The 69,794-nt window shown below is 40.8% G+C and overlaps 8 protein-coding genes across 9 annotated transcripts in view; 4 read left to right on the top strand and 4 right to left on the bottom strand.

The window, feature by feature from the left end:
* The window catches only part of LOC307261145 (V-type proton ATPase catalytic subunit A-like), a 5,633-nt gene extending 135 nt beyond the window's left edge, over positions 1-5,498 (top strand). Inside the window, exons 2-15 of the mRNA XM_080041608.1 lie at positions 533-642; positions 865-993; positions 1,193-1,407; positions 1,507-1,644; positions 1,729-1,880; positions 2,183-2,345; positions 2,563-2,671; positions 2,847-2,969; positions 3,078-3,192; positions 3,368-3,431; positions 3,561-3,764; positions 4,192-4,286; positions 4,461-4,632; positions 4,741-5,498. Coding sequence (XP_079897734.1) covers positions 561-642; positions 865-993; positions 1,193-1,407; positions 1,507-1,644; positions 1,729-1,880; positions 2,183-2,345; positions 2,563-2,671; positions 2,847-2,969; positions 3,078-3,192; positions 3,368-3,431; positions 3,561-3,764; positions 4,192-4,286; positions 4,461-4,632; positions 4,741-4,833 — 1,854 coding nt within the window. The 5' untranslated portion in view covers positions 533-560 and the 3' untranslated portion in view covers positions 4,834-5,498. The remainder of the gene's footprint in view (positions 1-532; positions 643-864; positions 994-1,192; positions 1,408-1,506; positions 1,645-1,728; positions 1,881-2,182; positions 2,346-2,562; positions 2,672-2,846; positions 2,970-3,077; positions 3,193-3,367; positions 3,432-3,560; positions 3,765-4,191; positions 4,287-4,460; positions 4,633-4,740) is intronic.
* Positions 5,499-9,973: 4,475 nt separating this feature from the next.
* On the top strand, positions 9,974-13,908 carry zdhhc23a (zDHHC palmitoyltransferase 23a; the record flags this gene model as incomplete). The annotated part of the gene is made up of 4 exons (XM_080041682.1): positions 9,974-10,086; positions 11,188-11,772; positions 12,581-12,748; positions 13,632-13,908. The coding sequence occupies 4 exons, from the start codon at positions 9,974-9,976 to the stop codon at positions 13,906-13,908; spliced, it is 1,143 nt and encodes a 380-aa protein (XP_079897808.1).
* A 6,609-nt stretch (positions 13,909-20,517) lies between these two features.
* On the top strand, positions 20,518-22,603 carry LOC307260887 (lipocalin). The gene is made up of 6 exons (XM_080041251.1): positions 20,518-20,738; positions 21,202-21,341; positions 21,429-21,502; positions 21,609-21,722; positions 22,082-22,183; positions 22,282-22,603. The coding sequence occupies exons 1-6, from the start codon at positions 20,646-20,648 to the stop codon at positions 22,299-22,301; spliced, it is 543 nt and encodes a 180-aa protein (XP_079897377.1). The 5' UTR covers positions 20,518-20,645; the 3' UTR covers positions 22,302-22,603.
* Positions 22,604-24,211: 1,608 nt separating this feature from the next.
* On the bottom strand, positions 24,212-33,912 carry LOC307260986 (zinc finger Y-chromosomal protein 1). 2 transcript variants are annotated; one of them, XM_080041407.1, is made up of 8 exons: positions 33,731-33,912; positions 31,408-31,496; positions 30,811-31,125; positions 29,356-29,505; positions 28,845-28,964; positions 28,618-28,752; positions 28,329-28,472; positions 24,212-27,066 (listed from the first exon to the last, which is right to left on the bottom strand). In XM_080041407.1, the coding sequence occupies exons 2-8, from the start codon at positions 31,472-31,474 to the stop codon at positions 25,757-25,759; spliced, it is 2,241 nt and encodes a 746-aa protein (XP_079897533.1). In that variant the 5' UTR covers positions 31,475-31,496; positions 33,731-33,912; the 3' UTR covers positions 24,212-25,756. The 2 variants fall into 2 exon arrangements, with proteins under 2 accessions (XP_079897533.1, XP_079897534.1); XM_080041408.1 differs by lacking the exon at positions 28,618-28,752.
* Positions 33,913-35,150: 1,238 nt separating this feature from the next.
* On the bottom strand, positions 35,151-37,208 carry LOC307260737 (diamine acetyltransferase 1-like). Its single transcript, XM_080041035.1, has 7 exons — positions 37,078-37,208; positions 36,499-36,670; positions 36,328-36,379; positions 36,100-36,183; positions 35,892-35,993; positions 35,727-35,767; positions 35,151-35,617 (listed from the first exon to the last, which is right to left on the bottom strand). Exons 2-7 carry the CDS (start codon positions 36,562-36,564, stop codon positions 35,453-35,455), a joined length of 510 nt encoding a protein of 169 aa, XP_079897161.1. The 5' UTR covers positions 36,565-36,670; positions 37,078-37,208; the 3' UTR covers positions 35,151-35,452.
* Positions 37,209-38,272: 1,064 nt separating this feature from the next.
* Positions 38,273-42,180, bottom strand: prdx4 (peroxiredoxin 4). The gene is made up of 7 exons (XM_080041654.1): positions 41,867-42,180; positions 40,055-40,172; positions 39,847-39,963; positions 39,623-39,745; positions 38,946-39,076; positions 38,761-38,795; positions 38,273-38,382 (listed from the first exon to the last, which is right to left on the bottom strand). Exons 1-7 carry the CDS (start codon positions 42,069-42,071, stop codon positions 38,332-38,334), a joined length of 780 nt encoding a protein of 259 aa, XP_079897780.1. The 5' UTR covers positions 42,072-42,180; the 3' UTR covers positions 38,273-38,331.
* Positions 42,181-47,462: 5,282 nt separating this feature from the next.
* Positions 47,463-54,907, bottom strand: pdha1a (pyruvate dehydrogenase E1 subunit alpha 1a). Its single transcript, XM_080040619.1, has 11 exons — positions 54,772-54,907; positions 53,578-53,646; positions 53,313-53,486; positions 52,989-53,115; positions 52,763-52,854; positions 51,715-51,807; positions 51,416-51,571; positions 50,986-51,057; positions 50,824-50,891; positions 50,145-50,253; positions 47,463-49,380 (listed from the first exon to the last, which is right to left on the bottom strand). Exons 1-11 carry the CDS (start codon positions 54,817-54,819, stop codon positions 49,216-49,218), a joined length of 1,173 nt encoding a protein of 390 aa, XP_079896745.1. The 5' UTR covers positions 54,820-54,907; the 3' UTR covers positions 47,463-49,215.
* Positions 54,908-57,340: 2,433 nt separating this feature from the next.
* On the top strand, positions 57,341-69,259 carry map7d2a (MAP7 domain containing 2a; the record flags this gene model as incomplete). The annotated part of the gene is made up of 17 exons (XM_080041447.1): positions 57,341-57,377; positions 58,633-58,725; positions 59,305-59,388; positions 59,478-59,555; positions 60,202-60,365; positions 61,287-61,383; positions 62,032-62,121; positions 64,329-64,435; positions 64,866-64,981; positions 65,114-65,505; positions 65,979-66,126; positions 66,217-66,388; positions 66,837-66,941; positions 67,053-67,100; positions 67,327-67,366; positions 68,115-68,811; positions 69,001-69,259. The coding sequence occupies 17 exons, from the start codon at positions 57,341-57,343 to the stop codon at positions 69,257-69,259; spliced, it is 2,727 nt and encodes a 908-aa protein (XP_079897573.1).
* Positions 69,260-69,794: the final 535 nt, after the last annotated feature.

The following is a 69,794-nucleotide window of genomic DNA, read 5'->3' as shown; positions in this document are numbered from 1 at the left end:
TTTTGGATTTATAACAGTTGGACGTTTCATTCTAGTCTTGGACTAAATATTACATCCTAATCGTTGGTTTAACTAAACCTGTATGTGATGATGAGGAAGGTAGCTAGTGTTCGCTAGCTAGTAACCTGACACACGCAAATCCGCTTTGCTCAACGCAACGTCTGTGTAGTAACACACATTTTGCAACCGTCTGGCTAGCAAACATATGCCCAACGATGAACAGTAGTAGCCCACTTAACATTGTCTTCAACGCTGGGTGTCAGGGAAATCCATGAATGTGTTGCAGCCTCAGTTTGGTTAGCTAGTGACCTTACACTGCCAGGCTGGGCCATTCATTTCTTAAAGAGCGCTGTGCTGTGTTACGGCGCTCATATAGTCTATAGTTCCGTCTCATCGTGCCTGGTTAGCTATAGTTTAAAGTAGGTACCGCATAATATGTGTGTGTGTGCGTTTTTAGACGATGTTAATCCTTGTGTATTACATTTAAATGGCTTGACAGCATCTGTGTGTCATATCTGTTTCATTCCTCAAGGGATTTTTGCAGGACAAAAACCTTCAAGATGGATTCCTCAAATCTACCAAGGATCCGGGATGAGGAGCGAGAAAGCGAGTTTGGATTTGTGCATGGGGTTTCTGGACCAGGTGAGGTTTTTTGCCTTACTGATGATAGGTCAAAAGCCACTTACTGCAAGTCATTTCTTCCAGCTACTATAGGGGGCAGGCAAGGCTAAAACGCTATAGTGGCTCTCACTAAGGGAGGGCAGTAAGGATAAAATCCTGTTACTCAATATACATATGCGTTTTATTTTATGTTTATATTGTGGTTATGATTTTATTGAATTTCCAAACTCATGTGATCTACAGTGGTGACAGCTACCGCCATGGCAGGAGCAGCCATGTACGAGCTGGTTCGTGTAGGTCACAGTGAGCTGGTGGGAGAAATCATCCGTTTGGAGGGAGACATGGCAACTATCCAGGTCTACGAGGAGACGTGTATCCTTTCTGCTGCGGCATTACCTCGCTCTGTAGTGAAACGTGTACCAAATAATGTTGTTATACCTCTCTTTAGAAGTCAAATTCATATAATAAATGTTACAAAAGACACGTTTTCAGGTTACATTACTCAACAATAAAAGTTCTGAAATGGAAGAGCCTTTTGGCCTGTTTCGTTTTCCCTAACTGTATGCTACAGCTGGTGTGTCCGTCGGTGACCCCGTCCTTCGCACAGGAAAGCCCCTCTCTGTAGAGCTGGGGCCGGGAATCATGGGCTCCATCTTTGACGGTATCCAGCGTCCACTGAAGGACATCAATGACCTCACTCAAAGTATCTATATCCCTAGAGGAGTGAACATTGGTGCTCTTAACAGAGATCTCCAATGGGATTTTACGCCTGGCCAGAGTCTCCGGGTAAGAAAAAAAAAAAGTACAATTTCAAACTGTGGTGTGGACTTGTAGATGTTTTTACCTCTCTGCAACTGACTGTTGTGACTAATTTCACCTCTCCAGGCTGGCAGTCACGTGACAGGTGGCGACATCTACGGCACCGTGTTTGAAAACTCCTTGATACAGCACAGGCTGATGCTGCCACCTCGCAGCAGAGGCACCGTTACCTACCTAGCCCCGCCGGGAAACTACAGCATTACTGTGAGTGTTTGTCCAGGAGTTTGTGTAGAGAGGCTCTGTTCTTATCAACATTTTCCATGTTTCATTTGATATCTTTGCATTCAGGATGTGGTTCTGGAGCTGGAATTTGAAGGCGTGAAGGAGAAGTGCACCATGATGCAGGTGTGGCCGGTACGACAGATCCGCCCAGTCACAGAGAAGCTACCTGCTAATCATCCGCTGCTGACGGGTCAAAGGGTTCTGGATGCACTTTTCCCGTGAGTAAAGAGAAAGTTAGCCGCTATTTCCCCTTCGTAACCGCAGACTCTAAACAGCTGGTTCTTAGTGGTGGAGGCAGGTAATCTTTATGTACGTCGCGTATAAGTATTTTTTTATACTTTATATATTCCTTTTTGACCCTTTATTTTAGCCTGTTCTTGCAAGTGTATTGTGCTGATCTGTAGTATGTTAACTGTTTCTTCTCTTTTGGTATTTTTCAACATTGTCAAGCACTTAAAAACTGCTATTTAATTTGAGCCGCTTCACCCTCTATTTTAACTTTTACCTTGTTGCTGTATAGCTGTGTGCAGGGCGGCACCACTGCTATACCAGGTGCTTTTGGATGTGGAAAGACGGTGATCTCGCAGTCGCTGTCCAAGTTCTCCAACAGCGACGTCATCATCTATGTCGGCTGCGGGGAGCGTGGGAATGAAATGTCTGAGGTGCTGCGCGATTTCCCAGAGGTAGGTGGAAGAACAAAAAGTTTATTTTTATTTTTTTTATTCATTACTGTACATTTCTGCCCAGTTTATACTTTACTGGGTGACTAAAGCCTGTGTTTTTAAACATAAAAAAGTAAACGAATATGAAGGTGACAATTAAGAATTGACAGAGCGATATTAGCTCAATCCAGCACCAGTGTTCACATTGTGGAATTTTAATGCCGCTCTTGCCCAACAGCTCACTATGGAGGTTAATGGCAAGGTGGAGAGCATCATGAAGAGAACAGCGTTGGTCGCTAATACTTCCAACATGCCTGTGGCTGCCAGAGAGGCCTCAATCTATACAGGTAACAACCATTCACATTATACAGAACAGCCTCACTGTTTATGTTAAATGCTACTAGGTGAATTCTAATGATGTTGAAGCATTTAATGTGCTGTAAATGCATTTTGTTACATTTTGGATAATTCATCAAATGCACTTTCAAGCATTATTAAATATGACATAATTATCCTCTCCAGGAATTACGCTGTCCGAATACTTCAGAGACATGGGCTATAATGTGAGCATGATGGCTGACTCGACCTCTCGATGGGCTGAAGCCCTGAGAGAAATCTCTGGACGATTAGCTGAAATGCCTGCTGGTAAGTTTATGATGGATGTGACTGGTAGTAGTAGGTGTGTTTGTAAAAGGCACCGTGGGGCATTTTCTTTGTACACCAGTTAACAGCCATGTACGTTATTGTCCGTAGACAGTGGGTATCCTGCTTACCTGGGTGCCAGGCTCGCCTCCTTCTATGAGCGTGCCGGCCGTGTGAAGTGCCTGGGAAATCCAGAGAGAGAAGGCAGCGTCAGCATCGTAGGAGCGTGAGTTGACTTTCATATAAAAAGACGGACGATGTGATGTCAAAGATTTGTACAAAATACTGAGTTTTGAAAAGATCACAAGAGAGATGTATGAGACACATAAAGTTCTTAAATATTTTTTAATCTTGCCACGATAGGCTTTTTAAAAAATGTACTTACTTTGAATTCCTCTTAGTGTGTCTCCCCCTGGAGGAGATTTCTCAGACCCTGTCACTTCAGCCACGTTGGGAATTGTTCAGGTAATTATTGGCTCTTCAGCCCTTGACTCTAACATTTGGCTAACTTGACCTTGCAGTCAATATTTCTTTTTGTTGTGCAAAAGTCTGAGTGTTTTATCAATCTTTTTTGTTTCCTTTTGTATTTTATAGGTGTTCTGGGGATTGGACAAGAAGCTGGCTCAGAGGAAACACTTCCCCTCTGTAAACTGGCTGATTAGCTACAGCAAGTACACACGCGCTCTGGATGAATATTATGACAAACACTTCCCTGAGTTTGTTCCCCTCCGTACAAAGGCCAAAGAGATCCTGCAGGAGGAGGAGGATCTGGCTGAAATTGTGCAGCTTGTAGGCAAGGTGAGGCCCGTTTGGATCATATGGTATAACTATGGCCTCATTCGGTGCAAAGGTTCCCGTTTTCAGTCTCAGGTGCACAATAGTGTTTGTAACAAGCTGGCATTACCAGGTGTGTTGCTTTTCTTAAAACATAAAAAAATAAAAAGTTTGAGTCTTGGGTTAGCACCTATTGAACGAGATCTGGATAAATTAGGCCTACATCATTTACAGGAGTTCTGTCATCACTTTTATAGCATGAAACACGGTTACTGATGCTGCTGCTCGACACGGAAAGGCATTTATTATAAACGTGCACATTACACACTAGATTTTTTTTCATGACTTTTGCAAGTAATACAGTTGCTAAGAGCTATCTAGTTGATCATTTCAAGTGTAACGATGTATTGATGTACAATATAATGATTGTGTAATGTTGCTGTGTTCACAGGCTTCTCTTGCAGAGACAGATAAGATCACTCTGGAGGTTGCAAAGCTCATTAAGGACGACTTCCTGCAGCAGAATGGTTATTCTTCCTACGACAGGTGAAGACAAAACAACTCACCAACAGCAAAAACATCTTCCATCTTTCCATTCAGAAGGCCTGAAATGGCTGTTCTATTGTTTTTACAATCCAGCAACTCAGGTCTTGAAATCCGACTTATTTATTTTTTTACATAAACTGTGAGGTTCAAACATCCTTCTGTTGCCACACACAGGTTCTGCCCCTTCTACAAAACTGTTGGCATCCTCTCGAACATGATTTCCTTTTACGACATGGCCCGACACGCGGTGGAGACCACAGCACAAAGTGACAACAAAATCACTTGGGCCATGATCAAGGAGCACATGGGAGACACCCTGTACAAAATCAGCTCCATGAAGTTCAAGGTATGTGTTCAGATACTAAGAGTTATACTGGGAAAGATTTTACGTATTCTTTTTTTTCTTTTTTCAATCGGATGATCATCTCTGTTAATGTAATGTGTATTTCTTCAGGACCCTGTGAAGGACGGCGAAGCTAAGACCAAAGCAGACTTCGCCCAGCTGCTGGAGGACATGCAGAACTCCTTCCGAACCCTGGAGGAATGAGTTTTCTTTTCTTTTGCCTCCCAGCCCCTCTCCCACATATCCAAACCCCAGTGCAGTGCAAGATATTGCAGATTAAATGGCCCGTGTTCTGAATGTCTGCCTCAAGTCATGTGAACTCCTTTTGTTTCTTGGTGTTTACGTCCCCTTAAACATTCCATGACCTGCACAAATTTCCATTTAATTTTGATGATTTTTGCCTCGTTTACTTCAGAAACGCAGTACTGGAATCCCCCCCAAAGTCACCTTCAAATATGGTTTGCTCTAAGAATGTAGCAACGCCTTCACTCAGCCCATTGCGTTGCACTTTGATCACTGCACCATCATGTTGGCGTGGTTTTAAATCAGTGGGCCCTTATCATGTGCTGTACTTGCACTTAACCAAATGGCTGCAGCAAAGAGTGTAAAGGGACGTCTCTGTTCCCCCACTGCTGTGACGGTGAACACAGATTAATAATCAAATGGTAACATCCACCTGGGTAAAGGGACAGATGCACTGTGTGGCTGTATATCAGGGGGTCAAAGGCATTCTTCCACATCTTACCTCTATAGTGTGTGATCGTGATGTTGTTGACTATATACTTGATATTATGTGTAAAAGAAAAATGAATGAATCTGTTCATTGCGTTGTGTTGTAACAAATGTCTATTATATTCATGGTATGTTGTCTCCTGAAATAAATGTAAAAAAAATGACTTAAGTTCCTCGTGTGATGGTCTGAAAGCGCACTCTTTAAAGCTGAGAGATAACAAATAGTAGTGTTAAAATGATGGTGAAAGAAAAGCAATTTTTACCTTTTTTGTAGCAACCTTGATTGCTGAAACTCATGAACACACATATTCATTGAAAGACACTCACCTGTAGATGGCGCACACACTGCTTGTATTCTGCAGGATCAAACCTAGATTCAAGACTAAAACACTCAGCTAATCTGATCATGCTTTATCTGGACTGTGTTAATGTGGTTTGATCAGATTTGAATGACAGTGGCCTGGATACATGACCAAGTAATCCCTCAACTGTCATGTATGTTTTGATTCACATTTTCTTACTTTTGATTGTGGCCAATACATACAAACATGACACAGCCTTTTTCCAACAAGTTCCTCTTATTGGTTAGAAGCGCGAACACAAAACTAAAAACATGAAATATATCATGACAAATAAATAACCCAAACTGTTTTACTTTGGCAGCGAGACGGGTGTTCATTCATGTAAGACCCTATTACTCATAGTAAAAAAAATATGAATTAAAAGTTTTCAGAGCCCTTAAAAAAAGAACTGCCTGACATAAAGGCTCTATCTGAACCAAAAAGAAAAGTTGACCTGGAGCAAAGGCACATACGATGTCGGATGAGAGATGCAAATGATTAGTTTCTCCAGGATTTTTTTTTTTACTGCTTCCTGTCTGATCTGCCAGAAGAATACTGCTGGTCAATCAAACATGACAGCAGAAAATATAAGTTGGCGCTTTTCATTCCATTTCCTTTGTCGTGCTTTGTTCACTGCAAATCCAGCAGCTGCTGTAGTATGCTGATAGTGTGTGATCTTGGTTTAGCACGTCATCTCTGTAGTAATTCCTCCAAAACTGATTAGAGCTGCTGTCTCGGGCTCCATCAACACTAATGGAAGCAAGAGCAGCATCCTTTTTGTCTGCATTGATTCAGTCCAGACAGACTCACACTGTGCTCTCACATTAAGAGGTTTCAATGGTGTCAGAATATACCTCACTTCTGCCCAGCCCCAGTCACAGTAACTGACACCTTACTCCATATCTATAACATTTTAGTTCCACACTTTTTGGATTTTCTGTCATCAGCTAACTAATAGGGATAGACTTGGTGAATGTAGCAGCAGGGTAAAGACCGGATTTAAGCTCCCCTGTTGGCAAACAAGCTGTCTGACGAAGTGTTCATGATAAAGAATCTGCATTCAAATTCCTGACACGGGGAGTATTTGACCCTGTGCTCTAACCCTCTCCAGGGGCCAAAGGAAAACTTTCCAACAGGGATCACTTGCTCACTCTTAGAATCAGGTAATGTTTTAGTCATGACCTAAACTAAACCAAGACGGAGTCATGACCGAGACCTGAGTGACCAAGATCAAAACAGAGCCAAGACTTTGAGGTTTGGTTGAAGCAACGCTTAAAGCTGGGGTATGATTTCTGATTGGTCAAAGTTAAAGGTTCAGTAAGCGGAATGGTCAGTTTAGCTAACTTCCTGTCACTGACTGCAGTTAGCGGTCCCCTCCCTCGTCCCCACGTCACCACATTAATGCACTGCGTTCTTCAAACAGTGAGTTATCTAGCACCATCTCAGAGCGATTTAACACTTATATTAACATGAATAAATCGCTTACTTCACCTTTAACATGAGCTGTACACTTTGACCAATCAGAGCGAGGCTCTGATTCTCTGTTCTTATTGGCTGTTGGGACTGTCCATTCACTTTGGCACGACTTTGTTGGTGTGTAGAGTGTGTCAGGGAGGGACTATAGGGGAGTGACCAAAGAGAACAAGTGGAGCGGTTGAGGTATTTGAATTTGAATCTCTATCCCAACTGCCATTTTCTCCCCAAATCCTCCACCCCAGCTTTAAGTTAAAATGTGGAACATGCACACCATAGTATAGCCGCAAATTGATCTTTAAGATCCACATTCCTGGAAAAAACACCCACAAAAAATAAAGTAAGATTATTATATTCACTGCTTTTATTGCCATTCACTACTTAAATTAAGGTGAAAACCCCACAGCTGCGGTCTTGATCAGTCTTAAAATAAAGTCGACTACCTAATCACCTAGTAATGTGGTCGATACAAGGTCACCAATTATGCAAAATGCATTTTTTCAGTTTAAAAAATAAATAATGATATGGATGGTTGTGTTTAGAGACTTCCAAAGTATGAGAAAAAACAATAATCTTTTTCTCCACCTCATCCTTTCTGAAAACCTCTGTTAAAAAAGTTTGTTGGAAGCTAAGCCCCCTCATTACCAACCTTACATAGCACATCCCCAGATACCCCTAAATCTAAATGGCAGACGATTCATGGCAAATCAGAGCACATTGGGCTTTTTGGAAGGTGGGGCTTAAAGAGGCAGTCTCTAAAACAGAGAATTTCTGACAAAGGGTGAAAAGAGGAGAATCTCTCCTCAGGAGATGCAGCAATGGCACTGTATGAAAAAGAAAAGGGTTTTTGGAAAACAGCTTCTAGTAGAAACCTAAATTTCAATAATAAACATTTGTCTGGATACCAGACTTAATAAATGTGCAGAAAAACAGGACTCATGTTAACAGCACAGGAGCAGGCTGTTTTTGACCAACCACACACACACACACACACACACACACACACACACACACACACACACACACACACACACACACACACATAGTTCCAGAGTTGTCTGTTTGTGAGCAGCCATGTGGCTTGTGGGAGGAAATATGATCCCGGAGGGTGGGGCTGCCCCATGGATCATCTCTCACTCCATCCATGAGTGCCTGTCATACTTCTCATATACACTCTCTCTTCCAGCTCAGTGTGAATGCCAGGCTTGCTCTTGCAGCTTTTGATCACCTTAACTTAGCCTGTCAGCTGAGGGACGAGGTATGTGAGGCTTGTGGCTCTCATGCTCTCTCAAGGTAGCGCCTATATTTATCAAGCCATGCCAGTATTAAAGTTTAAAATTGTAACTGAAAGAATCTGGAAAGCAGAAGCAGGCTACGCTAGAGGACAACTTGTGAACTATTTAATGAAATAGGAGGACAGTCTTGGGAAAATTGAGCCGGCAGATGCAACACATTATCAAACCACTTCTCAGGAGGGAATCCAAGTTGCCTTCAGTTGGGACACTTTTACCATGGGAATCCAAGAAATGAAAACCATCTCACTGCAATGACACGCTGTCGCCACAGAAACACCAGAGGAGAAACATGCCAATTTCCTTTTTCAACACAAATGACTGATGAGAAAGTAGGCTGCTGTTTTCTTTTTCCCCCCCTCAGTCATTTAGAGAAGGAGCTTGGTGACAGGGGCTCACCTTCTCAATCATTCTCCTCTTCCTCATTCGCAGAAGATCGCATTTTAATTTTACCTGGAGAGAGTAAATTTGACAGCCCATGTGTGTTGATGGTTTTGTATTTTTCTTGTGGAGACAAAAGGTAAGTTAGAAAAATATTCAAAGGCATTATTCCTCGTGAAGATGGATTTTAGTTTAGTAAGTCCTTGTTGGTGAATGATAGTGATCGTTATTAGGCAATGCTGACAAAAACTGTTAAAGAAGGAAACTACACACAGACTAAAGCTGGATGAAATATTTTTTTTTTTGTATTTAATATCTTTACTGTTTATTCCTGTTTATCTAGGGTCAAAGTTATAAATCGGATTCAAAAAATCACTCTTAACACTTACATAACTCGACAAAATATCTGAGTGTTGAGGACTTGCGTTTGCTGGCCCAGTTAGTTTGACCCTGTAGACACAGTGGCCTCGTTTAAACAAATTACATTCAAAGCTCTTGGGACTGAGAACCTTCTGATTTTAGAAATAAATAATTTCTTATAGCAGACAAAGGATTTTGACGTAAATGACAGGTGTAGCGAAAAAATGCTGTATCCTGTGTTATGTTAAGCTTTGGATTTTAAAAAGTATTGTTTTAGAGGATTAAAGAATGATTTACTGTTTCTGTAAATTGATTTATAAGCAGTAAACTGAATCAAAGCTTTGGTGCTATCACCTGTTTCTATTGTCTTTATTGGACTCACTGTCCTTCATGTGTTTTTTGCCGTGTGCATCGTTAAGTCTTCTGTAATCCAGATCACTGTTAGATTTGGCCTTTTACAAACTTCACTTGAAGTTAGATTTACACCAGATTGTTGTTTTTTATATTTGCCATCATTATCATTGTTTCTAAGATATAAAGAAACAATTAAGGGGGAGGTCAAAATAGGGCAAGATATTTTTATAGGCCTATCCAAATCACTTTCAATATGCCTACCTGCATGGTTGCTGTAAAGGGCTATATTTGAATATTTTCCCCACACCAATGTGCTGTAACTGTGTGTGTATATCATTGCTAAAGTGTACAAGAGTTTTAAAATGATGGCCTTTTTTTGTTGTAAACTTCAGTCATCTTTAGCGAGCCATTATGCAATGGGAGAAGTTAAAGCCTCCAGAGCCCGATGACCCTATGTGTTGCTGTGAGTGTGATATCGTCCAGTACGGATGTTGCTGTGAAGATCTGGATGAAGCCTTTACAAGGTATGAAGGTTGAGCTTGAGGAAAAGGGTCAGTATACCTACTGAGCACTACAGTAAAATAAGTTGCACATAGTGTATAAGAAGTAGGCTACTTGTGTGTAAAAAATAATAATAATAAAAGAAACAAAAAAGTTCAGCGTCTCATTTGAAGTGAGCCAGTGGGCAGACTGCTCCGGGGCCCCAGACCTACAGCACTGAAATGTCCATGAAAAATTAAAGGTGCTACAAGAAACCTTTAAATATTTCTGAAACTAAGTCTAATTTTTCCTCTGATGATCATAAATTACATGTAAAAGCAAATGAGACCATCAGTGCAAAGAAGGCTACTTTTATATAGTTTTTCTTAATGCCTGTTTGTCATGGGTACGCTCACCCAGGAACTACAGCTGGTGTGTTAAAAACCCTATCGCTTTTGTGCAAGAATTAACACAAACTGAAAGTTCCTCGGAGCACCTTTAAGCTAAATGCGGCAGCTGGTTAGCTTAGCTTAGCATATTGTAAACATGGGGAAACCTGGTTGCTAACCTGGCTTGAGAGTGGGAGAAGTAACTTCCTACGAGCTCCGCTGGTTTTTCTGGCAATGTCTCCCAACCAAGAAATCTGGCACATAAACCCTCTGTTAAATACAAAATGTAATTTTGTCATGACTTTAAATCATGTACAAGGACTACACAATTTGTACTGTTAATTGGTGAGCTTTAAAGTAGGAAGCTCAAGTATGTAGCTTTTTTAGTAGGAACATGTTGTCACTTTGAGCTCGGCTAGCGGTTTCAGTCTTGTCCTAGGCTAACTAAGCTAACCATCTGGTTGTAAATTCATTGTTTTGTGGTATCAATCCTCTAGTCTTACTTTTGGCAAAAGGGGCCCACCATTGACTGGCTATAAGGCCCCCTAAAGTCAGTCTGGCCCTAAGAATACATTCCCTGCAGATTAACTCACACAGTGAAAAAAAATACACATATTCAATGTAAGCTACACTGTATCCTGAATTTGAAAAATATTTGCAGCATAAGAGCATAACATAGCTTTTCAATAACGAAAGAGCAACTGTTACCTATTAGCCATTTTAAAATTATGACTTACAGACCACTTTTCTATGTAGGTGGCTGAAAGACAAACCACCTAAAAGTGGATGGCGGTCACCTGTGCTTACAGCGGTGACCGACAAGCTAGAGATCTCCATGCTCCCGGCCCTGGTGCTGCTACCTGTCCTGCTGCGGGTTGCGGCGCTGCACTACCTGCTGGGTGTCATCACCCTGACAGCTCTGCCCGGCCTGGTGCTGTGGTATTACTACGCCACCCACCGAAAGAAGAGACGCACCCTCTTCTTCCTCACTCTGGCGCTCTACTCCCTGTTCTACATGTATTACCTTTTTATCACAGAGATTGTACCTCGCGGGGACATCAGCCTGCTGCAGGTGTGTACAGCCACCACGGGGATGGTTGTCACTATCCTCTCTCTCATTCACACCAAGAGGGGACCGGGGTTTGTGACCACTTCCCTGCATGAAGAACACAGTCACACTGAGGAGGCTAACAAGGACTCCACACACCTAAATGGACCTGAAAAGGCCCAGAAAGTGAAACGGAGACAGTGTCCCGTGTGCAAAGTAGTGCGACCCCCACGGGCCGGACACTGTCGGACGTGCGGAGCCTGTGTGCATCGTCTGGACCACCACTGTATCTGGTGGGTTGAATATAATATTCAGGTTTCTATCATTTTTGTCACATATTAAGCACATTTTTCAGGTTCAAAATGTAAGTTGGGTTTCTACTAGAAACTTTTCATGGTGTAGTATCCAGGAAACAATTTATATTTCTCGCAGTGCCATTGCTAAATCTCCTCAATTGGAGAGCCTGTTTCTTCAAGCCCCGCCTATCAAAAAGCCCTGTCTATTCTGATTGGTGCCTGAATCTAAATGTCAGTGTGAATCTAACTTCTACTTAGATTCAGGGGTGGTGTGCTTATCACAGGTGGATGTAGAGCTAAGTTAGGTTGGTAATGAGCAGGGTGTGGCTTCTGACATTATGACTTCATATGGGGAAAGAAATCTGACTGGGTTTTTTGAAAGCAGGTTTTCAGAAAGGTGTAGAAAAAGAGTGAGGATTGTTTTTTCTCATACTGATTCTGTAGTCACACCAGGTACCTGTTTTAATGTTGAAAAACCATGAAAAAGTGCATTTTACATAAAAGGTGACCTTTAAATCGGTACTTTTGTATATTGTGCATTCATAACAGGTCATGAAACTAAATATAGAATTATGATTGATTACACAACTGCCATGTAATTACACACCAACCATCATGTCTTCAGCAGAGGGTCCACTCACCTTCTGTTTTCTCAGTAGAAAAACTAAACAAACCCTTCAAATGTGAACTTATAAAACTACTTTTATATCATCATATCATACTGTGTGTTCCTGATTTGATCTTGTCTGACTGCAACTTCATTTTTTTCTCCTGCGTTATGTGTGTATGTGTTGAGGTGCTGCAGGATGAACAGCTGTGTTGGACAGGCCAACCATCGCAGCTTCCTGCTGACCCTCTTTGTGTTCGTGTTGACCTCCCTGTACGGGATCAGTTTGGTTCTTTGCAGCCTCTGTCCTCGACAGTATCTAATGACAGCTCTCTTCTATTGCCCTGGCGTCTACAGCCAGTCGAGGTACCAAAACTCTTTTGTATTCTTGTCTCTCCACCATGGCTGCAGGGGACTATAACACTAAATGGAAGAGTAGATAAGAAGTCCAAGTTATAAAAGTTCTTTAAAGTAATGTTAAAACGTAAATGTGAGAATATACTTTCCTGGTTGATATGACTGAGTATTGGCCAAAATAGTCAGACATATAGCTTTGGAAAGGACCTAAATTATTCAAAAACAAGATATTTTTTTCCCCATCTAACAGTGTGTCATGTATTTATTTCATCGCTTGAAACAGTTTAAATATTATTTGTAGACTTGCATCTGTGTGTACTGTAGAAGCTGTTCACATTTTCAGTTTGTGTAATGGTTAAATTACTGCAATTGTATTACTTTATTTATGTATATTTTTCCTTCCTTTGTTAATTTTGTGTTTGGAAATTAGCAATAACAGCATTCATGGCAAAGTGTCTATACACATTTAAGACATTGTAGCATTCCTTGTGTTTTGCCTTGGATTGTGCCCTATTTACTGCAAATGCAGATTGGTAAAAACTGATAATCTGTTCAACCTGAACTGTGATCCTAAAAGTGAAACAACAGGGTTATGGTTACATGGGAGGAGTAGGCTTTCACAAACATTCAGATAAAGTGAACAGCCGACAGTGGGGAATATGATTTTCGAAAGACTATTTTAGGATAGAGAGACCAAAGGGCCGAAAGTACTGTCATACCTTAATGTGCTTTTTAGTGAATAGCAGTACTTCAATTTATTTTGCCAACAGAGTGAATATCCTGATATATAAGCAAACTAAAAAAGGTTTAAAATACTGTTCTTTAAAATGCATTTCAAACATTAATCTATATTGCTGGTATGTTACATTCACTCTTTCTTCTTTGTTCACAGCACAGCACTTTGCTTCACCTGTGCTTGGTACAGCAGCATCGTGACTGGTGGATTGTTTTACCTGTTGGTGGCTCAAGTTCTCAACATCAGCTTCAATGTGACGGAGCGGGAGGCTCTGCTGGCTCTGAGGAACAAAACGGGCCGGAGCCGCCTGTGGGGGCTGGTGGTCGACACAGGAGACTATTCACATGGCTTCTGCCAGAACTGGGTTGAGTTCCTCACCATGCCAGATGCCGCCTCGGTTCCTCCACGCTCCAACCTCACTGACTTGGTTTAGTTTTGCTTTGTACTCTGTAGTAGTCCTGTAACGTCATTGGTAACAGGCTGCTAACAAAGCATGTGTGAAGTGAAACTCCATCTCATGTATGTATTATGACTCATCAACCGATGACCTTCAATGCCTATTGATTTCTTTCTTATTTATTTTATTTAAAAACATTTGTGCTCTATAATTACTAAAACATTAGCATCTTATATTTGGATGCTAATGTTGACTGTTTTAGAAAGACTTTCTTCTGGGGCTGGAATTTTCTGCAAAACAAGAAGACACTTCCATGTTACTGTACATATATATGCCATGTCTGACCAAAATCAAAACAGGCTACTGTTGACTATATATGTAAATTAAAAAATGTAATTAAAAATGTAGTAATAAATGAGCAGTGACTCTGTGGGGTTTATGTGAATAGAAGAACAACAGCCACAAGTTCAGCTCTGTGAGGTGTTATTGTGACCATTAAACCCCTGGAAAACAATGCAGTTGGTGAGAAGTTATTGTGAGTCGCTAATGTTTGCACACAGTCATACGGTATCTTCCCGGAGTGGCTTCAGTCATATTTACTACTATGATTTACTCAGGGTTAGAGTGAGCAGTGTTCTGTTATGGATTTTTTAATCTAATGTTGTTGTTTTTCCCCACTGCTGTCTCATAGTGCCAGCCTTCTACACTGCACAGACCTACACGTTTGGTTTTAGTACATGTCAGGATTGTTTCTGTAAATGGTTACAGATATTATTTATTTATATTAATCTGAAGGCCACAATCATTTCCCACCAATGTAATGTATACTATTTAATGTGTATAAGTACACCTTTATGTAGAACATAAATTGTTTCCATTATCAGTAATAATGTACATAATGGATAGGACAATTGATTAGCCTGTTTAAATCAATACATTTCCTCCATTATATTGTCTTTAAGCTGAATATCAATATTTGGCGTATACACTCCTCAATCCCATGCAATTGGGTCTGGAGCATGGATAGTATGGAGGCATGAAGGGTCTTTCCTATAGTGCCACCCTCTGGACAGTCTGTATATTTTTATCTCTGAGTGTAGAGACAACCTTTGTTTGTCTTGCTCCACTTGTGTCAGTGCATACAGATGATGATATCAGTTTATCTCAGACATTGAAACAACTACTGATCAGATTGAGGTAAAGGGTGGTACATGAGTTCTTACCGTAGCGCCATCCCTAGTCTATCAACATCTCATGAACTTAACAGCATAGCAAATTTAACTCTTTTGCATGCCTGATTATAGTGCCACAGTGAGGCCTAAGTAGTTTGTAGCCAAACTGTTAATAAAGATTGAACAATGCATGTTTAATTTCTATTTGTTCTGTTGTTGATATAATTTAATACATGTTGTTTTCTCTTTCCCACAATGAATGTACAGTTAAGTATACATACTAAGTTCCTGTACAGTGTGTGTGCATACCTGGAGCTCCTTGGCACAAAGACTGCTTTGGGCAATGAGCTGTTAGTGAAATATGCAGTCACATTTTCTCTGCTGTGATTTACAGCGTTATTATAAGTCGAAAAAGTTAAATGGGAATTCTCTGCCATTCACTTTATCGTTTCTGACACATAACCTTTACAGTTAACTCTCTATGAAAAAGCACATGGTGATTCAAGAATAGGACCCTTTCTGCACTAGTTGTAACAATGCATAAATCGCAGGCAAATGCACACTTATGTTGTGTTTTTGTATGAGGCTGCTGCCAACCTTTCTCTTGTGTTAGGGTCGACACCGACCCGTTTTGGATTTTAAATGCACAAAAGAACCACATATATTTTGTGTATTGCATCAACCCTTTTTGACTTTGTCAGAAACCTCAATTTCAACAAAATAAAAACAATACACAACTTTTCACTTAATTATAAAATGCTCTGGTGGAAATTATAACCTTTGTGGAGTTAGGGTCGTTTTTGACCCGGTTTTAAAATAAGATTTAAAAAACAATAATTAGTGCCAAAACTGAAATCATAAGTGCCAGCCAACACAAAGACAGCCAGCTCCTTTCCCAATCATGTGAGCTTTAGGGGGTTCTCATTTTGCCTTGTTTTCCCGTATACCTGACAAAAAGCAAAACAAACAGGCGGGCATATCCAATATATGTGAGGTCAATTAAGTAAAGAGTTGGTGACTTGCAGAGTGCACATCTCCTATTTGAAGCTTTCAGAAATGAGGAGATTTACAGTGAGCCATGTTCTGGATCATGTTTTTGGTGAACATAGCCACCTGATTCTAAAAATAAGAGGTGTCACATCTGCCGAAGTACTAAGGACAGAAAGACAAACGTATTGTGCTTCACCTGCAAGAAATATCTCTGCAAAGAACACAAAAAGTGTTGCTTTTTGCCACACATCTGAACACACATACATACACATGCACACATTGACTTTTACTCTGTTTATTATTTTTACTAGTTTTGGAACTAGTAATTTGTTGATTTGATTTGTTGATTGGTTGTAGTTTGTTTGACCTTACAAATCTATATTTTGTGTTATGACTTGTTCTGGTTTTCATTGTGTGTTTGCATATTGCTGAAATAAAAGGCTTTTTTCTCTTTTCTGAAATAAATACAGTCATATGAAAAAGTTTGGGAACCCCTCTCAGCCGGCATTATAATTGACTCTGCTTTCACAAAAAAAATACAAAGGTGGTATGTCTTTAATTTACTAGGAACAGCTAAGTACTGGAATGTTTTCCAAACAAAGATTTTTTGAAAAGCAGTATTTGGTTGTATGAAATAAAATAAAATGTGAAAAACTGGCTGTGCAAAAATATAGGAACCCTTGTGGTTTTGTTGATTTTAATGCCTGTAACAGCATGTAAAACTGATGACTTTAAACACAAAGTTGGTTGGATTATGTTGTTAAGCCTTGAACCTCATAGAAATGTCTGTTTAATCATGAGAAAATGTATTTTAGGTGCCTAAATGCAAGTTGCACTTCTCTTTGACTCTCTGCTGAAGTGAGACAGAATGGGATCATCAAAACAGCTCCCAAAAGTTCTGAAAAACAAAGATTGTTCATTGTCATGGTTTAGGGGAAGGCTACAAGAAGCTTTCCCAAAGGTTTCAATTGTCAATTTCGACTGTAGGGAACGTTGTCAGGAAATTGAAGGACACAGGCATAGTGACAGTTAAACCCAGGCATGGCAGACCAAGAAAAAAACTGGAGCGGCATAGTTGGAGGATTGTGAGAATGGTTGCACACAACCCAATGATCACCTCCAAAGACCTGCAAGAACATCTGGCTGCAGATTGTGTATCTGTACATCGTTCAACAATTCAGCGCAATTTGCACCAAAACATCTGCTTTTTATAAAGACCAAATAACTTAATTTTTGTCTCATCAGTCCAAAGCATTTTCTTCCAATATGAAGCTGGCTTGTCTAAATGAGCTTTTGCATACTCCATGCAACTGTATCTGTGGCGTGGGCGCAGAAAGGGCTTCCTTCTCATCACCCGGCCATACAGATGTTTTGGTGCAAATTGCACTGAATTGTAGAACCATGTACAGATACACAATCTGCAGCCAGATGTTCTTGCAGGTCTTTGGAGGTGATCATTGGGTTGTGTGCAACCATTCTCACAATCCGCCACATATGCTGCTCTTGTACTTTTCTTGGTCTGCCATGCCTGGGTTTAACTGCAACTGTGCCTGTGTCCTTCCATTCCCTGACAACGTTCCTTACAGTAGAAATTGACAATTGAAACCTTTGGGAAAGCTTCTTGTAGCCTTCCCCTAAACCATGACAATGAATAATCTTTTTTTTTAAGATCTTTTGGGAGCTGTTTTGATGATCTCACTTCTGCAGAGAGTCAAAGAGAAGTGGAACTTGCATTTAGGCACCTAAAATACCTTTTATCATGATTAAACAGACCTTTATATGAGGTTCAAGGCTTAACAACATAATCCAACCAATTTTGTGTTTAAAGTCCTCAGTTTTACATGCTGTTACATGCATTAAAATCAGCAAGACCACAAAGGTTCCCATATTTTTGCACAGCCAGTTTTTCACATTTTATTTAATTTCATAAAACTAAATACTGCTTTTCAAAAAATCTTTGTTTGGAAAACATCCCAGTACTTAGCTGTTCCTGGTAAATTAAAGACATACCACTTTTATCTTTTTTGTGTGAAAGCAGAGTCAATTATAATGCCGGCTGAGAGGGGTTCCCAAACTTTTTCATATGACTGTATATATGGGTCAAAATTGACCAGTAACACCATAGATGTTCCTATAGTCAATAATATTAATATGAAAAAATAAATAAAATAAATATAGTTAAGAAATGTGTTCTCATACCCCTCAGTAATAATCAGGTAACACAACGACCAAATATGTATTTAAATTATTCTCTTGAGGTTCATTTTACCATTTGTTTTATTGAAATTGAGAGGCATGCTGACAAAAAAAAAGTACCATCGGCCTACACCAAAAACATTCAAAACAATAATTTCATGGATAACCAAGAGATGATAAACAAATTGGATGATAGATAATTGTTTTAGTGTGTTTTTACAGCTGATTTCAGACACGGGTCAAAACCGACCAGTTAACACATGAGATGGTAACAGAAAGTTAACACAGGAGGAAGGCTTAACAAGTGTGCAACTATAAAATGTATTTCTGGCTCACTACTTTGAATATATTAGTTTTCTCAGGACAAAAAGCACACCTGTTTTAACTGGCAAGGTATGTAGGTCGGAGATATCTTATCCCTGTGGCATGTACTGTATCTGCCTGCACCTGACTGCAAGCAACAAATTATTACATTAATTCATAACCTCATCATCACTCTTGGGTTCAAATTTTAAGCAGAGCAGTGCAGAAAAGATCCTGCAGAAAGTATGTAGCTCAGCCTTGTGAAAGTAATGGGATCAGGATTACAGACCAAACCGAGGTGTATTGGAAATATTTTCAACTTCACACTTTAAGTTCAGAGCCCTGTTACTTGCACGGAGCAGTGTTGGAATAAGTACTCAGATCTCAGATCACTTATTAAAATATTACTAATTAAAAATGTTACTTGATTAAAAGTATTACATAGTGGTGTGTTCACAACATTCAGAGTCCTAGTATGACTAGTATGTTTTTTCCGGTATACTTTAGTATAGTGCAAACTATTGATTAAACTTGCACTGTACGGTTTGGGTGAAAAGTTTAATGGTCCATTGGTCCTGAATAACATCTATATAAATAGCCAGTCTGCTGTTGTTTTTGTCCACTCTGCTCCTGCAGCTTTGCTACAATCCATCAGCGATGCTTTTGGTCGAAGACAGCTAGCATGGAACGGAGCCAGGGAGGAGGCAATAAATGATACATTGATTTAGAGATCTCTGATATCAAGTCTGAAAGCAGTGACCTATCCCTTAAACAACGTAAAAGCAGCTGACCAAACAATCTCACCTGGAAGTCCAATGAGCAGCTGTGTTGTTGTTTTCATCCTTTTGATCTTTATCATCAGTTGAAATGTGCACAGTGTTGAAATTTGAAATGAGAGTCCTTGTCTATAATGGCTATCAATTGGGTTTTTAAATCCATTTCTTGAGCTTGGAAACAGCAGTTGATGAAACAATCTCACCTCAAGGACCATTGAGTTAGTTGTTGTTCTACTCTTCCTGTATTATGTCATTTATACTCCATCTGCTGATGAAGAAACAGCTGTTTCCAAAGTCAACTTAATTATCAAAGAATGAGGAAAGAGAAGTATTAATGGACTTTCAGCCCAAAGAAGAGACACTGCAGTTTTCCACGAAAACATTTCAGTTCACCACACATCCAATCTGCAAAGTCATTCATGTTTTTCTCTTTCGTAACTGCTGACAGATGAATTTAATTCTGTGGTCTAGGCCACAGAAAGCACTGGATGGCAGCAGCAGCTGCTTTGTTTACCACTTTGGTTACTGTGTATTTTATACAGCTTATCCTCACCTCACTCACAGGAGGCTAGTGTGGAAGAAGTTTTTGGTTGAATAAAACTTCACTATAGTCCAATGTGAAAACAAATCTTTACTTAGTTTCAAAAGACAATACAGATGATTATGGTCAGCATTCATGCATGGAGAGAAGACCATAGCATAATGCTCAGAGCAATGCAATCTGAATCTGGGAGCTTCCAGAATGGCCAACACCTAGGGTGTCAGCCCAATTGGACTGATTTAATTACAATAGAAACTCCAGACAGGTTACATCAGTAGTTAAGATGAGAGGAATTACACTTCATATAATGACCAAATAATGAATGTAGAGACAAGAGTAGAATTAAACTAATCAATATAAAATTGGCTCAGCCAAATGAGAAATTAGTAACTTTGTGATGGACAGATCATCTCTATCTACTACTTAAAAGGTTATGTCATGTTTGGCAAGCTGCTCCTTGTGGTGTATACTGTCTCATTGAGTTCCCTGGCAGGGCTAACATCTTACCTTGTGGCAGTGGAACTGTATGTGTGTGTGTGTGTGTGTGTGTGCGTGTGTGCGTGCGTATGTGTGTGTGTGTGGGTAATTCTGAAGCTTTACTTGTTTGAACCCATCCCTGCTGCAGGGTTTGTGTGGGTGTGGTTGCATCAAAATGTGTGTCCTTGCTGGGAGGGAGAAAGGGAGAAATCTCCCTCTCCTCTACTCTATATAAAGGGCAGTCAGACAGAACCTCAAACAACAGACCTCCAACAGATCGTCCCTTCAAGCCTCTCTCCACTACCATCATCTCTAGCTATGGCTTTACTGCTGACGGTGCTTGGAGCCCTGCTCTGCTCCTTGACGGCGTCCTCTCAAGTCGTACCCCAGGCAGACTTCAATGTACAGGGGGTGAGATCCACTTTCATTTTAGACACAGTATTGCTTTATAATGGCTGTGTGCATCAAAACCTTTATTTGTATAGCACCTTTCAAAACAAAGTTACAAATTAGGTTAATTTCTACTCACAACTCAGCTACAGTTTGAGCATTTGGCTGAAGAAAGGATTTATGCAGGAAATCGACTATTAAATTGTCAAAGGATTGTATTTGCTGTATAAAATTAGCTAAAATGTGTTAGACAAAGAGTATTTTACTTTGGCTGAGGTTGTAAACTTATTTATACCTCCTGCCTGTCTTGTAAAAATGCATTTAGATAGCTTTGTCCTTGAATTATTTGTGTTTTTTTTTAAAATAGCACAACCTTAACATTGAATCTGGTTATTAGTAAAACACGGTTTAATTTCAGTCTCTAAGTATATACTGTATATGGTGTTTTATGTTTAATTAAATGCTATGCTGTGTGTGCGCACAGATGGCAGGGAAGTGGTACCTGGTTGGATTCGCCACTAACGCTCAGTGGTTTGTCAACCGAAGAGCCAGCATGAAGGTTGGAACAGCCATGCTCACCCCAAATGCAGATGGGGACCTGGACATTTCATACGCCAGTCTCAAGTGAGTGTGAGAAGACAGACCAAGAGGAAGGAGATCAATAGTGATACTGTTTACTGTTTTTTTTTTTAAATACGTTTTTATTTGCAGCTCTGATGGCTCTTGCTGGAGACTGAACAACCTGGCCAAAAAGACCGATTTGCCTGGAAAGTACACATACACAAGTGAGCTTGAGTGCACACACACACACAAAGGCATGCATGCAACATTCACAATGAAAGCATCTGCAGTGTTTCTGCTTCACCAATTTTTCCCTCCTCCCTTGGTCAGGCAGGGGGAATCAGAACGACATGGTCTTGGTGGATGTGAGGTATGACGAGTATGCACTGGTTCACACCATTAAGGCCAAGGATGGTGATCAAACCGTGGTCAACAAACTCTACGGTAAAGTCAGCCTCCTTTTTATGAATCTGAATTTGATCAGCAGTCCAGTACAGTCACACACACACACACACACACACACACACACACACACACACACACACACCAATGAAAAGATGTTATGCCCCACGTCCGGGAACACCACTAATATTCTTGATAAGAAAAAGGAAAAGTAAAAGCATGATGGTGGAGCTAAATCAATAGATTTCTACCACTTGGGATTTGTGCTGTAAAAAGAGGGTGTGTGCAAAGGATTTGGCCAGATAAAAATAGAAATTAATGTTTAGTGAGTACATTGTAAATATCATTTTCAATGTCAATTATTGATGAATTGTGATATGTTTACTAAAATTATTTGAAAGGTCGTGCAACGGACCTCAGTGCTGATCTGCTGGAGAAGTTCAGGCAGTTCTCCTTGGACACTGGTGTCCTGCCAGAAAATATCGCTTTCCTTCCCAAAAATGGTACTTTTTCTATACATATATCAATGTTGAGCTTAACCTGTGATGGTGATATTATGCACTCATCAGCTAACTCTTTATCGTTTTATTATTTTCTTCAGCGGAGTGCCCAGCTGCCTAGTTTTCTGCCTCAGTCGTCACATCTGAAGACCTTATGTTTTGTATTCGTTTTATCAAGGCCACTTAATCTAGAGAATTTTGTTCTTTTTTCAGTTTATTTACTCTGCTCTACCAGTTAAGATGCATTAAGGATAGCTCCTAATGCCACCAAATATGTTGTCATATCTGGTTTCAATATACAATAGCCTATATTTTGCCGCTATATACCTGCAATTGTAACAGATCCCCTTCAGACATGTTCTCAGACATATAAAATGCTCTGCTTTCCGAAATAGTGTATCTGCAATATATTTCTTCTCCACATTACACTTGTCGAAGTTGCTTATTTGACCCGTTTTGTTTCTCTGGTGAACAAGGATGAACATGCATGGGTGACACAATACAGTCCAGCCAATGGTTTCACACACTATTCCACTGATGTGCATATTGTGGTAACCAGTGTTGGGAACGTTACTTTGAAAAAGTAATTAGTTATAGTTACTCACTACTTGTTCCAAAAAGTAACTGAGTTAGTAACTGAATTACTTTACAATAGAAGTAATTAGTTACCAGGGAAAGTAACTATTTGCGTTAGCCTAGTGTAAAAAAAAAAAAAAAAAAAGTTGTCAATTTGGATTTTTCTGAGCAGTTTTCACAAGTCAGTTGAAATGAGTAGAACAGACAGGTAGGCCTACTTGTAGGCTACATAACCTTCAATATTTATTGCACATCAACAGACAGCAAGAGGTTTAGGCCTATCCTGCACTTCAAGTAGGCCTATTTTGTTCTCAACAAAAGTAGTAGAGGAAACTGCTGGATGTACCGTGCTGATCTGCTAATATCACTGGATTCACTTCAGGGGTGTCGGCTAAAACAGCCAAAAACGTCAGACTATGAAGCATGAGACGATGAGAGGAGAGGATTTATCCTGTTTATTTCCTTCTTTAACATGCACAGCAGCATACAGATCCCAGGAAAAGAACAATAGCAATATTCGGCTCGTGATGACACGCTAAACAGCTGATGCAACCGGCGAATCGCGGCCGTTTAATAACGTGCATAAATTACAATTTATAGAGATCGGGAAACTCCATGCACTTACTCACAAGTGCGATGCAAACAAACTCAGGGAGAGCACGTTTCAACCGTGGATTGATAGGTGGTTAGTGCGGCAACGTGCAAGCTCACACAACAGAGAGAGAAAGAAAAAGAAACTTCACTTAACAGGCGCTCCGGCTGACTGACGTGACGGCGCTAACTGACAGTTATAATGTCATCCACACTGAATAAAACACACCGGTCTCCTCACTAGCAGTTTGTGTAGTATGGAGCCAGGGGTGCGTTCGGATTACACAGTTTATTCAATCAATTCATAGTAACGCACCGCATTTAACGTTCAGTAACGATAACGGCGTTGTAACGACGGAAAAAGTAATTAGTTAGATTACCCCGTTACTGAAAAAAGAACGGCGTTACCTAACGCCGTTATTTTAAACGGCGTTATTCCCAACACTGGTGGTAACCCCTAAGAAATGCAGCACTGACTGCAAGTTAGTAAACAAGGATGCCAACACAAGTTCTAAAACCTAATACATATCTTCTTTCTAAAAGTTTTTTTTGAGCGAGACAATGAATTTGGCACATTTGTCAGACCTGGAGGACACACACATACCGTTTTGTTGAGTAACATTGAATGTATTGCTTTAATTTGTTTACAATAAATCTACAGTGCATCTTGAAACTCTAAAAAAGGTGATCACACATACGTTTCCCCTTTCAGCAGATGGCTTTGAGAACAGCCTTCTAGTCAATCTCTGCACATACATCTTTCTACCCAATGTAGGTCAAAAATCCAAGTGATTTAGCAGTAAAAAAAACATTTTGGAACGGAGAGTGGGCTTTAAAAATGAAGACAATTAAAAGACAAAAGGCTAAAATACTTTGCTTTTATTACTTTTTTTTTTTTTTTTAACAAATACGCTGGAGTACATCCATAACAACACAGTTCAGATTTCCTTTTTATCAAGTGTTTACATCTACACGCTTTGTACAGATTTTTATACAAAACAATAATTTACGTCCCATAGAAGTCTAGTTACACTTAACTATACAACAACTTGTAAATGCAATAAATATAAAAACAGAAATGATCACAGGTGATAACAAAAATGTAAAAAGCCAAAGTACAAGCACACCACCAGCACCTGTCTTCTGAAGTTGCATCTAAAAAGACATACATTTTCCCTTTCTACTGGCAAAAGTACATCTGTGTGGGCAAAAACAAAGAGCTCAGTCCATAGTTTAACAGCAGCACCAGATACACTGTAGGATTTCTATTTAGACGAGACACTTATATAAGGACAATGTTTTTTTTCTTCTCAACCCAGCCTAATATCAATATCATACTGACGATTTTTCTATGAATTAACAGATATGTCAATTCATATGAAAAAACAGTTTGTTCATAGAAAAAGAAACCATGTGTACCAACAGCTTGTCATCTGTAATAATGTTAAAAACATACATTTTCCTCATCGCTAAAATCTGTGTTTTTAAATTAATGAGATTTCCCACCCCAGGTAGCATTATTGGACTAAAAATACCATCATTTGGGTTTCCATTTCATTCTGGACAAACAGACTAAAACTGCGATATTGGACAGGTATGTGATTATCAAGCGATGGACTAATTATCGCATTGTATTATTAGGTGCATACATGAACTCTCCTTCCACTACCCATGGCACATCCACTATTTCACTGTGTAATTTGTGTTGGTTTCATGATCATACATCCCTGTGTATAACACTAAGAATGATTGTTTTTTTTGTCTCTAGGTGCTGTACATAGTCAGCCTTGTGTTTTTGTTAACGCATTAAAAGCACTATGTTACAGAGTGGTGGGGTCAAAGCACCAGCAAGCACAACAGATGCTTTGTTTGTCATTCACTCTTCTCTGTCTCACACACACACCACATGGCCTGATTACTGCATTCATCATGATTTACCAAGATGACAAGTGCTACTGGGAACAGGTTGCTTATTGATACTGCCGTGTTTAGTACATTAACAAAATGATGCAAACGTTTTGCAAATCACACTTCGTTTTGAAACAAGTAATTAGGACCATTGTGAAAGGCAACTGATTGCTGCCTGCAAAATTAAAAATGCATATCTACCAAGAGACATTTGCACTATATGCCATGCACACTGTCACCACCAACGGACATGCAATTAAAAGTGCAAGTCTACGGAGGGGTTCTGTTGTTAACTCTGTAACGTTATGTACATGTGTATACATTTCTGAACAAACATTAGGCTGAGGATCAAAAAGGAGCAAAACAACAGAAGGGACTAAGTGCAGCACACACCACATTATTTCAATGTGACTGGTGTTGTGCTGAGGGTGTAGTGATTGGGGTGTGATGGTAACTTCAACATTGTTGGTTTTTGTGGCACAGTTTTTGGCTCGCTCAGAGTCAGTCGGCCTGCACCACGTCCTTGTGGTGGCGCGTGATATGCTGGCTCTTCTCCGAGGGTCGTCGGAAGCCTTTCGAACAGATATCGCAGCGGTGCGGATAGTCTTTTGTGTGAATGGAAATGACGTGTCGCTTAAAGCCCGAGGCATCCCCGGTGCTGTAGTCGCAGTACTGGCACTGGTAAATTCTCCTTTCTTTTTGTCCTTTGCCCATAACTACAGTCACGCTGCTGGCTAAGCTAGCAGCACTGACTCTGCCAGGCGGCACAGAGCTGCTGCTGCTGCTGGAGCCGCTAGGTGCAGACTTTTTAGGTGTGGCAGCAGGAGTGTGCGTCTCTGTCCTCTTTGCCTCACTCTTTTCAGGAGACTCCTGTTGCTCCTTTGTGTGGACTGACAAGATATGACGACTGAGAACAAAAGGGTCTGCGTTTTTAAAGTTGCAGTGCCGACACTGATGAAGCTTCTTGGTGCGGTGGGATGCCGAGTGCTTCTTCAGCTCCGATGGCCGGTGGAAGCCTTTCCCACAGATGGCACATTTGTGTGGATAGTCCTTGGTGTGAACAGAAATTATATGGCGTTTCAGGTCACTGGAGTTGGAGCTTTTGTGATCACAGTGGGCACAATGGTGGGTCTTATTCTCCTCGTGTGTTAGTCCGTGCTGCAGTAACTCCTCTTCCTCTGCAAAGGTCTGGAAACAACGCTCACACTTGTATGGCATCTCTTTGCTATGCTTAGTCTTGATGTGTGTCTTGAGATTGGAGGAATCGGCCGACTTGTAGTCGCAGTACAGGCAGGAGTAAGGCTTCTCGCCTGTGTGCGTGCGCATGTGTTTCTTCAACTCTGACGGATGTCGAAAGCCTTTTCCACATTCCACACAGATGTGGGGGAAGCTTTTGCTGTGAACGGCCAACAAGTGCCGATTGAGCAGTCCTTGCTCCGCAGTTTCATAGTCACAGAACTTGCATTTATGCATTTTGTTGGGAGTCGGAGGCGGCTGGCTCTTGGGCTCTCGGTGGTGGTGCTGCAGTCTGTGGGAGAACAGCGCTGCCTGCTGGTGGAACTCCTTGCCACACATTTCACACTCGAAGGGGGCCTTACTGCTCAGAGCGTGCACCTCCATGTGGTTGTGGAGGCTGGCTTTCTTGTTGGTGGTGAACTCACAGTCTGTACATTGGTACTTTTTCCTGGTCAGAACGTCCTGGTGATGATTCTTGGTGTGGCGTTTCAGGAAGCCCCGGGACTTAAACTTTTTACCACAAAGCATGCAGGGGTAAACTGTGAGAGGCTGCCCGTATGGACCGATGATGATGGCTAAAGAGAAAAATGACAAGAGGGAGACAGAAATTACAATGTGTCCATAGTGGTGTTCATAAAGTTAACTTGAAAAAAAAAATATTAGGCACACATATATTCTTAACCAACAAAAATCCAGATACAAACAATTGATATTAGTGACATGTTTGGCCTGGATTTTAATATTTGGAATATATATCAATAAATTAAATGACCATCACACATTATGGTTCGGTATCAGTAAGGTTAGATAAGTGAGTGATAACTGAGCAGAAAATGCAGTGGTACTGCAGATATCTCAAGCGTAAATTATATATACAATCTGATCTGGAATCAGGGACTACTAACCAAATCAATAACTACGAAGATTCAGAGGTAGCACGAGGCAGGAGTGTATGTAGATGTTATTCAAAGTTGTCCTTACGGTTCACTTTATCAAAATGGTTTCATTGATTAAAGCATGAGTTTTCTTGTTTCTATTAGTCAATTCCATTGACATATTCTGTCATCTTATTAGGTGCGGTACACAGTAAGTTAGCCACACCTTCAGACCATGACCGTGTTATTCTTCCCTATTAGCATAGCATTCCATTCCTGGTGCCGTGAGTGGAAGGTACTTAAAGCTGGGGTATGTGATTTCTGATTGGTCAAAGTTAACATGAGCTGTACACTTTGACCAATCAGAGCAAGGCTCCGATTCTCTGTTCTTATTGGCTGTTGGGACTGTCCATTTACTTTGGCACGACTTTGTTGGTGCAGAGCATGTCGGGGAGGGACCAAAGAGAACAAGTGGAGCGGTTGAGGTATCTGGATTCGAATCTCTATCCCAACTGCCATTTTCTCCCCAAATCCTCCACCCCAGCTTTAAATGGGGTTAACCTCAAAATATTCTTTTGCAGAATAAACAGAATGAACTAGTGGAAAAAAACAGCTGGACAAAGAAGATATATGACAAACAATATGCTCCTAAAACCTTGATGGGGCAACTAGATGACAAACGCTATATGTTGCTTTCTTTTCTTATTTAGTTAAATTCAAATTGTTGGAGGTCTGAGTGCTCCTTAGACTGCAAATTAAAAACCACTATGGGCCCTAATATCATCTATTGTGCATTTGTTTTTGATCCATTCAATAAAAATATCATCAACTTATGATAATGAGAACAATACAGTCCGTAGGAGCATTCATCCTTTAAGCATTCATTCTGCTGTACGATCCAAAGGCCTTCTTCATTGTTTGATGAGATAAAGGCATCTCCTTTAACTTTGTGTTGTCCTTACCTGTCTGCACCTGGCGAGGCTCCGACCGTCTCCTGCTCTTGTTGCGTTGTCTATTGATTTCATCGACTCCGTCTGATTCATCGATGTGCAGCAGTGCGCTTGCTGCCCCGTTTCGGTTTTCACAACTCTCGCTATCGTCCGCACCTGGGAGAGCAACAGAGTGATATTAAAAACAGAAAAATACCAAACCAACTCCTGTAAAAGCTTAAGCCAAGACACGCAGAGCAAGGTGGTTGCACAAGCTTCCAGTGTTGTTTGAAAAGCAATTTAATAGACAGGGGGTGCTGACCATAAGCAGCTGCCCAGGCCACAGGCATGAAGTCCTTGCTTAGAGACACGCTGTCATACGAGCGGTCGTGAGTTACTGGCTCTTCCCCTCCTACCACCACTTCCATATAAACCTCATCAGTCACCTTGGACCCACCTGTAGATGAGCCCAACATGTACAAAACTAAAATGGTAATGACGTTTACTTTCATGACAGTTGTCACCGCTCGCTAGATCTTAAGTATTCACCATGGTTTCCTTGATTATGATGAGAGTCCCCGACAGACATGTAAACCATCTTCTCTCTGAGCGTTTGGCCCGAAGACTCCGTTAACTCCGTTTCTCCATCGCTGATGTCAACCGATTCTCCTGCAGAACAAAAATAACTTTTAAATCCTCAACATTTTGGCACAACTCGCCACAAATACTTGGTAAACCTCTGGTTCTATGCAGGTTTAACCTCAAGTTATGTTCAAGACTTTTTACAACACCTTTTAATACCATTTCAAATCTTGTACCACATCGTTCAAATTAAATTATAAAAGTGTGATGGAAAGCAATGGGGACAACAAAGGCCTTTAAATAATTTATTATAGTCAAGATATTTTCCAGTACAACAAACAACAATAATGTCTTTCTTATGATATCATTAATTAATGTAACTTGGGTCCAGATTGGACTTGGATTGCTGATAATGTAAAAAAGCCAACATCTAACAGTATATTTTGTGGTAATTCCTCGTACTATAACTACTACTCACCCATGTCGTCCTCCCCAGAATCAGCCTTGAAGATGTAGACCTTTATCACCTCCTGCCCGTCCTCATCCTTCTCCACTTCCTGGTCCTCCACAGCTCCCTCCACTGTCACCTCTGTTCCATCCTCAGACACCATTTTACCAGCTTCGTCCACTAGTGGAGGAGACACATGTCATTTAAGATGGGCTTTTTTAACTCACCAGTTTTTATGTTTAGGGAAAATGCAACAGGGATTTTATTTTAATATGTCAGTATAACTAAAAAATGCTATTAAACCAATTGATATTAAGAATCTGTACACAAAATAAACTTTACAAGGTCAATTTTGAGAGCAAATCAAAACTGAGTTTACATTCCATTATTTCAAACAGTCTGTCTTTTAAAGCCCAGTTCGGACCAAAGATTCACCTTGCAACGAGACGCAACTGCTCGCAACGAGCTGGCCTGGACGTTCTAAAACTTGACCTTGCGATTTGACATGTTGAATCTTCTGCGACTCCTTGCAACGCGCTGCAACGAGCAGTTCACACTGCTGCGATTTCTCCCCCGCGACGTTCTAAAACCGTCTCGTCGCAAGCAGTTGCAAGGCAAATCTTTGGTCTGAACTGGGCTTTAAACATCACATAGCCTCTTATATCGGGTTAGTTACCATTACAGTATTAGTGGCTAAAAACAATGTCAAATCAATCAAAAACCAGTGTGCAGCATTTCCACTAACACACTGAGTCCATGTTGAATTCTAACAATAAATGGAGAAAATGTACAAGGTGGCAGTCATTGCTGGACAATATCTACAACATGACTACGTAACAGATATGTTTAATATGCGTCTTTTTCAAAAACAACAGCATTTCCTCACTGAGCATAGATGTTATTAGAAGGGATGCACCGAATGTTTGGCCACCGAAAATGGCAAAAACATAATTTTCGGTTTCAGCCGAAATAAGTGAAAAGGCAAAAAAAAATTAAGGTTTTTTATTTTTCTTTATATATTTAGGATTGCTTTTTAGTTTTAGGTCATGTTTTTGGAGCTTTAAAATAGAATAAATACGCAAATCATCTTGTTAGATTTGTGAATATATAAGACAATGGTACAAATAAAAAACAATTGTTTAATTCCCTAGTGATAAGACACTCTCAATTTGTAACTGTTAAATAAATGTTCATGAATGAAGCTTTCGATGTAAAAAAACAAACATGTAATTAATAAATGAACCAACTACTGTATTAGAGCTAGACATTTAACATAACTTGTGAATTACAATCATCCTAACAGATAGCCTATATTGTAGCCTATATTGGACACATGACTTGTCATATAAAGGCATAATTTACACTTATCAGCGGATACATTTTGGATCCGCCCAAAGACGCACCAAGTATGGTTCAAGTTTTACTTTCAAGAGGAGCAATGGTCCATTTGAAGCTAATTCCAGCAGAGCAGAGCAGGAAACTTACAGGATATCATTAGATAATCTCCACAGCCATCTTGGTCGTCCTCCTGTTGCTCCGAGTCCAGCCCGTCTTCAGGGATGTCTCCCATGGCAACACCTTCCTCCTCGCCCTCCAGAGCCATCACGCAGGTCTCTACAGCCACGTCTTCGTCCTCGTCACAGTGCACATACTCAGACACTACGTCCTCCACAGCATCCTGGATAACTAGCTCCTCTGGGGCAAACCTATGAACCGCCATGCCTTCCCCCTCGCCTTCCGACACCAACACAGTCTCTTGAAGCTCCACAACAAACTCCTGCCCGCCAGCACCACCGTCATCTGGAAGAAGCAGGGTCACAAACACACACACACACTAAGGTCAACCAGATGGCATTAATTGTGTGAGGATGTTTTAAGTAGCACATTCAACTTCTGATAGAATTCCACCCATAATTCCAACAACAATAACATCTCGCTCCTAGCAAGACTTTGCTTGTGCAATTCAAATAGTTCAAGTTGTCCATTCACAGAATCCGCTTCTTCAAATTCTAAGTTAGCTGAACTCACAGAGACAAACCCTGTGTGTATAAAACCCACATGAATAGGAGCATGGCTATTTACCCGATCCGTGTAATATTATTTTAGGCTCTTCAGAATGTATGGAAAGCCTGGTGACGTCCTCATCCATTGTCCTCGCACTGCATCTGTTACTGGAGAGTTGAAAGCACAAGATTGAAAGCTTACTTTCTTTTGGAGACAAAGCTTGCCAAAGTAACTTAAAATCGGTACATCACTACATCCTCATTCGTCAGACATAGGTTCATACATGTACAGCCCATGCTAACCTAGCAGACTGGGGCAATGCACTGCATGTCACCCTAGTCTATTTCCTCTAATGGTGTTATGTCAATATTAATTGCATAATAAAGATAATGAATCTGTACAGCAGTCTAGAAAATGTTTTCTCATGTCCTGCGTGTGCTAGAACTGTGGATCTTAAGCAAATGAATCGGCACCAGCTCAAGTAAAACCATGTGTCTTTGTGGTCATTAATGTCATTTGAAACCATTTATTATAGAAAAACAAATGATGCCGCCCATCGAACGTGACACTAGCATTGTATGTTAACTTGAGCAGATCCAAGTCAAGTCATTTTAATTCCAGATGTGCCCAGGGAAGAGCCACAATGAGATTGTCATCAGCAGCAGCTTGTTGAAGAAAAATAAGGGTTGTTTGTGTGCCGTTAATTATCAATTTGACATGATAATGTGATTCACATGATAGAGGGACCACCGGCCTGGTGTTGCATGGCTAATGCAGCCTGAGCATCTCCCTGACAGCTAATAGCAATCTTTAAATGGACTGTTTCAAGTCATTGTTGCAGTAAATACTGTCAAACTCTGTAGCACCAAAAGAGCTTTATTAAGGATTTATTAATTTGTACTTCACAGTACTTATTCATTCAATCAGGACTAGTAGAAACGTTTTAAACAATACCATACATTTGTAAGATAAGATGTTATTTATATAATACATATTATTCATTTACATTATATAAAACCATTAAAAACAACTTAATAATATCAGCCTTTTCAGACGTTATTATTGAGGCCATATTAAATTGCTCCGATGTATAGCCCCGTTATTGCATCCTGCTGCCTTAATGAATAAGTTTCTGTGGACAGTTCAATTTGTTTTGACATTTTATTCAGATACATTTACACACATGCAACAACCTAGAGCTGCCTGATGTCAAACTCTGGACTGAAAAGAAGTCTAGTGTTCACCGAAACATTGAGTGGATTTGGTCAATAACCGATTGAATGAATTATAGGAAGATTGATTTTTGCAGCGTTAGCTTGCGTCTGCGGCAACGGAGAGCAATTGAAATGACCAGTTGTACAATTGTCATGCCTTTAGCACTACTTCTTAAACCAAAATATTTCAAATACATATATATATATTATATGTTTCAGCCCAATTGACTGACACTAGGTATTTCGCAGAGGTAAAGGGGAGACAATGAGTAACACAAATCTCGCCTTCCGTGACACACACACGGGAGGATGCAGATATGTAAACAGTGGTGTGGACGATGCAGCCGGGATTGCCATTTAGGGTGCACCATCCCCCACCTCCAGGTGGAAAACGATGACAACGGTGGGTGGAGATGTGGCGCATAACAAGTGTACCAGGACGCTTCCGACCCATTAAAACCTGCCAGGTTGATCAGGCTAACCATAGCTCTTCATTCATGCACGAATAAGACTAAACACAGCAATGAGGTGATTGACGGTAATGTCGCCGACTGACCACTGGAGCAGCGTTAGCACCGCTCGCAGAAGTCCGACTGTCGCCGCCAAAACGCACTCTCGGAAACAGCTAATTACACTGACACACAAACAAGCAGGACCATTAAAAACCACACAATAAAAGAAGTCTGGTTACGTTAGCTCCCTTTTGGTGCGGCTGTGTATAAGCCAGCTAGTTGGAGGTCTACGAATACACTCGTTTCCTACAACGGATTTTCATCACACTAGCATCCGCCATTTTGTTAGCTTCGTGTCTGGACGGTTGCTAATTTTAACACTAAATACAGAACACCCCTCGGAATTTAAATAAATGTAAATTGCATATCTAACGAATACTACGCTGCATGGGAACTGGTGTATTCGCTTACAAAGGAGTTATCGATGACCGGCGAACAGAAAAGCCCGCTCCTTTCCGAGGGCTGGCTTGCTAACCGGACAGGCTTGAGTTACTAATAACGGCCTTTGTGGAGGCCTGGGCCCGAGAAGAAAAGGCCCATCCCTTTGCGGCCTCTCGGCGAGAATAACGAAATTTAAATACCACATGCATGCAAAAATAAAGAGACACGGACACACACAGATTCAAACATAGCTGTGCAAACATAGCGCCCCATGAGCGAAAATGAGCCGCGTACCAGATTTATGCTGCAGGGCTGGCCTCCGTCCGCTCCTCGGCTATCCCAGGCCGCCTGCTTCCCCCAGACTCGGGCCGGAATCAGTCGGGAATTTAGTGTTATTTGGGCGGGCCGCAGAGGAGCAGAGAAGGAGGGGTTATGGGTTGTTTCTGGAGCTCTGGTGAAAGCAAAGCAGTACGTCTGGAGCCAGATCTTGACATGCTACAGCCCCCTGCTCCTCCAGCTCCGAGGCCGCCGTCAGCACGACACGTCACAGCCCGAGAGCAGCAGGAAAATGCGGAAGGGTTGTGGTGGAGAGATCACACCGGCAGGCACCAAACAGGCCATAATCTGAGGATCTGCGACAAAACATGCACACTGTGGCGGTCCTTTTAATTAGTTTATGCCCCAAGGTTAGTGGAGCTATGGCAAAAGGCCTTGGACTTCTTTACTTCCCTGGCCAACCAACATACGCATATTCAGCTTTAAACGATGACCTCAAGAAAGACATCATCTAACATTTAAACCCACCGCTCAATGAAACACTCTGATACGATCAGATTCATAGAGTAGGTTAAAATAAAGTTAATTATTTCATCAACCCCTCAACTTTTGTGTTTATTTCTTCTGGTTGGTAAAGGAGAATATATCAAATTAGATATATTAGACTATGTTCATTCTACATACAAATTAATATATTATTAACACTTTAATGATGTAGGCCTAGACAACATGATGATCTGCCTATTGCACAATATAGGCTACATAGCTATAAATCTATATTTTTACACTCAGTAGCCTATGTAAAACATTGTTCAAACTGGTTACAGTTAAAATGCTATTTACATGTTGTTAATGCATCATTAATAATAATACAATATATTGTATATTGTGTATCTGTACAAACTCGACGTCATTGTAAAAGAGGGTCACCCCTCAATTGATCTTTCGAGGTTAAATAAAGGTTACAAACAAACAAACAATATTAGAACATACCACTGACAGAGGGCATTCTGTTAACAGCATCATATTTCTTTACTTTAACTTAAACAGCATTTTAAATGCAGTTATTTTACTTGTATGAAGTAGGCTAGGCCTATGTTTATGTTTCACAACTTTTTTTTTTTTTGCATTTTTATGCTTTATTGATAGTGTAGAGACAGTTGAAATGGGGCAGAGAGGGGGGTGACATACAGAGATCAACCGCGGGCTGGAATCGAACCCGGGTCCGCTGCTGGCCGAGGCCCATGGGGGGGGGGGAAGCCCTACCAACTGAGCTAAGGGCGCCCTCACAACTTGTATTTAATAAATATCTGATTTTTTTTATTTAAAGCAATAAAGAATATGACTGCAAAAGCAAATCATTATTCCAGTGTTCCCAACCTGGCTCTCAGGACCCAAGGGTGGCAGGACTAAAAACAAGAAAAAACAGGAAGAAATCTTCCAATACACAATATTATGTTTATTTTTTGTTTACTTTTCCCCATACAGGCCTCGAAAAAACATTTCAATTAAACACATTATCTGCCAGCAGTATTGGCTATTAGCATAGTTGTTCTATAATGTGAGAGTTCATTCACGTATTAGCAGACATTTCCATAAATATCCAATTGTGTAATTAGCAGGAACTTTTTAGTGTCAGTAACAGCTGATTTGTAAATGTATATATTAATACTGCGCCAAATCGCTGACCAAGCAAAACAAGACAACTGGCACAAACAAGTAAAGTCTCAGTAAACTCTTTTAGGCAGACATTTTCAACAGGTCCTCCTTTTCTATCTCAAAAAGACGCCAGCCCTCCTCAGAGGAGAGATCCGCCGCTCCTCTTCGCTTGTAGAACTCAATGGACTTTGTGTTGTTCTCTGCCACAAGGAAGTGCATGCCGCTACAACGAGTCTTCACTGCCGTCTATAGGGGAAAAAAATAAGAAAAAATAAAACTAAAGCACAGAGACAGTACAATTGTACAATTGAAATTAAGTTTCAAAGCAGCTTAAACTGCACATCAACAAACATACCTCACTCAGAACCTTCAGGATGTGTGAACCAATGCCAAGACCTGGTCAAAGATTCAATGTACAGTGAGTGATTAAAACAGTGACATAACAAGAGAAAAAGAAAGCCCCACAAAAACATTTAATCAGTAACATATAACAACCATTATATACTGTCGACAACCTCACCCCGAAAGTCTTGCATGACATAGAAGTCTTCTAAGTACAGCAGCTTTCCAATCCAAGGGTCATATGTGAAATAGTACATGGCGAAGGCAATCACAGTGTAGCCTGGAAGAAATCAACACACATGAGTGGTCAAATTTGAAGGGTGAACCTATTTCTTAAGAAATATCTCTCAGACTGTGTAGTTATTGTGTAAGAGATGTGTTTTTACCCTCTGAGCTCATTTGCTCTTTTGGGACTTCAGCAACCAAACAGTGGTAGAACGGATGATCACCAAAGCCATCTTCAAGTAGATCTACAAGTGGGACACTTTATGAGAATGTGTGGGAAGGCTTTTTGTTTTTGAAAATACAGTTACATGTATTTTTAAATTGTAGGCTACACTTATAGTTCAACATAGTTCAATCCAATGTACACTAAGTGGGTGAAATGAAAGCACCTTTCTCAGTCAGCACAACCTTCTCTTCCATCTCTTCAAATTTAGCAAGTTCCTATGAAGGCAAAAAGAAAGAAACCGAAACAAGATCTATTTTTTTTTGTAATGGAACTCAAATTCATAACAGTAATAATAGTTTTTGCTATTAATAGCCAACTTTAACATTGGGCTCACCTTTATTAGTCGCAGGATAGTTGGCACATCACTGGGTTCAGCTTTCCTCAATATGAATTTATCCATTTTCTCTTTTTGCCCCTTTTCCCTTTGCTCACTAGTCCTCTGAATGTGAATAAAAGCAAAATTTGTTTCTTCATCCGCACCTCAGGAGTTCATCCCCGGGCAATGACTGTAGAAGACCAGAAATTAAAGAGTTGCATTGGAAGGGTCGCACAGAGTGAGCGAGTCAGCCTCAGTCACTCCCTTATACCTGGAGGAGGTAGGTAATTAAAGCTGTGCAATAATCAAGAAAATGGACAAGCAGCACTTCACGCCCCGTTTCCCTTTGTTCCCCTCCCTCTGTTGACCCAATAGATAGTAGGCTATATAAAGGTTGACCTTATCTCTGTGGCAATCACTGCAGGTAGCCTACTTCACGTGTCATTTCGAAAGGTAGATATTTAACCAGACCTGGAAGACATGGCCAATAACATTTCTGTAAAGCCGAGTAAAGAATATCAACCACCATTTCCCATATAGCCTATCAATGTGAAAATCACTGTTCAAATCAACAATAGCCCAGTTGTTATAACTTACCCCAGCAAATACTTTACTTTTCCACCGCAAAATATCCGATATTCAGCCAGGAAAACTGGTTCCAAAAGCGGAACCAAACTCTTTGCTGAGTTGGATCTCTATTGTTACGTATTACGTCCATTGGCTGCAACCAGGAACTGCTTACGTCAGACGATGGGGCGGGATTATTGTGAATAGGCTACGTCCAACTGCGAACCAGCACCGGCCTGAAACTAGTGGGACAAAACAGGGTGAAATGTTGAAAAAATACAAACCTATGTTTAGGCAAATTAAACAACATGTATGTATCCTACATATTCTAAATTACTGAGCTAAGCTTTGACACAACCTCTCATCTTTTGTCCTTTTTATCAAAATGGGCTTTTTACCTTGCCATTCCTTATCAAAATGGGCTTTTTAGTTGGGTCAGTTTGGGTCGTCAATAGCCAGGAATGAGCAGGTGGGAGCTTATAGAGGCTGTGTTGTGGCGACACCTTCTGGTGTAATGATAACCAGGAAAGCATAATGTTGTCAAAATGTTTTATGCATTTGTATTGATTCCTCAAATGACCTCAGAAAGACCCCGATTTTGGTTGACTTTTATTCCAAGAGCAATTTTCCTGTTATTACGAACACACTGGAAACTTCCCTCTTAAACAAGACATTATGCTTTTGGAGGCACTTTTCAGCTGCAGTTGTCAGGCCCTATAAGTCAATCATAGTCTTTTCACAAAGTTTGTTTTTACATAAGCAGTGCTGTAGCATATAAGTACATTCAAGAACAATTATAAGCATGTTTTAACTTTGATACTTTAAGTACATTTTACTAATTTGTACTCACTGTCCTCAAATAAGTGAATTAATACTTTATTGTCATTGCACATGTCACAAGTACAGAGCAACGAAATTACCAAGTGCACCTGTAATCAATGCACAGATTTGATGTTCATTCCAGAACTTTATATTTTTTTTACTTTTTGCATAGTTCAGTTGCAAAAAAAACAATACTATTTTGTTGTATGCTCTCCCAGTCATTAGTCAGCTACACTTTCAGTGGCAGCATCTGGCACCCACTGGGTGAATTCACATCAACCACAGCTGTTCTTCCCCTGTGTGATGTTAGCTTTGAAACTGTCTGCTCCCGGGTAAACAAAGCATTACGGGAGCTTAAGCCACAATTTTTGTGTTAAACATAAAAACACCAGAGAGACAGCAGTTTAGGAAAACACTTTTTATTTGAACTTTCAGTTAGTTGGTGGATTTCAATGATGCAAATCAGTTCAGTTTATCAAAATACTTCAGCTTGCCTGAAGGGTCGGGAATGATCTGCGTGAAAGAATACATTTAAATTAGTACATAATAATTATGATAATATACACTGCACAATAGAAATAAACAATATGCTAAAAAGAAAAGCTGTGTATACTTAAGATACCTGACTACTAAATAGTCCACTAGTCATTTGGTTTAAAAAGCTGTATTTCCTTCCCCAATAAAATAATTCGGGCATGAGAATAAGTTGAATTTCTATTTAAAAATCAGAAGTATAAGTAGCTAGCTTTAGGCAATAGTGGCAGGCAGTCCAAAGTAGGCCTACCTTATTTGTCATAGCTTATTTGAGAATTTAAATACTTAAGTTTTTGCAAAATGGACTGAGACCGCTTGTCATGTAATAATTATATTTAACAGTAGGCTAATACTCACTGTGTCACTGCCTGGCTTCCATCCTGCTGGACACACTGTAAAACAATGACACAATTCCAGTCAGCACAAGAAAAACAGCTCAAAAATCCACTGACCACCAGTAATTAGTTACTCCATATAGCCATGTCATAATAAGGAATGAGTTTCAGCTGTCATTTGAGCATGAAAAAGGGAGCTCCTCGTACCTTCTCCGTGTTTGTCGGTGTACTGGAAGGCCTGCACCAGCCGCAGAGTCTCATCCACAGATCTCCCCACAGGAAGATCGTTCATGGTGATCTGCCTCAGGACGCCTTTGTCATCGATGATGAAGAGTCCCCTGTGGTTGATTCAGGCGTGGCATACTGTTAGTGCTTTACTGTTAACTTCGACATCATCTTCGAATTGCAGTTTTACTAGCTTGGTAAGAAGACCAACCACATCTCACGAGCTTCACATTTTTCTCTCTACCACAGAACAGTCAAGACTTTCTCGTGGGGCCGCCATTTGTTAGTGGAAGGCAGCCCTAATTGGTTCATGTAGTCATCATCTAGCCTTTGGTCTCACTAGGCCAGATTGACGACTATATGAACCAATCAGAAGCTGCCTTCTACTATAAGGGGCTAATGTTAGGTCAGAAAGTGGGTCCTGATTGACAGGTCTCCTTCCCACGGCGATTGGAGAAAGTCCAGACTGATCTGAGGGGGAGAAACGAAGCTCTCAAGATTAGGCTGGTCTTCACCAGGCTACCGTTTTGCCTGTGACTTATCAAGTTATCAAACACATCAGTCCACATTTTAGAAGGCTCAAATACACACTGGCATAACGTTGTTAATCGCCCTTTATAGCTTTTACAATGGCAGTAAAAGTAAATGTGAAACTATACCTCAGTGTGTGTCCCTGGTCCTCCAGGTACACTCCATAGTCTTTTGAGATCTGGTGGGTGAGGTCAGATAACAGAGGGATTTTCATTGGTCCAAGTCCCCCTACCTTCCTGGCTGTATTGATCCTGTCAATACCAAGAAATGTGAGAAATATTTATTTACGCCTCAGCGAAAACTTGGGAGCAGATCTCTAGAGCACAAGCTAGTCAAAATGTTTGAGTCTCACCAGGCCAAGTGGGTGAACTGGGAGTCGACAGAACAGGCAACCACTTCTGTGTTGACGGCATGAAACTCATGCACACGATCACTGAAGGCAATGATCTCAGTGGGGCAAACGAATGTGCTGCAAAAAGACAGAAGAGAAAATCACACTAGCATGAGACTAGACTAGCACTTATATATAATGTGTGTCTCAGAGTGGTTGGTGTACTCACAAGTCTAGGGGGTAGAAGAAAAAGACGAGGTATTTGCCTTTGTAGTCCGACAGCTTCAGCTCCTTGAATTCACCGTTGATGACCGCCGTTCCTTCCCAGTGTGGTGCAGGCTTTGAAACTGAAGCAAGAAGGAAGAAAAAACATTGATTGATGAAAGAGGGAATACTTGCATCCATGACACGTTGTTGTTGCATGTCAAATAAATATTTCACAATTTTTTTTAAAGATATTTTTGAGGTTATATATCACAGCTTTTAAATGGCACATTGAAACATATTTTTAGTAGTTTGGAGACCATGAGGTGAAGTATATCCAAACTCAAATACAGTACAATAATCACACGTTGACTTACATCTATTATTTCATTTGACCAATATTCACATTTTGGTTGGGAACTCTTTATTTTATTTTATAAATTGGGTCCTTGAAATATTCCTATATAAAAAAAATAATAAAAATTGTGTCACACATGCCATATGCACAGTCTATAGAGATGGTAATGAAGCATTTCAGTGCACAGTCTTTTACATTTGACCTAATACATCATCCTTATTTTAAGGACTTTTCTTCTCACATTGTATGCATTACATCATTTTGACATGTTTGACTCAACTTCAATGGACAACATGAGAGAGACAAGCGGAACAAGCAGTGGTGGAATGTAACCAAGTGTATTCACTTTCCAGATACTTTACTGGAGTATTCTCTACATTGGTTTTGGTTTTTGACATTTTTTTTAATGAATTCTTGGGTTGAGAATATTCTCCTACTTCTTGAACTACTGTATACAATGCTATATAGAGATGCATTCTTCTAACAGGACAGAGACACAACAAACATATGATGATCTCACAGAGATGCATTCTAATGCTGATATCCCCTGTCTCAGATAGCCAATGCCTGTAGCAGTTTGGTGCAGTCTGTGCATTTCCCAGTCTCTGTGCCTGATACACCCGCATACAGAGGCATGATAAGAAGGCTTTAAAAGGATCGCTGCCTTCATTTACAGCAGTAAAATGCAACATACACATAGTGCAGCAGTAATATTAATCCAGATGTTAGTAAAACACTTTCTGCAGAATGAGTAGGCTACTTTTACTTTAGATGATTGTAAGTATATTTAGTTACGTATGATAAACACATTTAAAACTATAAGTTAGGTTTGGAATTCAGAAGCCATACAACATTCTGTGTTGTGGTGGCTATGGGGAGGGTAAAGTCCGGTAAAGTCCCCAAAAACTCATGATGACACATGACAAACAGAAGACACACTGGATGAGTGAGTCCAGAAGTGGAACGACTTAACGCAAACCTTCCAATGAATTTGTTTACAAGGCTGACCACGTGAGTTTAAAAGATGCCTCTGGTAGTTTGCAAGTGTATATTTTATTTTGTCCCACTCCCACACCCAGTAGCGTTATCATTAGTGAGCCGTGCTGGAGCCTGGCCAGACAGGCTGCACAGGTCATGTGTTTGGACAGATCTATGATGAGGACTCGCCAACTCGGGAAGGGGCGGAGGGAGGAACGAGAATGAATTCATTGACTGACGTGTCCTACAAAACAAAAAAAGCCTGCGATCAAAAGTTTTTACCAAAACAATTTAAATGTAAGAATAAAACCATAATGCATTGCACAGCCAATCAAATATCACCACGCGCTGCCTGAAGGCACCACAGACGGACAGACACCGACAGTTTGTTTTCTTTTGTCAGGATCAACACGCAAGAGCTACAGCAGCTGCTTGCGTTTAGCAGAACATTTGGGGGGGAAATAAACACTGATTTTGCCGCCTATGGGAAGTGAAACTCACTCTTGGCTTTGCTGAGGTGCAGGGAATGGTCAGACACGGGCACACGGAAAGCCTCCCCAGGATAGACGTGTCCTCCCGCGTAGTTGTGACACTGGGAGTTTTTGGCATGAGCGCCTTCCTCTGCAGATGTGAGTAGGAGGAAGCAGTGGAGGAGAGCGACGCAGAGAAGCTCCTTCTTCAGGTTCGTGTGGGAGACAAACTCCATAGTGTTGTTGCTGTGAGAGCACGTAGCCACCGACTGGGCAACGCGTCTCAGGTTTTTAGTGTGGGATTGGATTTGAAGAGCCTTCTTCCTTCTCCGCTTCTTCTTCGTCTTCTTCATCTAGGTTCTGCTGCAGGTGGCGTCCTTCTTTTTGCATTACCGCCATCTTCTGGAGCTAATTAGCGAAGATAATATAATATACTATCTATGGGATAAACCTACCTTACTTTTACACAAACAATTGGAGCAGCAACTGTTTTATATCTGTGATTTATTTTATTTTATCAAAAGCTTGTGGAAATCCTTGCATTATTAGCTGGCATAAAAATCCCTTAATATAGATTTCATCTGTTTTAAAACTCCCCAGTGTAGAGCAATTTTAAAGGACAAGAAGCTATAATAATTTCTACTGAAAAATGTATCGTAATAACTTATTACTATAGCAGGCCTAGTTCCTCATTATTCACAAATGTTGTGTTGCTATATCCTCAACGTGGAAGGCATGATAAAATAAATCGATGTAGGCCTATTCAAAACATTGAAAAAAATTGAAAGCCCAATTGCTAAAATATAACATAAAGTGGCTTTTCTTTTTCAAATTAACTCTATTCGAATCATTGGCATTTTAACAAGAGACTCAAATTAAAATATAAATGTATGAAAATAAAAGATTTGGCTCAGTGGAAGACCATATCCCGTAGAAATGTAAATTTAAAGTTAAAGTTAATAAAAGACAAAATTGAAAGTGGTTCTGCTTGTGGTTTTGTTCTGTATTCTCCATACTGCAGGTTATGTTTTTGAGCCAACTCAAAAAGCCTCTTACAAATAACTTTGAAAAGACAAGTGCATTTACAGTACAAAATAATATTTATTACAACAATAACAATCAGAAATGAATATACACGTGCAACTGCAATGTTGCATATCAGATTCACTTCTTGGCATTTTTTAAGATCTTGTCCAGCGACCCTCTTTCTTTTTCTGGAATGATCTTTGTCCACAGGTTCAGAAAGTCTTTGTGTAGAGCCAGATCGTGGAAGATCATTTGCCCGTAGTGCCTGTGTGGAGGAATACATTTCTCATTAAGCACAATGTTGAAAATAAAAACAGTGCTACAAGTCACAAGTTAGAAGTTTGTAAACTGAACCATGTAGAACTTGATAAACCCACCTCACTTGTGGTGCAGCATCCACACACATTTTAGAGACCGCTATAAGGAAGCGCATGGTGAAGCTCTTTCCCGCTGTCAGGATGTGAGCTGCTCCAATGCTGTTAGCCAGCTGGTGCAGGTGTTGGGCCATGCTACCTCTGACTGCGACACAACGGTGGCTGAGGAAGAACAAAGACAAGGAGGCCTACGTGACAAACAAATCAAGTGACTGTTTTTCAATTCACTTCATTCAAGCCTTTTCATGCTGATAAAAAACAAATGCAGCCTTGTCTCTTCTCTCCTCTCACCTCATCCCAGTGTTCAAGAGGGCACCCATGATCCGACCATGGCTGCAGTTTTCCACCATGGCATCTAGTGCGAGATTGGCCTGCTGGATGATAAAGTCGTTTGTAGTTTGTGCCAGTTTGAGGAGCAGTGCTCTGCCCGTTCTCTCCACCTCTGGGTCCATGGTCTTCTGGAGCTGAACGTAAAGCTCAGCTAACACGTCCATAGCCGCACAGGCCACTGATGAGCGCAAGTTTTTCACCTGTATAGATAGGATAACCATCATCAGTCAACAGACCAAACTGTAGCGTTAACACATGTTGGGCGAATGAGAACCACATGGAGACATAGATACAAAGAGGAAAGTGTGTACTATACCTCCTCAATGAGGACCAGACACACTTCATGGAGTTTGTTCGTCAGGTACTCTGAGTGGTACCGTGCCAGAGCCTGCAGGGTCATCAAGCCGGTCATTTTCTTCGACCTGCATGGTTCAATTAATAAGCCTCATTGTGCAATACTTTAGGAAGAACAAATGTATAGCCCCTACACACGTGCAGGTTATGCTGATTTATACAATCTTTACTGGCTCGTCATTTAAAGGTGGAGTCAGTGATTTTGGCGGGAAGCATGATGTCAATATCACTTTTTATCAAAATCAGTGAATATCTCCTTACAATTTTTTCGAAGTGCAAACACAGTGCCGACAGTTGCGAGGAGATAATCACTGATTTTGACCATAAGTGATTTTGACAAAGAATCGCTGACTCCACTTACGTATAAGTTCTGGAAAAGGAGCTTTGGGCAGGGCGAATTAATGTCTAAACTGACAAATTAGATATTAAACTTAGCTATCTGCAACATAACAACTAAAGATCAATACGCTGAGGTGGTAAAAAAGAGTCTGCTCTCTGGTGTCAGTGTCTTACCAGTCGTCTGAAGAGAGTAGCTGGAAGAACAGAGACAGGCTTTCCCAAGGATTGGTTAATGGCTGCAGCTCAACCTTTCTATCGCTTGAAGTACTGGGGATGCGCTTTACAGGGCGCAAGATGGTCCCTGGTTTAGTTCTTCTTTTCTTGGTTTGAGAAACTGTTGGTGGGGTTGGGGCCAAAGCCTCCAGCACATGGCTCCTTTTGGCAGCCTCTTGGGGTCGGGGAACAGGGACGTAGTTGCGCTGGATACGCCCCAGTTTGTCCATAATAGCCTGGACTTTACTCGTAGCCGATTGGAGCCTACATCCATTGGCCATCTCTTTTTCTGTTGAGAATAAACAAAAAATGGGCATAATTTTTTGGAGCAATATACACCATGAAAACAGTTTCTAGTAGTAGAAACCCAAATTACAGTTTTGAAACTGAAAATGAGCACAATATGTTAACTTTAGCAGTGTTTTTTTTATAAAGGTACTGACCTTCTCCAATGATTTTGGCAGTGAACACAGGCAGGCGAGACAATCTTCTGCAGGAATGAGGGGCAGCTCCTCGAGGAGGAGGCGGAGATGGTTTGAAGTGTGTCACCTCGAGTAGAGGAATGGCCCTCAGCTCACTAGGTGTTTGAGCATCAGCAGAGGTATACATATAACCTATGGAGCCAGTCGGGCTGCCTTCTCTGTCCACCGCCATCTTAGCCTCCTTACATGCAAGTGAAGCCATCTGACTGCCAATAAGAACCTTTTCCCAGAAGGTGTCATTGTCCTCCTCCTTATCCAAACTCCTCCGGTTTCTCTCCATGTCCTCTTTGTTCAAAAAAGCTCCATCTGACAGAGGGCTCATCCTCCTGGCTTGCATAGGGGGTTTGGTGCTTATTCTGGGGAGGGAAGGCAGGGCACCGTCCTGAACGGAGAGTCCCAGCCTCCCCAGGACAGCATCATTTTGGGATTTCCTGGCAGAGCACAGCCTCTCTGCCCTGTGAGCTGAGACAGCCCTCTCAATTCTCTGTATATGCAGGACCTGAGACTCACTGGTGTTGTAGCCTTCAGGGTTCTCCTGACTCCACCGGCTCCCAGTCTGTTGTGGAAATATAAGTACAAACATTACATTACAACTGAGTCACTCGGGGAATAATCGCAGTTGAGTTGAAAAAAGATGAGAAAACTGTTTTTTATCAAATGCCGGAGAAGTTTTAAGATCGTCATCATTTCTGAAAGACCTTCAGATGTGCAAAGCAGGCAGGTCAGAGATCAGTGAAGCTGCTTATACTCACATCCAAATCATTGAACTTCCTCTGGGTCCGCTTCCACAACTGATGGAAGATGTTTGGTGATTCTTGATTATCCATATCTTCCAAAATAACACACGCAACTAAAATGTTCACAAGTAGAAATAAGTGACTAGTACTCTCTCTGAGCTGAACAGTTTGTGACTGAGCTAGTGCATCAACAGGTTCTATGGAATGTAACAACTATGATGTCAAATAGAACCCAGGAACATTCTATTCTGTTCAGGGTTGTATGCATATGAAACATAAACATTATATTTATCATTGTAAATAAATAACATTGATATGTTTATTTTATTTTATCTGAAAAAAGTGGTTAAAATGGAACAGTCCTGCTCACCTCACACAAACATGCAGCATTATATTCAGCTCCATCACTTTCATTTCCAGTCTCTCTTCGACTCATCCCCCTGTAAATCTTATATTTCTTGAATAAGGCATTCATCAGCAAAACAAATTCTGGGAGAAAGACTTAAATCTACTGATGTTTGCAATTTCAAGTATACAATGTTACACTGACAACACAAATGAATACAAACAAGTCCATGCGAAACAAAGTGTTAAACAAAAAAGTTTCCTGCGTCCTAGGCCTACTTTATTTTATTTTTCGTCTTAAAAAAATCTAAAAGATATAGATGGATTAGATGAAAATACATTTGCATTTTGAGTAAATGCTAGTTAGTTCTAACTGTGGCTTTTCATATTAAAGGTGGGGTCGGTGATCCTAAAGAACGATTGACGTCTAAATCCCTTATCCTCACAATCCAGGACCGCTAGGCTACCTGTTTGAACTGCGTGCGCTGAAAAAAAATCTGGTGTTAATACAAAGCCTAGGTTCTGTAAACTGGTAGGCCGCCGTCTATGTGAACAAAGGGGCCCAGTGTAGCTTGCACATTGTCCGTTTACGGAGCTTAGGCTGTGTGTAGCTGTCTCAGAAAATTTATTTAGGCTAATTTTTCTGATATTTATTTACTTTTATAGGGGCAATTGTTTTTTTTTCCCCTGAATAGTGGTAGCCTACTTCAGACTATATTTTATAGCCTCGCAAAGCCAGACCAAACTACATAGCCTACTTGTTTGAGTTTGGCGCTGCCTGCTGGTAACATTTTATATCGTTTGGGCCAACCACGGTTCACGTGAGAGGAAAAAGCCGTCAGGTGCTGTCGCGGTACTGAAGACATGCACTGTCTGAGTGGATGGAAAAATTACGGACAAAATATGTAAAAGCTAACTCTTCTGAACATTGGCAAGAAAGCTCACACGGTAGGCTATGGTTATTTATTTATTTAGGTTTATAATAGGCTACAATGTTTAGATTGTATTTCTGCATAAAACACTTTTAAGAATTAAATGATGCCTGCATCCTCAAGAAAAAATCCATGGTCCGCCCTATCTCTTTTTCACTCTGCCCCACGCCACAGTATCTAGCCTATATCATCCAGCATAGCATTCCTCCACACCGATCAATTAGTTTGTGCAAAGGTTTAAGTTTCACGATTAACAAGAATAAAAAGCCATACCAGTTATTATTGACCTTTATAAAGAAATCTGTTTTCTTTTCATTTTAATGCTTTGGTCCTCCAACTAAATATAAATTACGTTTAAAAGCCATGGCATAATGCATTCATACACCAATTCTAAATAGTATGCTTTCAAAAAGCAGTGCACAATGACCACTATTCACAGCAGTAGGCTACTAGGTTAAAGTTTTAGAGAAAACAATAGAGCCAACACAATATCAGTCCCTTACAGTCTTTTTATTACAATGGCGCGCACATAAAACCAATGTTTTCATGGCGCGTCATCTGCCGCCCTCAATGTAACAGTAGTTTATTACAGTACAACAAATACTCGCACTGTAGGCATTTTCAGTTGTATTAGGACAGGTATTATTGACATTTGAAATGAGTCTGTCTTTTTATCTGACTAAATACTTTCAACATTACAAAGAATACACCCTTCCCTTCTGGTACCCTTTCCATAGCCTAGTAGTATTGTTACAATGTGTACTTTTTCTTATTTTTTTCTTCCTGCTGCAAGCAGTGCACTTTGATATGGAGGTTCTGTTTTCTTTTTGGGCTACCTGAGGTATCAGTGCAGACGTTTAATTTTTCACAATAATGCATCAAAGTACCAGACAAGAAAAAAGAACAGGCTGAAATTCAAAATGTCAACATACCCATGTACATTTGAAAAAATAATGTACCAGTGCTGAGGTGGTTAAAATCTCCCAAATCACCTCGTGAGCAACACATGTTGCTGCTGATGCTCTCTTGGCTGAACCAACCATAATTTACCAAACAACTCTCTAATTTGGCAAATGAATATCAATAGTGAAGCTTAGCTGATGAATGCACTCCGAATTAATGTCATTATGTTTACGTTCACCGTTGTTTCAGGTTATTTTAGGTGAACATTATTAAGGATGAATAAATATCCTCAATAATATGCACCAAGAGATACCCCAAATATATGAAATTAGTGTGAGCACCTGCAGAATAACCATAAGAATGTAAGGACACTGTGAGCAGGTCTTCAAACATTTAACTCACTAGATGCACAGAATGACCTGCTCAGCTTGGAGTGTGACAAAACATGATACGACACATTCTTCCTCTAACAAACACCAGATCTGCCAGGCACATGTTCGGTTTGGCAAGATGGATTTAAATATTTCAAACCTTCGAACTCTCTTACACACAAAACAAGTGGAGAATTGACAATGTTGACGGTATATTAAGTCTATTCCCTGCTGCCTTTTATGGTGTCCTTGTAACAAGGGGTTCAATGACAAAAGACAGGAACTAGTTAACCTTAAACCGAACGGTTTATCATGTACACTTAAGGAGTACAAAGCCTTTTTAATTTAATTTTTTACAGTCAGTCTCTTTATGAGATGAACTGTGATGGAAGTACATTGCTACATGCCTCAGAGGTTACCAGAGATAATCATCAAACAAGCTAATTTAAAATATAGTAAATATATTCACCTGGGGCCAGGTTAACAAAACCTTCTAAAGATAAAAAATGCTTAGTACTCAATGTTAAGGGAAGCCAATATGATTTAAACACAACCCTCTATTGATAAAACACAGGTATTAACATATATTTGTTTAAAACGCTAGGGATGTTTTTATGTATTTAACATAAATCTAAAGATCTGCCGTTTGGTGAATTGGCTATTCGTGGTTTATGAAAAATATAAATACTTTGCTGCTTTTCAAATGGTACAAATTTAATTAATGGCAGTTAATTGCTCTTCTGAAGCAGGGGACATAAATAAGAGGGAAAATAGGGAATATTTTAGTTAATTTGGTCACTGCTGTTTAAAATGTACAGCATAGAAATGACTTGTTAATGCTTGAAGCTCTGGGTCTGAGGCAATGGTTTACGGTACATCTTTTGTGTGCGTATATGTGAGGGGCAGCTGGGGACGGGGGGCGGGGGTTTATATATATATATAATAGTGTGTAGATGGGGGGGGTGATGAAAACTTTAGCTGACAGACTTCAGCTTGGACCACGGGTTCACGCCGCGAACTTCCAGCGGTGGGTTGTTGTGAAAGATGTGGTTGCACAGATCATCCAGTGGGGGTTCAGGATCTGTGGTGGCAAACTGAGCAGCATCTTCAATCTCCTTCCTCACATCCACATCAATCTCCTGCAAACACAACACAGGGAACATCCACAATTATAGCAATACATTTGTTAAGGAGCTCAAAACAGTGGGTCTCCTGTGTTCAAGCAATGCACTGTCAACTCAACTAAAAGAGCATTTAGCTAAACTTTCTTTGAGGTTCCCCCTTTTAATAGTTTTTTATTTTTTTCTCTCTGAAGCACTTTGAGATTCTTGAATATAAAGTGCATTATAAATAAAATGTATTATTATTATTATTATTATTATTATTATTATTATTATTATTATTATTATTATTATTATTATTATTAACTCTCAAACAATATTCCAAACCTCAAGAGAACTTCTGCAGCAGAAATTGTGCTTCTTTTCACCTCAAGTTGTCTGACAATTGTAAACAATTGTAAACAAGCGTGTTAAGTCCTTTATTCACAGCCAGCATTGTATCACTGCAGGCATGGTAGGGGAGAACGAGGTTATGTGAGACACCCCCTGTATCTATGCAACAAAACACATTTCTGGTCCTGTGAGCACTATGTTTTCAAGCCCCTCTCATTTCCCCTTGGCCATGAAGGATAGGACCTCATTGTGCTGTTGTAAGCATGTTTCATCACACTAAAATAGCTTTCTCTCCATTTTTGTTGGTCTGCATTATTGTAATTAACTTTAAATAAATATATATATATGTACACTGTTTACTGTATTTAAACATATATTTTAAAAATTGCAAGATAGTACAGACAGTACAGTCTTTTTTTAAAATGCAACACAGTGAATCTATGTGGTACCTTGAGCTCCTCCACGCTGGCCATGTTGTTGCTGAGCATGCGGTCCTTGAGCAGGGAGATGGGGTCACTCTTACCGCGGACCTCCTGGATCTCCTCACGTGTGCGGTAGCTGAGAGGGGACAGATTGGTGCAGGGATGTTGTAGGGAAGCGCTAATACAATCATCTGTTTTGTGTTATTGTTAGCGTTGATACCAAATCCAAGTGCTGGATTTCAAGTATTTGAAAATGTTGATTATCTGCAATACACTTTCAATGAGCACAATTACGATCAAGATAATTGATTTGGGTAAATAATCAAATCAAGGGAACAAAATGTAAGTAGCTTTGCTAAGGTTTGTGGTGCGGTTACATTTCTCATCAGAACTTGGGGAGAGATTCCTGCTTGTGTCATTTAAGCCACGGATGTGTCTGCTAAAGCCGATAGCAATATCAGTGTCTGTGTTCAGTCGATCCCTAGGCTGAGGTTGAGGCGTTGCTAGGCTACTACAGCGGGGAAGGAGAGAACATGACGTCTACGGTGAGACGGTGGCAGAAGCAAGGGGCAGTAGCACAGTGAAGATAACATTATTATTAATACATCACTGAATAAATAAAAGTGCTTTAAAAGCAAACAGAAGGAGTTATAGTCAGTTATAAGGTAAAGCAAATATTCAAATGGTCAGGTAAGTTTGATATTACCTGACACCGGGATCGCTCATACTGTGCCCGTGGTAGCGGTAGGTCTGCAGTTCCATGAGCATGGGACCCTGATTAAAAAGGAAGGATAGAAATACATTAGCTGGAAAAATGACAAGCACATTTCCTGCTTCTTATCATTACATGATTTTTTTTTAAGCTCACCTTTCCAGCTCTGCAGTGATCAGCTGCGAACTTGGTCGCTTCCCGAACACACAGAACATCCATCCCATCTACCTGAACGGATAAACAACATTTCAGATTAACTCCAATTCTCATTAGCACTTTTTAAGTCTGTCTGTGCCCCTTTAAGGGAAAATAATAAATCATACTCATTTACTAAAACATTTTGTTTTATCAACTTCTTGTCACAAAAAAAAACGGTTAAGTGATGACCTGTCAAGTTTATGGCTACTGTACTTTACGGCAAATTTATCTGGTAGACAGTTTTTCTCAGAGCGATGTTATGTTATCACCAACAATATCCGGACAAACAAAGCCGTGCTAAATTATAGAAATAACATTCATGAATTCTAATTTCAAGTTGTTTGTATCAGTTAGGGAAAAAGCTTTAAGACACGAGTGAGAACATTACCCGGAGACCAGGAATGTAGTCTCCTCTCTTGTAGTAGTCTGTGCTGGCTGAAGAGCGCTCCACTGGAGTGCCCATGCCGTACCTGTTGTTCTCACAGATGAAGATGGCGGGCAGCTTCCAAAGTGATGCCATATTGTAGGTTTCAAAAATCTGACCCTGTGAAATACATATGTTTATATTTTTAAGTGGCAAAAAGACATCATTGCTCTTTGTATTTCTAGATAGGAATTAAGTCTGTATATATTAACAGGTTAGTAAAGGTCTTCTTTTATCTTAAGTTTGGGATTTCTGTGCCATACCTGGTTGGCAGCACCGTCACCATAGAGACTGACACTCAGCTCATTGTTGCCCTTGTACTTGCAGGCCAGGGCCACACCAGCACCAAGAGGAACCTGAGGAGAATTCAGAGATGTCTGGGATTACATTTTATCATAAATGTATACATTGTTTACAATACAAGATGCTTCCTTATGAAAAACAGACTATGTCTATGTGGATAAAGACATCAAACAGTTTTCAGTGGGTTCATTCAGTTAAAATAGCAAATGTATCAAAACAAAGTTACTGTTTTACATGAATTTGTATACATATATATTTACTTACTAACTGCCCTTTATGCCTAGTGGCATGTAGGGCAGCAACAAATTTATATATTTACAAAGCCAATATTATCTTCAAAGCAACTTGCCTATATGTGATAATCAGACATAAACGACCTCCCCTGGGTTGTGTTTTCATATTAGAGGTTGATTCCCCACATGAACATGAACTTATGCTCCCTTTTATTTTAGTAAATGTTTAAATAATGTATCAATTTATAGGATGCCCAACCAGATGAGTCCCACCAAGTTTGCTCATTTAGAGAGCTAATAATTGATTCTCCATCCTCTCCTACTTCAGTTCCCTTCACCCCTTTGTAATTGTGTTTGGGACAAGCATAATGTCATTATTCTGGGTGGTTAATTACAGAAAAAATTATCAAGAATATCTGAAAGCCAAGCATTTCGTCCAATTTTACCTTCCTTAAAATCAACTATAATTTCTCATTATTAGTTAACATAAAACCAGGTCTAAGAAATGGGCATGGTTTAATAGTGTTAACTAATATTGAGAAATTATAGTATTTACCCTTAATACATCTTATCACTTTAACATCAATCTGACACCATACTAGAACAGGTTTGTTTACACTACACCTACAACATGTGAATCTGTACATTCCAATCTCATTATCACTCCTCACTAAAACACAGATCAGAAAGAAGGGGGGCTAAAGGAACACCTAGCTAAATGAACCATTGACCACTGGGGCTTCAAACAGCCTCCCAATAGACTGCAGTGTCATACCTGAGCTCCGACAATTCCATTTCCGCCATAGAAGTTTTTGGTGTACATGTGCATGGAGCCTCCTTTCCCCTTTGCAATACCTCCTCTTCTACCTGTAAATGAAAAGCAAAAACACATGGGCATCAGAGAGCAGAGGGTGAGAAAACACAGAGGAACTATTTGAATCTCATGACTGGAGCTCCAAAATGATCTAGAGGCTGAACATGTATTGTTGTTTCAGACTGACCAGTGAGCTCGGCCATGATCTCCCTCACTGTCCCTCCTCTGAGGTAGGTGTAGCCGTGGGCACGGTACGCAGTGATCAGGTGGTCAGTCAAATTGATTCCCGCTTCAATACCGACCGCACAGGCCTCCTACAAGAAGAAAGCAAACAATAGTGTTCATTTTTTTTCCTTTTTTATCCTGTCAACTTTTGAAATAAAACTTGTTCTTGAGAACTTTACGATATCTGGTTGAATCTGTTTTACATACAACGTAAATCATTCCTATAACATTGAAACCCCTTTTTTTGGTTTAGATACTTTAGTAAGAAAATGATAGTGCACTCCACCTGGCCGTCGTACAAGTGGCAGAATCCTCGAATGATCTTCTGCTTGTACAGCTGATCTGCCTTGAGCTCCATACGCCTGATGGTCTGCATGGTGCGGTAGAACTTCAGACCCTCTTCACGAGTCATCACCACCTGAGTGGCCGGGGCCTCGTCCAGCTTGTGGACGTCACATTTCTAGAGGGGAAGAAAATAGCCATAGTAACTACCACCAAGGTCTATTGACCTGTTTAGTAGGAAAAGATGACTCAGGGAGGTTGAAACTCACCTTTATTTCAAAGGTGGCCTCGGAAACAAAGTCGGCATACGTCCGTGCTGACATGGCCACTACAGCTCCCTGCCGTTGGAGAAAGATATTGTTTTAAAAAATAAAATAACATTGACATTATTTGACTTGAATTTTTTTACAAATGTTTTCCAATAAAAACCCCTTTTTCCATTTCACAAAGTAAGACATTCACAACTTTTATCTAAATGAGTTCATTTCAAATTGGCAAAATATTGATTTAAATGGACAACAATCTGACCAAAAATAAGTTGACAAAACTCTAGAAAATGACCAGACATTTGATGGCACATTTTGGTCCTTTTGTTGACACCAAAGGAGCACTGGGATTGATTACCTAGAACTAAAATGTGCCACCGTTTAGTGAAACATAATGTTTGGGTAACAAGCAGAGAAAAAAGGAACACTGCTTTTAACAAAAAACAGAACGCATGCAACTATTGGTGAAGAGAACATATTATGTAAAACAAACCATCTACATTTACCAATATAACATCTACAATAACAGAATGGTGTGAAACATCAAAAATCACCTGCCTATTAATAATTTGTGATTATATAACTAATCTATGTGTATAACTGTATGTACACATTCAAATATAGGTGAGGACATTTCAGGAAATCTTCAAGGACCTCCGAGGTAGTGCTCTATAATATGAGCTGCCAAGGTATGAAAAGTTGTAGGTTCAATGTTCTAAACTGACAACTAATTGATGTAGGAAACATCGCTCTTAATGGGCTTAACACATTACAAATTGTAAATGAAAACGTATGTCACTCTGTTTAGGAGGAGACTGGCCTGCCAGTGATGACAAAATTGCAGCAAAAATAAGCTAACCCATTTTCTCTTCTCAGGTTTCTGACTTGTACCACATACCTGCGAAGACAGTTACCAACGCTTACTGTTAATTATTTAAATACAAAAACCGCTGGGAAAAACACACAGTGAACCTCTAAAAGGACGTTGCCTTAACTGACAAAAAACCCGAAGCTATCATTAAGAGTTTGGATTTGTACAAAGACTTTAGCAGCGTTAGCAAAACAAGCTACCGCTCGGCCTCACAAGGTCAGAACAGCGATGTCATGTATGTTTTGTGTAAGCATTGGAGGTTTCAGAGGGATACCGTGTTGTGCTGTGTGGCTAAACCCGTTTATTGTATTAATGTTTGTACTTACATGTCTTTGAGTGCCGGCTCTCAGCACGTTAGAGATATTGGTCAGCATGTTTCCTGAGCTTGCTCACCACAGTCACTACACTGTACGGCTCCGTCCTTCTGTCAACCGCTATCCTTCCGGCTGGGTGCACTCTTCTTCTCGGTCTCCGATAACGGCAGAAACAGACGCTGCTGCCACCCCTCCTCCTCTGGTCGGTTTGTGACAACACATGTAAGAAAGAATAACACACTTTTAAAATAGATAAATACATTCTTAATGCAGGCCTTTAGTCATTTCAATGCAAGAATAATGATAATAATAACAACACTACTAATAAGGTTAATAATACTGTTTATCTGTTTTTCTGACCCAATTTAAGGTGGAGTCAGTGATTCTGGAGAATGTTTGTTGACAAAATCACTTAGTGTGTGTGTGCTCAACAACAACAAAAATCCAGTGCTAATACACAGCCTAGAATCCTTCCCTTTAACACAAGCTGAGTTTACATATTGGAGGATGACAACACACAGACATGAACATAACAACTTGCTGTTACACCAAAATGTTTATGTTGTATGGGCACTGTATAGGCTATTTTCAAATGTTGTTTGCCATACAGTAGGCTAGTATCCAAATGACAATGTTATAAAACAGCAGAGAATTGTATGAAAGCAACTGATAGCCTACATGTCCAAAAGCATTTGCAATGTGTTCAGAGGAAGGAGAAATTGCTACTATGATGTGCTCAAATGACTAAATGTTGCGGAGGTTGAACTAATAGTTATGAGAATTTTCATTCTGATCTGAGAAAAGCACCAAAGCAACTGAGAAAAACTGTAAGTGACTGAAGTGTATTTTTCTTTTGCACAATGCTGTAGAATTGCAAAGAGCATATACAGTAAAAATGTGAAACATACGTATTCAGTGTCTTGTACTCACTTACTACCCTAACTACAGCAATGTATAACTTTACTGTAGTTTTCAAATGGCTGTACAAGTAGTGTATAGTGCTGTCTTGAGCATTTTCAGGTAGTGTCACCAAGTTCTGACTGTTTTTTTGCATTGGAAAACACTGAGAGAATAAACTGTCATAATGAAAACATGACAAAGCCATTTGACTATCTTGTTCATAAACGATGGTGTCAAGACTTCTCATTTTGATGACACTGGCAGTTTCATTGACATGAATACTTGCGTTTGAGGAATGGACTATCCATTTTGAGCAAGTGACGTACTTTTGCAGGTTATCCACTAGGTTTTGCAGTTTGCACTAATTGTTTTGAGAAATGCACTAACTGTGCAGGTGAAAAAGCACCAAAGCGACTGAGCATAACTGTAAGCAAACATACTGCTGCATAACCCAAAGTATTATCCGGCTCATAAAACCTGGGGTAACTGTAGGGGTATAGTATTTCAATACAAAAGTGCAAGATGTTTTTTGCAGCAGGACAAAATAAAGCTGCCATGCCATGTATAGTCAGCAGTAGGACTATGCACTTCAGTTGATGGGCGCTTGAAACCAATGTTACATTCACTAAGTGCACAGATAAATGGAAGAATAGAATGATAATGGGGGCCACAGCAAATGTTTCCCCGTGGGACACTATTCCAACAAGATAAATATACATTACCCTATATGGAATGGAAAGGGCTACAAATGTTGATAGCTGTGATGACACTGGTGCATGACAGTGCATATGTGTGCCATCCTAAGCCTTCAATTAGTTTGGAAAAATTGACTCTTTACAAGATATATAGGCTATATAGATAGATAGATAGATAGATAGATAGATAGATAGATAGATAGATAGATAGATAGATAGATAGATAGATAGATAGATAGATAGATAGATAGATAGATAGATAGATAGATAGATAGATAGATAGATAGATAGATAGATAGATAGATAGATAGATAGATAGATAGATAGATAGATAGATAGATAGATAGATAGATAGATAGATAGATAGATAGATAGATAGATAGATAGATAGATAGATAGATAGATAGATAGATAGAATCCTTTATTTCATAAAAATCAATTGTATTTGTTGTCCTTTGTCTGGGCTGTATCATCCAAAACCATAGACTGTGATCCAGACCACCATTCAAGCTGCGTTAACACAGGAAATGTCCTACATCTGCCACCGGTAATGATGCCCTGTCTGTGTATCTGGGCGGGCTTACACTGCTTCGACGCACGGTGTGGTCGATAGTAAACTCGATTGTGTGCATCATCGCCTCCGCTCCAGCCTCAGCATCTCTCTCTCTCTCTCTCTCTCTCTCTCTCTCTCTCTCTCTCTCTCTCTCTCTCTCTCTCTCTCTCTCTCTCTCTCTCTCCCTGCCCTCCATCCACACGTAATACTCTCCTCTCCTGCCTATCATCCAGCCTGCATCCTTCATTCATGATGACCTTCGCTGGTTCTGGTTGAATGGTGCCTGTTTCTTTGTTTTTACCCTGCGTTTACTGCTGTCGCTGTGGAAGGGAAGCGGATACCTGTGCTGCATTGGCATCACTGCGGAGCTTTCTGGGTGACCGTACGTCCGTAGCCTACGTTTGGGTTTATTCAGCCTGAGGCAGCGGATGCCATGGCGAAAACAGTCACATCATCCAGTCCAATAACAGGTTAGGAAATAATGTAACGTTGTGAGGGTTGGTTCTATTATGCTGTCTTGCTCTGTTGTTTTTGTTTGCGCCGCGATTTAAAGCCGACTCATGAATGACGTAATTGACATTTGCTCTGCTCAATTCGCATTGATTGACGATCCGGCTACACTGTTTTTGATTTTGCGCGAAGGCTCGTTGTGCTATTTTCTTCTTCTCGGAACGGATGCAGGTCTACAAGGTGGACGGTCAAAAAGACAGAGGGGTAATTTGACTTCTTGGAGAGAGAGAAAAAAAAACAATTCTCTAAGTATAGCCTAAAGGTTTTTTAAGTGTGTGTGTGTGTGTGTGTTGGGGGGGGGGGGGGGGGGGGGGGGTTGATGACGACGCCACTCAATCGGATACAAGTGTGATGGGTTACATTGTGTCATTTTGTGAGCATCTCACCACCTTGTGATGACTTTGTGGGTTGAGGACTGGGTCATTGGCCATTGTCAAGGGAAAGCTCCCCATAGGCTTGTTGAGGAAACAAGTTTGGATCAGTTGTACGAGTTCTAGTCTACTCTTTCAGAAAATGCTCTGTCACACTACAGTTCACTGCTTCACTGAAGATGCTTTGTTATAGATTCAGGGTGACGTGTTCATTTGCAACTTTCGTGGGCTAACTAAACAGTTCTGACAAAGGCTTTAATCTTTATGTCAGCAACTTATTGTTATGTACTGTGTATGTTCGACATTATATTTCTATGGCATCATAACAACCTCTAACATGTTATCACGGAAATGAATAAATGTAACAAGTTAAGCATTATGAAAGTGTGCAGTCAATGTGTCTAGATATGTCAGTTGAGCTTACATCACCTCTCCTGACATTGACATCAGCCAAAACTGTTGTCGGCCAGGCTTCATCGCACAATAAAAAGCTAAGTCTGAAAAGAGAGTAAATCACTTGGATCAATAGGGGCAGCCGACTGTGAAGGTGGTTTTGTGGAAAATTATTGAATGAATTTGTGGAAATAAACGTATTTATTATTTTTTTACACACACACACACACACCCACACACACACACACACACACACACACACACACACACACACACACACACACACACACACACACACACACACACACACACACACACACACACATAAGCAGAAGTTCTCCATTCACACTGTTAACAGCCATTAAGGATTTATGATGCTGATGTGAGAATATGAGCTTAATGCTTATAAGTCAATACTCTGTATCATTCTTCTATTTCATTTGTGCGTCAGGTGAGAAGATGGCACCACCATCCATCACTCTACTTCCTGACAAGAGGTCTCCGACCAACAGTCTTGGCTCTCCGGCCCGGAACGGAAGAACGAGTGAGTGATCTCTTTTTCTGGCTTCTCTCACGTACAGGCCTATGCACACCTTTCCTATCCAAGTGGTTTCATCTGAAAATCACTTACGTAATGCACAATGATGTGGATAATCGCACAATTACTGCATGGTTTAACATTATTGAATGCGTCATAGGACTCTGAAGGCCTAGACATACAGTATGAGGGACATGTGATTCATGCCTTTTATCAGTGCAATGCAGGAGCTGCAGCCAGGCAAGCTCAGCAGCAATACCCATGAGAGGCTATTACGCATGTGTGGAGGGAAAATCACATCAAGGACGGTTTCCTCCCCTCTCCTGCATATTGCTGCAGTTTGCCCTTGGCATGGGTTCTACTTGGGACCCCCCCCCCCCCACACACACACACACCTACACACACCCTCTGCTGGTAACAAAGCAGCTCTGCAGGTCAGTGCTGTGGCACTAATGTCATTATTCTTTAGACAAACTGTGTGCTCTCTCTCTCTCTCTCTCTGTCTCTCTCATTCTCTCTCTCTCTCTCTCTCTCTCTCTCTCTCTCTCTCTCTCTCTCTCTATCCTTATGTCTCTGTGATCCCAGCCCCAACCAACACAGAGAAGAAGCCACACATAAATGGACACGCTTCCCCGTCACACATCAATAACAACCATGCAGGTAAACAATGTAAGTCAAGGCTTTCCTCTGTTGAACACATTTTTCCCTCTCTGTGGTAATTTAACCCCTTGCCTCTTTTTTCTTAACTCATCTTTCAGTTGTGGAGGGTTATATGAAGACAGACGACAGGATGCGATTAGCCAAAGAGAGGCGTGAGGAGAGGGACAAAAGCCTGGGTAGGTGAAGTTATTTTACTTTGCAAATAAAGAGGCTGATTTTGAACTGAACTGAACTTTGTGCCTGTGAGTTCCTGTTCCTGGGGTTATTTCGGGGTTTTGTCGTGACAGTCTTCCCTTTACACTTTAATTGGTTATGGCTGTCCTATAGCCAGTGGATGGTTTAGTCTGCGTTCACTGGGTTTTTTGACGTGATGAGCGAAGTCACTTGGGTGAATGTAACATGAAAGTAGGTCTCCCACTCACAGTTAATAACCAAGCTCCTGCGGTCTCCTCCGGATGACTCAGGATTCCTATTTAAATGATGAGTCTTGGGCTTGACAGATTGACAGACAAAATCACATTCACTCACTCACTCACTCACTCACTCAGTGCAAACACATAGACTTTACGATGATGGAATTTTGTGTGTGTTTTCTTACAAGGGAAAGATATCCTTTGAAAGACAGAGATTGAATAAGATTTATTTTTAAATGGTCCAAAGAAGTAAATATTTAATTTCTTTGGTGGTGTACAGTATATCATGAACTCTTTATAAGACCAGCTAAAACAGCAACGAGCCACCGGCAATAACATTGGACCATTTGCTCAATCTTCCTTTCCAATGGACCCTGTAGTAGCCTAAACTTGCCTTGTTTCTTTGCAGTTGCGAGGGAGCAGCTGATCAGGGAGAAGGAGCACAGAGCGCGGCTGCAGTATGAACGCACGGTGGAGGAGCGCTGGAAGAGGCTGGAGGAGCACAGGAACAAAGAGGACCAACGCAGAGCCGCCGTGGAGGAGAAGAGAAGGCAGCAACTTGAGGAGGAGAGGGTCAGTTGGTTTGAAAACAAAAAAATCACAATCGAGATATGTCTGAAGTATACAGGGCTGCATTATTCTTTTTTTAAATATATTTTTTTTGGCATTTTTATGCTTTATTGACAGTGCAGAGAGACAGAGGTGAAGTGGGGCAGAGAGGGGAGTGACATGCAGAGAACGACCGCGGGTGGGAATCGAACCCGGGTCTGCTGCTGGGCCCGGCCCGGGAGGGGGGCGCCTTACCAACTGAGCTAAAGGCGCCCCAGGGCTGCATTATTCTTGCTAAAATGTGGATCACAATTTTTTTTTATCACAATTCTCTCATACAGTCCTTGTATTTTTCAACAAGAACATTTAATGACACCTAGACACCCTTAACATAACATAACATGTAAATGCTGGTCTTCAACTTAAAATTATATTCTAATATAGAAAGAACTACAACTTTTCCTCTCTTATTTTGCAACACTTAAATGTTGCTAAACATAAAAAAACTAGAATGTAAAGTCACAACTTTAGAATAAAATGAAATAAATAAATAAAACCTAGCACCCAGTCCATTTGGACAACCAATCAATGTACAAAAGCTACTTTGATTTAACACACATCTACACGATCAACATTTTACTTCAAGGAGGAATACTGGCAAGTTAAAACTTCTATTGAGTTGTTTGTGTGAATGATACATTAATAGCTTGTTTTGTTTTACATTGTGTAGCCAATTGTCTTTGATATAACAACTTTTTTATGATTAATCGTGCAGCCCTAAAAGCAAATAATGTACTTTTGTCTGATTTGTGGCTGTATGTACAAGATGTGTTCAAACTTGTATGTGACTTATCCATGGCAGCTTATGAAAATAACAGAGAAGCAATTAAGCCAATAGAGGAGACAGTGTTCAAATGAAGGCGGACTCTACTGTGTTGTGTTCAGGAGCGGCTGGAGGCCCTGATGAAACGCTCCATGGAGCGCAGCCTTCAGCTGGAGCAGAGAACCAAACGCTGGAGCAGAGGCTGCCCCGCAGGAGCAGGTAAGCACAGAGCCTACAGTTTAAAATGAAGCTTGTTTTTGATATGAGAGGCATGGACGGCAGAATGAGCAAATGTGAATGACCAGGAACTGGGTGCGGCCTTTATAAAAGAAGAATTACATTTTGCTGTCTTTCTGTGTCTTTCCGTGAGACATCAGGACACTTGTTTGCTTGTGGTGCGTTTATGCTTTAGGGTTTGTATGCGTGCGCGTGAGTGTGTTAAAGAGAGCCTTTGCCTTGGCCTGATAATTCCCAACAGCCTGGCTGCTGAAGTACGCATGGGCAGAAATGTTTTTCCTGGTTTTTCCCACAGAGACAGGATGGAGTTACACATCTGCACTAGTGTCTATGTAGCACCAAAGTAAATAGTTGAAACTTCTGTGGACCATTTATGGAGATGTGAAAATAACACAGACATAACAAGTCTTCCACATTGACTTTATGTTGGTACCGCCCTTGTGGAGTCACCACTGCCAGGAAATTCAAAATTAAAATCAGAATGAAAAAAAAAGATGACTTTATATAGGTTACATCATGACATCCCTGCCGCTGTGTTAACTCCCATCCACGTCTCTGCAGCTGGATGAGGAATTGCTCAGACAAACTGTTCGTAACGCTCTGTCTGCTCTGCTCCGCCCGATGCTACAGGTGACAGTGAGAATGCCCCACTCCCTTTCTCCGCTGCCTCCGCCTTTTCCCATGGCATTGCCTCCCCCCTTCCTGCTGTCAGCGAATCTGGTAAAGTTAAGCCCCCCATCCCCACTCTCGCCAACCCAAATGTATCTCCCCACCTGTTCATCCAACAGTTACACATGTTTGTGTTCGTTTGCCTTTTGGGACGGGCTGTAACTTCAATTTAAACCAAAGGCAAATGTGTTGTTCCTCTGTAGTGCATGTCTGCTAAGCTGCTCCGTTGCTTAACTTTTTATTGTTATCTTTTAATGTTGCGTTTAAAGCTATAGTGCGTAACTTCTGTTGCCCCCATCAGGAATTCTGAGTAAGTACAGCAACACTGTAGATGAGGTAAGCCTTTGGTGATTCCTTCTGCTGTAAATCCAGGATTCTTTCAACAACTGAAACATTTCATGGCCGATTCTTGAGCTCATGCGCCAGAGTCGGGGGGGCGACGCCAGTTTGTTAACGTTGCCATACTGAGCAATACAGAAATCATTTTGTGGAGCTGACAGGCTTAATCAACTTTGTGTCAACTCGTTTTTTGCGATGGCCTGAATTTAACTGACTTTATGACTGTATATTAAAAAGTTGCGCACTATAGCTTTAATTTTCTGCAAAGTAATCTTTTTGCACTAAAGGTTTTTGTTATGTTTGCTAGTTTGGGCTCTTATTTAGTGTTATTTTAATATATATTTTGTATTTTTTGATTTATCGTCAAGGAGCTGCAATGCAGGCAGGTGTTATCAATACTGAAGATTTTATATAAAAAATGGTCTTCTTAGGATCTAAACTAATTAAAGAGAGACTCAATCTGAATCCTTTTTATGTTCCTTATATCCTGTGGGGACTTTCAGCCTTTCCAAACTCTGCAGTATGACTGCAAGCAAACCATTGGCAGGAAATAAAAGGGCAGGAAGAAACTGCACCAGTATCAGCTATTTCACTGACAGAATCTTGTCCACTAAAACACTTTTTCTTTTGTCCTTTACTTCTTCGCCATCAGCCCAGCATTCTTATGTAACCTGTTTGTTTTACTTAACACTTTTCTCACTATGAATAAGTCTCCTTTTTTTTCCTCGCCCCTAGAAGTCAATCTCCAGATGAGTCCCCCCGGATTATTAAACTCCTAGTAATTACAAACAGGCTAAAGGACACTCGATCAGATTGACTTGAACATCTCAACAATCTCGAACACTAGGGGATTTATTTCCACAGCTTGTAGATGTGTCCGGACTTCTTGTTTCACCGTTTATTTTTGGGTTAGGATTTTAAAATGAAATCACCAAAGTGGTGCTGACTCCCCTGGAGCAGGACGGTTTTGGAGATTAATCGCATATGGCCTAGAATAGAGATGTGTGCACTGAAATAGACACTGACACCAGCATCCCACTGGGGGTGTGTGTGTGTGTGTGTGGGGGGGGGGGGGGGGCTGCACTCTCTAGAGATTATTCTTTACAGGCATGGTGACAGATGGATGTTATGTTACAAGAGATGGCAAGAAGACTGTTTCTAGTGTCATAAAATGCGTTCAGTGTTTAGGGCCTTTTTCTTTTCGTGATTGTGAGTTTGCACAAGATCTGTGTGTGATAATTTTTTGCTGTCAGTGCAATGTCGGGAATTGGGGTTTTGTGATTATTGTTTTTCAGCCACCATGCTGGCAAGTGTGTGCTTGCATCCCACTGCACAGTATAGCATACAGACTCAGGATTAACTAACAGTGGCATTAGCATTATGTCTGACCGCGGGCCGAATCAGCCATGCGGGTAGTTGAAAGACAGAGACTTGTTCTCAGTTAGGAGGATGGATAGTGTCCATACGGACAGAAGAGCTGACTGGTAGTTCAGACAAAGCTCATGCTGCACTTTTACATACTGTATGGTTGCAAAAAAGCAAATAGAAATTGGTCAGTGAACAAAAAAAAATTCTAGATGGGAGCTGTAAGTTTACAGGTTTTCTATTGAAACCAAAAGCTGATAACCAAAATTTGAACCAGGTAAGAAAAAACCCATCACTCACCAAAATATGGATTTGTACATTTATACATGCAATTTAAGATTAGGGTTTAGAGTGCAACAGACAGATCCTTGTGGTAATTTGTTTTGCTGTGTCATCTCTGGCAGCAAAATTGACAGTCTGCCAGCATCAGTCGGGTGCAGCACACACTGTCCAGTCAAGCCCTCCTCCCCCCCTGGCTGCTGTATTAATATCCCTGTGTCACTTGTTATTTGCCTCCATCTGATTTTATAAGCATGGTGTTTGTCATCATGCAGCACCCTGCAGCCCCCACAGGTCACCTTTCCGCGGCTCCCTGAACCCTGCAGATCACAACCGGCCTGGACTTCAGGGAGGCTCTCAGTCCACTCCCAATACCCCCAAGGTCAGACCCTCACACCTACTCATATGCTGTACTACTACATCTCTAAGAATCAAACATTGGTGGACGCAAGCTGCAAGACCTTATGTCTTAAAGCTATAGAGCATAACTTTTGTCGCCCCCATGAGGGATTCTGAGTACATTGTCGGGCCGCCGCATTTACTGTACATGACATTAGCCATCGGTGATCACGCACAGATTTTATACCTTCTGCTGTACGTCCAGGTTTTTTCCTTAGCAGTAGAATCAACAACTGAAACATTTCTTGGGCGCTTCTTGGGATTTTTCTAAGCTCCTGCACCACTGTTGGGCGATACCGAGAAATACAGAAAAAAGTTTATATTGGAACTGATAAGCCCTGAATGTACCAGACGTTAATTTCTATAAAAAAGTTACACACTACAGCTTTAAATCCCTTTGAAACCGCTTACAGAAAGAGCGGCTGCGCAGAGAAAGAAGAACCGCATCCCCAGGTTGTGGGTCCCCTTTGAGGAGATCCGAATCCCCTGCTAGTGTGACCAGGCACTTGGCTTCCCCTACTACCTCCAGGTAAAACTATTTGTTCTGTGTTAAATTGAAAGGTTTGCAAACAGGCTTGTCAGCTTGGACAATAACCTTGTTTGCACAGCACTGTTCGTCTTTCGTGTACTGTAACACTGACACATCCCCATGTGTGTGCAGGCTGGCGTCCAAGATGCGCGCCCAGTCTCCTTGCAATGCACATGCGTACCACTACTCTCCTACAAGGCATCGTCCAAACCTGTTGACGGATGACAGGAAATCAGAGGACAAGAAGGTGGAGAGACACAGTGGACCGCCCAAAGCTGAGAGCACTGAGAGAAAGAAGGCGGACATCAACGGCACAAATCCATCTTCACAAGCTGAGAAGAATGCGGGTAACGTTGACAGCACTAAATCCAGATGGTCTAAAGGGGAAACCTTTGATAAGCATCTCAAAGGCGACGCGCCTGAAAGAAATCACTCCCCTGACAGGAGAGACCACGTGTCTCCAAAAGTGGATTCCTCAGAGAAGAAGACGCAGAGCAACGCAGAGGATGAAGGCAAGAAAAAAGGTGGACAGAATTCAAGTTCAAGTTATTTTAATCAGATATATACAACAATTAGGGGGTTGGATGGCCTAGAGGAAAGGGGGCCGAGTAGTAAGCAAGAAGTCGCTGGTTCGATCCCCAGCAAGGAGGGTTTTATTTATAAAACTAGTGGTGGCTGGTATAACATCTACGGTGCCCACCATCTCTACCATGTGTCCTTGGGCGGGACATTACACCCCAAAACTGCCCCAGCTGGCCACTGCGGCAGACCCTGAGCAATGATCCCCTTCTGTACAAATGAGTTTGTGTTAGAGATGTACGAGGGATGAGCGAAATGTCATTTTGATTGCCATGTGTGTGACTCTCCTTGCATGTCTGTGTTAATTGACAAAATAAAGACTTAATTTAAGTAATTGGTATTTGTACATTATGCTCAATTGAGTTTTAGTACACTTGGAAGATCTTACACCGTTTTTTGTGTGTGTGTGTTGGAATAGACGCTGCGCCGTGCACGGCTGCAGGGAAGGTGGCAGCTGGTACGACAAACGCAGAGGAGGCCACCAGGCTTCTGGCGGAGCGTAGGCGTCAGGCCCGCGCTCAGAAAGAACTGGAAGAGAAAAAACGGGAACAAGAGCAAGAAGAAAGGTGAGTTCATTGGATACATTGTGGATTAAAAAGCACAGTCTTTAGTCTGTGTGGGATGTGTTTATAAGTGTATGTGCACCTTTTAATCAGACTGAGGGAAGAGCAGCTGAGGAAGCAACTGGCACAACAGGAGCAGCAGCGGCAGCAGGAGGCCAAGGCTCAACAAGTCACGGCAAAGGGGGAATATGAAGAAGATCCTCACAAGCTGAAACAAGAAGACAAACAAAAGAAGGAGGAGCAGGAGAGGGAGATGGACAAAGAGGTAAGAGACCGTTATATTTCAGTTGTTTTTGTTGCCCTTATGCTGTATTTATTTGATTTAGATGTTCAGTGATTTCTTGTTAACTACATATTTAGCTAGATCATGTATGTTGAATGTTACAGTTTCTGGTTACAAAAAGTTTGATTTTTTTTTATACTTTTTCGTAGGAGCAAAATGTAGTAATCATCTTACAATGTTATTGTTCATATTAACAGCATTCCTACAAAGTTTATATATTTTAGTAATATAATAAAGAGTAAAAATAATAAAGAGAAATAAATGTAATCAAGTTAAATAGTCTAGTATGGTATTTGTTCAAAGACATATACAGTACAGATACCTGAACAGATGCCTTTATATTGTATGGGTACATACACTATACACATAAGAATACATACACACATACAGTACATCCGTACATATATAAAAATAGTTTCCCTCTTTACAGAAAGACATAGCAAAAGTCCAGGCTCAGGAGAACGCCGAGCGCCAGCGGCAAGACAAAGAACTGCAGGCACAACAAGAGGAGGATGAGAGGCAACTAAGAAAAAAGGTTATTTTCAACAGAAAACTCCGTCTTGCTGATCGCACTTTTCACTTGAAATCATTTTAAACCTCTGGAAAAGTTCACATGGTGATTCAATGTTTGTTGTGTTTGTTGCAGAGAATTGAGGAGATCATGAAGAGAACTAGGAAGGGTGAAGACTTGAAGGTACTGTGAGAGACATCCTCCGTTCTCGTACAGTAGTCCTGCTGCCTTTAAGCACCCGCTGATTGTGTGATGAACAAGACTTTCCTTTTTTTGAACTTTTATTTATTAATTCTCCGACTTCCCGCTGTTATGATCTTTATTAAATTCTATTGTTGGTGATACTTTGGTTTTGTGTCCTGATTATCTCAAACCTTGACTCCATCGTCTCTGTTCTGCATTGAATCAGAAGGAAGAGCAGGGGGAGACGGGGCTCGTCTCGCCACCAGGTTAGTGTGTGATCCAGTCGCCCTGACAATACTTAAGTTTGCCTGCCGTCCCTGCTCACTCTACCCCTCGCTGTATGCCTTGCAGCTGTACAATTGCAAATAAGGGCATGTGTGGGTTATGATGTGATTCCTTGATTTGCTTATTTTGAGCATGCGCAGCAGCACTTTTATGAGTTGGCTTGGTTGACATCTCTGTTGGGGACAGACGGAAACCATTTCCAAGCATTCCCGTCATCCTCCAGTTATGCAATAATTATGATGCTTTGGCTTTAGCTGTTTGGAAGAATGAACAGTCACAATCCTTGTTTACACCAGCTTAAGTTGACCATTGACCAACAACATGTATTTTATTATTATTTATTTTTTTGCTTGTGCTTTGCGCTGTGCATTTAAAGACAATTTGGTTTGGATCATAAAATGGTTTCTGGAATGTGGCACAGCAGCCAAGGCCCATTCTGTTGGTGCTGATAGGGCACCATTTAACAGCGCCATGGGAGCTGACTGTAAAATTAGCCTCACTTGAAAATGTCCTTGGAAGATTTATACAGGCTCTGCTCTGCACAGTGTGAGCTACCACTTCCTTTGTACTGCCCAGTGTTAATTCTCCACACATTTGGGTGGAACTTACAATTGACAATATTAAGTATTAACTTCCCCAAGTAATATAATGCTGATTTAAGCTGGACAGTCCAAATAAAAATGAAACCTACTGTGGTGTTTTTTTTGTTGGATTTCTTATTCTCCACAGGTGAAGTAAACACTGTTCAAACAAATGATCATGTGAATGAGCGAGCAATCAAAAAAGTGGAGTTTCAGGTTAAAGAGCAGAACCCAGTCCAGGTCAAAACAAAGGGATGTGCCTTGGTGAAGAAAGTAGCAGTTGTAGCAGCAGCAGTGGCACAGATGGACAATCAGAATCAGAAAAGTTCGCCGGTTAAAAACCACACTCAGCTAGTGACACCGACACACAGTGTTCCCGACAAGAGACCTGACACCCAGCAAACCAGCGATGAGCAGCATGGCAGACAATTTGCCAGAGAGGGCAAAGCCTGTGATCTCAAGCAGCAGGGTAGAGAGGAGGAGGTAAATGTGAACACGCAGCACAGAGCGACTGCAAAAGCCACAGAGCAAATAAACAAAGAGCCGACTAAGCCGGCAGCAGATGCCAAAGTCATCCAAAGGGAGTGTGGTATGATGAATGGAGCCGAGAAGGGTGAGGGAAGTGCCTTGATGAGGAGCAGTGTTAGTGCTGAGGTAAGCAAACAACAGGCCCTGCGTGAGTCAGCAGCTGAGGGGAGAGCCAAAGGAGGGTCCCAGGTGGAGTCCATAAGACCCTTTGTGTCGCACCTGCCGGTGAGACACCTAGCACCGCCACTCATCAAGCTGAAGCCACTAGATGTGAAGCGTTCAGGGGCTTGTGATGAGGTGCAGTCCATGGAGGTCAGGTGAGTCATCGGGGAACCCTTTGTAACTTTGGTTTTACTGTATAATACCACCAAATTACACCCCGGCACATCAATGATGTTGAACACCATAAAGGGTCACCTATTATGCAAAATGCACTTGTTCATTGGTTTTCAACATTAAAGTAATATGTGACCTTTAATATGCTTATTGTTATTGTCTTATTTCAGCCCGGTTTCAAAGGAGGAGCTCATCTCAATCCCAGAGTTCTCACCAGTCATTGAAATCCCGCATAGCGTCGTGAGCAACACCCGTGCTCTCGAAGATCTGATGGACCTGACGGGCAGTGTAACCTACCCTAAACTGTCATCTGAAGGCCACATAGGGGACTGCAACAAGAACCTCATTGAGGGTGTTGTCAGTCCCATGTCAGACTCAAAGCTCATTGGGGTGTCGCCTCCATCCTCAAATAAACTTAGCATCAAGTAGTCCATTATCTCTCTCTTTTTGCTCCTCTCTTGCTTGCCTTCCCTCTCTCTGACACACACACACACACACACACACACACACACACACACACACACCCACACACACACACACACACACACACACATACACACACACACACACACACACACACACACACACACACACACACACACACACACACACACACACACTGACGGGGTGGCAGGTTTTGAATGTGTGCCCCTGTCACTACATTTATGGGACTAGAGCCATTAACTGTAACTTGCAATACGACCCATATTTATCGTAAACACATAGCAAGTGACCATTTCAATTATGCGTTAAAGATTTATATTTCTTATATCTGCAGTTGTTGTTGTGAGGACGAGTGTGTGCGCGCAACATTAACCCATGTGAAAGAGAGTCAGTGAGAGTAGGTGTGTCTGGACAAATATCAGGGTTTTGAATATTAAAGAAGTGTAACACACTGTAAATTAATTTGTAATTTTCCCTGCATGGGGTCCAAGTTAAGTCCCAGTACTGCAGTAATATCTGC

Source organism: Ammodytes marinus (assembly GCF_949987685.1).
Source record: "Ammodytes marinus genome assembly, chromosome: 14".
Lineage (NCBI taxonomy): Eukaryota > Metazoa > Chordata > Actinopteri > Uranoscopiformes > Ammodytidae > Ammodytes > Ammodytes marinus.
The sequence above is the reverse complement of the archived record's forward strand: the minus strand, read 5'-3'. Positions and strand labels throughout refer to the sequence as shown.

Coding starts and splice junctions, on each gene's coding strand:
- LOC307260986 (XM_080041407.1), bottom strand. CDS start 31,474: ATGGATGAGGACGTCACCAGGCTTTCCATACATTCTGAAGAGCCTAAA. Junction 28,965..29,355: donor TTCTGGGGAGGACGACATGG/GTGAGTAGTAGT, acceptor TTTGTTCTGCAG/GAGAATCGGTTGACATCAGC. Junction 28,753..28,844: donor TCATAATCAAGGAAACCATG/GTGAATACTTAA, acceptor GCTCATCTACAG/GTGGGTCCAAGGTGACTGAT.
- LOC307260887 (XM_080041251.1), top strand. CDS start 20,646: ATGGCTTTACTGCTGACGGTGCTTGGAGCCCTGCTCTGCTCCTTGACG. Junction 20,739..21,201: donor CAGACTTCAATGTACAGGGG/GTGAGATCCACT, acceptor GTGTGCGCACAG/ATGGCAGGGAAGTGGTACCT. Junction 21,723..22,081: donor CGTGGTCAACAAACTCTACG/GTAAAGTCAGCC, acceptor ATTATTTGAAAG/GTCGTGCAACGGACCTCAGT.
- prdx4 (XM_080041654.1), bottom strand. CDS start 42,071: ATGGAGTTTGTCTCCCACACGAACCTGAAGAAGGAGCTTCTCTGCGTC. Junction 39,746..39,846: donor CAGTTCACCCACTTGGCCTG/GTGAGACTCAAA, acceptor TGGTATTGACAG/GATCAATACAGCCAGGAAGG. Junction 38,796..38,945: donor CACCGACAAACACGGAGAAG/GTACGAGGAGCT, acceptor ATTGTTTTACAG/TGTGTCCAGCAGGATGGAAG.
- pdha1a (XM_080040619.1), bottom strand. CDS start 54,819: ATGCTGACCAATATCTCTAACGTGCTGAGAGCCGGCACTCAAAGACAT. Junction 53,116..53,312: donor GCCACTTGTACGACGGCCAG/GTGGAGTGCACT, acceptor TTCTTCTTGTAG/GAGGCCTGTGCGGTCGGTAT. Junction 51,058..51,415: donor ACTACATTCCTGGTCTCCGG/GTAATGTTCTCA, acceptor TTATCCGTTCAG/GTAGATGGGATGGATGTTCT.
- LOC307260737 (XM_080041035.1), bottom strand. CDS start 36,564: ATGGATAAATTCATATTGAGGAAAGCTGAACCCAGTGATGTGCCAACT. Junction 35,768..35,891: donor TGTCATGCAAGACTTTCGGG/GTGAGGTTGTCG, acceptor ATCTTTGACCAG/GTCTTGGCATTGGTTCACAC. Junction 35,618..35,726: donor TCCTGAAGGTTCTGAGTGAG/GTATGTTTGTTG, acceptor TTTCCCCTATAG/ACGGCAGTGAAGACTCGTTG.